This window comes from Electrona antarctica (assembly GCF_951216825.1).
Source record: "Electrona antarctica genome assembly, chromosome: 8".
In the NCBI taxonomy this organism is placed as follows: Eukaryota; Metazoa; Chordata; class Actinopteri; order Myctophiformes; family Myctophidae; genus Electrona; species Electrona antarctica.
In genome coordinates this window covers 55,073,294-55,145,382 of record NC_136789.1, presented here as the reverse complement: position 1 = coordinate 55,145,382, position 72,089 = coordinate 55,073,294, and the positions used below count along the sequence as shown (strand labels likewise).

Genomic DNA, 72,089 nt, shown 5'->3' with positions numbered 1-72,089 from the left:
GTGTGTACGGGGGGGGGGGGGGGGGGGGGGAGGCTTGTAGATCTGCTATTTTTTCCAACAGCTAAAGTTTAAAATAATGGTTAAAAAGTGTAGCAGATCTACAAGCCGGTCTATAAGCAGATCTACAAGCTCATAGCGCGGCACCGAACTATGAACGCGCTATGAACTTGTAGATCTGCTATTTTGGAAAAATCGTGAATGTGCCTCAAATCTTTGAATATATTTTCTTTCAGAGTTTCAGTTTTTAACTCAAATCTTTGCTTCTGGGGAGGTCCCTGGGACAACATATTTTCAGATGGGGTCGGGCGGCATATTACATATAATTTTTGGGGTCCTTGACATGAAATATTGAGAACCACTGATGAGGTTTTTCAGATTATTATTATTTTTTTAATTTCGACGTCAGGCCTAAATGGGTTAATGGCCGTTCACTCACGGTTGAAGAGTACGGGTTCCAGGCTCCGAACTCGTCCTCCCAGTACCAGGCCCAGTCCGTGGTGAGGATGAAGGTCGGCTCCAGAACAGAGGAGACGGTGGAGAGGCGCCGCACTCCGTTGGGCCCACGGGTCATGGTGTCGAAGCACACGGGCTGGACACAGCGGCTGTAGAGGAGACATCACACGGGTCAACACGGTCTGGACACAGCGGCTGTAGAGGACAGTGGTTTTCAACCAGCGGTCCGCGGACCACCAGTGGTCCTTGAGGGAGTTCCAGGCGGCCCCCAACTAAATGATAGAGAGTTGGTAACCAAATGGACCCTCTTAGATCTTGAACTCTTGAGAGGGTAAAATTAAACCAAATGGACCCGTACCAGTGGTCCTTGAGGGAGTTCCAGGTGGCCCCCAACTAAATGATAGAGAGTTGGTAACCAAATGGACCCTCTTAGATCTTGAACTCTTGAGAGGGTAAAATGAAACCAAATGGACCCGTACTCTCGAGAGTTCAATTGTTGTTAAAACATCCGATTATCGTCCGAATTAACGTCCGATTAGAGATGTAGAAGAATTGTTATTTTTGTATCAACGTTTGCCTGTTATCTCTCCTAATGGTACCTACTACCAATATCAATACAGCATGGAATTGTGGACAAAATAACAATAACAAAAAAATATTCTTTAGTTTTGGGTATGAGAGTCAAAGTCTAAATTTGTCTGTGACTAAATTTGACTGAGGGGCTGCCATTGGATTTTTTTGAATTTTCGTTTTCGTTTCATATCATATGAAAGCAGGGAATCATAGCTTCAAATTGACATATTGGTTGTTCAGTTTGACCCACCATGGCTTATAGAGTAATGTCTTGCAGAAAACAGCAAGTTGAGAAAACAGGCTTGAAAGATTCACTTCTGTGGACACTAACATTACACCTAGCTCCATGTTCAAGCATTTATTTCAGTTTGCGCGATGGCAGTTCCTCAGTCAAATCTGGTCACAAATGGTGGTCTGTGGCTCAAATGCCAAATAATGAATGTGCCCTGATGTGAAAAAGGTTGAAAACCACTGGGTCTGGTTCCTTTCTGGAAAGAAGAAATCACACGGGTCAACACAGGCTGGACACAACCACTGTATAGGAGAATTACAGTAGTTGCGAACGCAGTGAGCATTTACTATTTGCGAACGCAGTGAGCATTTACTATGAGACCCAGCAGATCATGTCTGTGTGTCTGTCTGTGTGTCACGTTGTAACACCACCCGCCCACCACCAGAGGGCGCAGCTGTATCACACACAAAAACACACACACACATGCACGCACACACACACACACACGCACGCACGCACGCACGCACGCACGCACGCATGCATGCACACAAAACTTAAAAAAACTTAACTTAAAAAACAAAAACTTAAAAAAAAAAACTTAAAGGAAAAACTTTAAAAGGAAAAACTTTAAAAGGAAAAACTTAAAAAAAACTTAACTTAAAAAAAAACTTAACTTAAAATAACTTAAAAAGGAAAAACTTAAAAAGGAAAAACTTTAAAAGGAAAAACTTAAAAAAAACTTAACTTAAAAAAAAACTTAACTTAAAAAGGAAAAACTTAAAAAGGAAAAACTTTAAAAGGAAAAACTTAAAAAAACTTAACTTAAAAAAAAATCTTAAAAACACAAAAAAAAGAGAACTTAAAAAAAATCTTAAAAAATTACGTAATTTATTCTAATTGTTGTTTTTGCAATTTACGAGCTGCGTTCGCTTCCCGCGTTCGCGCGTCTTACTTGTAATAAACTACATGGGCTGGACACAGAGACTGTATAGGAGAATTACAGTAGTAATAAACTACATGGGCTGGACACAGAGACTGTATAGGAGAATTACAGTAGTAATAAACTACATGGGCTGGACACAGAGACTGTATAGGAGAATTACAGTAGTGATAAACTACATGGGCTGGACACAGAGACTGTATAGGAGAATTACAGTAGTGATAAACTACATGGGCTGGACACAGAGACTGTATAGGAGAATTACAGTAGTAACTAGAAAAAGTGCCCTTCTGGGCACAGGTCTCCACCAGGAGGATAGGACTGTGTGAGATGTTTGGCAAAATGTTTAGGATTAATAGAAACATGTTTTTGAGGCATTTTGTTCCAAAAATGTGTTTTGCAAAAATCAACCTGTTGGTGGCGCTATAACAGGCCAATGTGAAAAGGGTGGGATATATTCCTCAGCCTAGTAAGAAAATGTGTGAAAGATTTCACGTAAATTGCATGCTGCGTTCATGATTTGAGGCTTTTGTTCAAAACGGGGCAATTTTGCAAACTGTGAAAGCTAATTATAGCCAATTAGGATGGAATATGAAATATCGGACAGATCCGACTTGAGCACATGACCATAGAGATAGTGTGTAACGATTTGTGAGATTTTTGGACAGAATCTGGAGGAGTAATATCAAAAAATGTGTTTTACAAAAGTTGGCCTCCTGGTGGCGCTATAAAAGGCAGATGCGGAAAATGCAGGTCAACGGTTTGTCCTTGGCCTCTAGGGAGTGTGCATGCAACGTTTCACGCAGATCGGTGCAGTTGTAGGTAAAACATGTGAAAAGCTGCCTCATGGTGGCGCTATAACAGGCCGTTCTGGAAAATGTGGGGCAGAGGTTCATCGTTGGCATCCAGGGAGTGTGTGTGCAAAGTTTGGCATCGACCGGGTTAACGGTGCCGGAGATTAGCTGGTAACGGACGGACGGAAGGACACACGGACGGACACACACACGGACGGACGGACACACACACGGACGGAGTGCAAAACATACTCTCTCCCCATGCCTTCGGCCTGGTGGAGACAATAAACTACATGGGCTGGACACAGAGACTGTATAGGAGAAATCACATAATGCATGTTTAGACTGCATCTGTGATGATTGTATTACTACCGTTTTTTTTCCTGTGATGATATCATTGAATTGTGTTGTTATTATTCATGTCATGTCTATGAATTGATGGCATCGGGCCTAAATGGAAACAAGAGCGCAAGGGCTTTTCTTTTGGTGCTACAGTATGCCTTTTGGACTTAGCGTTTGACTGTACTCTGTTGCTGATTTAACCCATTTTTGGCGGGAACCCCTTTTGGTGTTTTAAACATTATGTTATAATTTAGCTATTGAAAAATAGCAGATCTACAAGCTCATAGCGCGCCACCGAGTGTCAGTCGTTCTTCGATACCGTACACACCTGTATGTTGTTTTGGGGTCACAGTGTTCTTTCTCAATCTCCTCCTGGTTTTCCAAAGCAGTCCACTGTTGTCCGTCTCTGACCTCCCACCTGTAGGGCAGCGTGGAATGGGCTCTGAAGCACCGGTCTGAAACAGCAGAAAATCACCCGCATGCGACAGGTTAAATGAAATGGAGATGAATACCCTCGATCAAACACATTATTAAAACATTATGTTTCTTTCGAAACGACACAATATAATAATTCCTTTTCATATACTGTTCATTACTACTCACCGGCATGATGCTTGCAGTGGCCCTTGATGAAGAACATGCATATCTCCGTTTTATCTAAGAAAGAAAAATCAAAACCAAACAAAATATTACTTTGTAGTTTGTGAATGAATAGCTTACCCTATAGAGGGTATGCGTGTGACATCATCATCAAGTTATGCAGGAACACCTACTGAGTGGCCAAAAACTACTTTCTGGCCTTGACAGCCCATACATCCACACAGAAAAGTCTGATCTGATGCATTAAACAACATTAAACAATGTTAAACTCACTTTGCATGTTGCTTTGCCACTCGATTTGCCACTCAATGTGCCATTCACTTTAAGCATGCGCATACTCTCTATACAACTGATAAACCAGTGGTTTTCAACCAGTGGTCCGGGGACCACCAGTGGTCATTGAGAGGGTTCCCGGTGGTCCCCAACAAAATGAGGGAGAGTTGGTAACGAAATGGACCCTTATGGATCATTAACTGTTGAGAGTGCACAATGAAACCAAATGGACCCTTACGGGTCTTTTGAATTTAGTTTTAGTCACATTTTAGTCACCTGGAATCATTTAGTGTTAGTCTAGTTTTAGTTGACTAAATATCACAAGATTTCAACTAAAATGTATTTTGGCAGGCCTTGATGGCGTCGTAATGGCTGATTTTACACTTGTTTTTACAAAATAGCAGATCTACAAGCTCGCAGCTCTTCCATTTTCAGCATACAACCAAGTGTAAAATGACTTCTGTCTTTTACTTATACTGGATCTCTTGTCGATTAGTCCCTTCCTAACATTTGTGTCTAGTTTTTATTTGTTGACGAAACTGCCAATATATTTAGTCTCACTTTTAGTCATCATAGCTTAGTTTCGATTTAGTTTTCGTCAGTGACAAAAGGTGGTCGACGAACATTTTTCGCCATAGTTTTATAGTCGACAACATCAACACTGGTGAAAACCACTGAGATAAACTGATAAAGCCTGAGAAAGTGTCTTTTTGTGTCTTTACCTTTCATCAAGTTTTTCTTCGGCGTTCCTCTCGGTCTCTCGTATTGCTTGGCAGACTGTGCGGGGCCATCGCTGGTAGGCGCCACGGCCATGCCGCCTAGAGCAGTTTGATGGAAACAAGTAACTAAGTACATTTTTTTTTTAAACGTTTTTGGCTTTTGTGCCTTTATTGATAGTTACAGTGAAGACGTTCGGACAGGAAAGATGGATATAGAGAAGAGGAAGAGACATACAGCAAAGGTCGTCATGAACGGGACAAAGTATTTCTATAATATTGCAGTATTTATACTTTTTTTTGCGCCTTTTATTTGTTTTTGAAGGGACAGACAGTAGGCTGACAGGAAACGGGAGAGAGATGGGGGAAGACATGCAGTAAAGGCCGTGTCGGGCTCGGGAGTCGAACCCGCGGCACACTGCGACTGGATTACCAGTCGGGTGCCCAGACGGTTACGCCACCGCCTGGGCAGTATTTGTTCTATTACTTTATTTAAAAAAATGTGAGTATACTTTTTTCCACCACTGACCTGCAGCAGCAGCACAGAGGCCGTCGACAGGATCGGCTCGTTGTTGCTGCTGTTGGCTGTGGTGGTTGTTGCTGCTGTGGCGTTCCTGGACGTTCAATGTCTGCTTGTTCATGTAAACGGACTTCATGGAGGAGAGCAGCTGGGCGCTCACCCCTCTGTCCTGCAGGGTTCTCGACGGGTGTGGCTCGTGGAAGTCGTGCGCCTTCGGACAGCTACAGGGAGCCTTCAGGTACCTCTCGCAGACGTGGAGGCGCGGGCAGTTATCACCCGCCTGGCAGCGCTCGTTGTTGTAGTCGTAGCATATCTAAAGAAGAAGAAAATGACGAGAAATGGTGGTGGGCCCATAACAGACTACTGCAGTGCATGAGGCAAATATTTAGTATAGAGGGCATGCGCGTTTACCTGAGTGTGTAAAAAACTACTTTCTGGCCTTGACAGCACACACATCCAAACAGAAAGGTCCTATCTGATTGTATTAAACGATGTTAAACGACGTTAAACTCACTTTGCCACTCAATTTGCCATTCACTTTATGCATGCGCATACCCTCTATTGTTGTTCTATTCAGACACAAGACCACGCACGCTTTTCAGAACGTTTTTTTTTCTTTTTCTTTTTTTTAATGCATTTCAATATTCCAGTCAATTTAAATTCAGTTTCATCTACACGTTGATCCATCAGTTTATGCACTTTAAAATAAATAAATAGGCTAATTGTCAGAACTATCGCTATGCGTTGCAAACAAGAACATGCAGGCCACTTACAGACGGAAGCACCACGCTCTGGTCATTCTGTTAGTCTATTCATACTTACAGCTGGAAGCAGGCTCTGGTCGTTCTGGAGCAGCAAGGAACGCAGTTCGTTCGCGGTCAGGTCCGTCAGGCCATGTCCGCTCAGAACCGACGCGTTCTGGAAGGAGTTCAGGTCGTGTCCGAACCGACATGGTCTCCTAAAATAAGTAGTAGTTAGTTGTTGTTGTTGTTGTTGTTGTTGTAATCTAAACGTGTTTGTCAATTCCTAGCCCCGTTTAGAATCTCACTCTATACGCTCTTAGCTCTGAGAAGAGGTTCCATATGGAGGTATCCCTGCATCGGTAGAAAGGGGGTTGAGCCATCCAAAAACAGTGGCAAAAACCCATTTCGCAGTGCCGTTTCCAAAAAGTAAAGGCTAGCTACAGATAATAAATTTAGCATAGGCACGTAAGATTTTTAGACAAGGGTGAAACAGATGCTTAAATCAGGCTTAAATTGTATTTAGTCAGTCTGTGGCCAGTCAACCCCCGTCCGGTACCATAAGATTGCATTGGGAAAACATGGTAGGTCTACTGGCTGACTTCATAAGCTTTGTAAGCGGTTGTTTCACCCAATGGTAACCAAATGGACCCTTATTAGATCTTTAACTCTTCAGAGGGTAAAAAGGAAACCAAATGGACCCTTACAGGTCCATTTGGTTTCAACTCTCAAGAGTTAAATTATATTGACATCTGCATACTTAATTTACAAAAAGTCTACACAATTGTAGAATGTAGACAGAAATGATATTTTGATCAACGTTTGCCTGTTATCTCTCCTAATGGCACCAACATCAATACTAATACAGCATGGAATTGTAGACAAAATCTGACAACAAAATAAATATTCTTTCATTTTGTGTCCAAATCTCTATTGAGACGAATAACCATATCAGTCCATAATTTATTCATGACCGCTCCCCGAAAAGGCCTGTCTAACCTGACACCTTATCCGATAAATAATGGTGGTTGATAATATCAACCACCATTATTATATCAACTTGATATTGCAGGTTGAAAACTACTGCACTAAAACATGACTCAGGCGTCAGGCCTAACTAACAGTGGCCCTGAAATCATGACAGTCATGACGCAACTTCACCCTATTTTACGTACCTTGCTACATTTACAACATTAACTTTTACATAAACGTTCAGGTTTCAAATATAAAGTTCACACCCCAGAGCCACGGATGTTAGGATCCTCCTCGGGTGGGTATTAGTACCCGTATCTTCCCTATTGTTAAATAAAAAGCATTTTTTATCAGATCGGTGGCCATTTTCGCATTGTTTTTCCACCGTCCTTTCATCTACGCGACCCTATCGGTTGGGAGGTGTATTGCACTGTGATTACATTATAACTCTATGATAAAGTGGCCACCGATCGGATTGTAATGCATTTTATTGAACAGTACGTTTGATGCGGGTTCTAATACCCACCCGAGGAGGATTATAACATCCGTGGCTCTGGGATGAGACCTTTATATTTAAAACATGAACGTTTATTGTAGACTTTAAAGTTGTAAATGTAGCAAGGTGTGTAAAACAGGGTGAAGTCCCGCGGTGAACCATAATGGCTAGGACGTTATAAAAGTTTTAGTGACAGCTGAAGATCAGTTAGACAAAACAAAACTCGACCTTGAATTAGGCTTAACAATACTACTAATTCGTTCATTTAAAAATATTGTTATTTGTTCCAACAATGTGACAAGAAGAATAATAAGATAGAACCAACCAACCTTACCTCCCCTGTGCAAACGGACAGTCTCCAAGCAGGAACTTCTTACACAGGTGTAGGTTGGGACATCCACCCCACTGACAGTTGGTTCTGCAGATTCTCAGAGAGGTTTTTGAGATCACCTTCTCGTGACCGTTGAGCACTGCTCGACAGAACTTCTCCCGGTTACAGATGATCTCTCTGACGTTCTCCTGCAGGGAGACGTTAGCCACCAACTCGTCAAGGTTCACCGAGCCGTTGTTCGCGCAGATAAATTTGGTTATTTGGCTCTCTGCCATGGCCCATCTGAGTCTGGGTTGAGTTGTGAATGATAGATGTTAAACTATATCGTCGTAACTTCCATCGGGCTGCCACAACAATGACAACACGTTGTTAGCCTGACTGATCCTGACTGAATGCTGGAGGAAGTCGGATTGAAGTGGGAGTCGGAGAGACGCTCCTTGTTATGTAAATGCTGATGATTGGAAAACGAAACTAAGAAGTGTGCTTATTCAGGATGACTGTTATTACACTGCTGTCCGCTAGGAGGGCTCTTGAGTCATAATCAGGGTGTAATAATAATACAGACAGTGGTGGAAAAAATGTTTAGTAAAAGTATCAATACTACAATAGAGAAATACTGTTAGTCACATGATGTAAAAGTCCGGAATTCAAAATGTACTTGGGTACATCCACAACATTATTGTCATAAAAAAAGTAAAAGTAGGCTACTCATTATGCAGAATGTCTAATTTTAAATTATTCAAATGTATACAAATCTTTTGAAAATAGCAGTTCTACAAGCTCACAATGCGACGCAATGTGTCACAATGCAAAGCATTGTGAGCTTGTAGATCGGTATCAAATTGCCGAAATGTATATAGGGCCGATGTGGTTACGTAAGTAACTAGTAAAGTTTTAAAATAAATGTAGTGGAGTAGAGATGTACTGGAGTAGAAGGGAATTGTAAAGACTCAAGTAAAGTACTATACCTAAAAAGTGTACTTAAGTGCAGTAAATGTGCTTTATAGTATTGTACCTTCCACCAAAAGGGCCAGCCTTCATAACAAATCGGAATAATCTAATATGTTTATTGTCTTGAATATACTTCAGCAACAGGCAGGCAGGCAGGCAGGCAGGCAGGCAGGCAGACAGACAGACAGACAGACAGACAGACAGACAGACAGACAGACAGACAGACAGACAGACAGACAGACAGACAGCTGACCAGTACAACCACAGTCTGCTACTGTTGTACTGGGATCTGACCAGTACAACCACAGTCTGATACTGTTGTACTGGGAGCCGACCAGTAGGAACCACAGTCTGATACTGTTGTACTGGGATCTGACCAGTACAACCACAGTCTGATACTGTTGTACTGGGTGCCGACCAGTACAACCACAGTCTGATACTGTTGGCCAACTGGGAGCCGACCAGTACAACAAGTCTGATACTGTTGGCCAACTGGGAACTGACCAGTACAACCACAGTCTAATATTGGGAGCTGACCAGTACAACCACAGTCTAATACTGGGAGCTGACCAGTACAACCACAGTCTAATACTGGGAGCTGACCAGTACAATGACAGTCTGTATAGTTCAGACTGGATTAGAATGATTTATACATTCCAGACGTGATAATGAATACGAAAGCGTTCACAGAAGTTCCTTTCCCAGCCTGCATGTGTGACTTGACAAGGCCAGACGTATTACGTTGGATAAAGCTGTTTGCACTCAGCAGGAGGATTCATATTAATGTTTGATTCTCTGGCTGGGAGACATACTGAGTTAATCCATTAAAACCGGGAAAGAATCTGTGTCATTTTAGATTACTCAAGTTACTCAAATCTTTGCATCTGGGGGTCCATATGGAACAAAATCTTTTGACATGGAGGGACGGCGACCAAATATATAATTGCGATGGTCTTTGACAAAAGAAAGTCTGAGAACCGCTTACATAGCAAGTAGTGTTTTGTTTCATTAATGAATGAATGAATGAATGAATTAATTAATTAATTCATTCATTCATACAACTGGCTTAGAAGACATTTAGAAGACACCAGCCTCAGGTCTTAATGGGTTAATCCAACGACCAGGAGGTCAGATGGATCTCATTTCTACTTCCTACGACCTTGTCCGGTACAGACGGCTTCATGGAGTTTTAAAGAATTCATTCCTATCAGTGGGAGATTTAAAACTTTCTTTTTAACCCGAAAACCGTAAACCTGATGCACGATGTGTGTTGTCTTTTCTCTCACCCGGAGAGGACATATTGTGTGGCCGCGATCGTCAGTTCTTTATTGGTTGTGGGCCGTTGGATGAAGCTCGTTTTGACCAGGGGCGCAATCTGGGAAAGGAATCCGAGATAAAGGCATTTGAAAAGATGTTTACAACAAGTGGATGTGCTGCCGCGTCCATCTTGCTTATACGGTATACATTTTCTGTTTACTTCATAGGATGTAAATGTATATCTTCGGCAGTCGATGTTTTAAAAATGGACTCCATGATTTCACTGGGGCAATTTCTAAATCTTGCTCGCTAATCTTGTTCTAAATTGTCATTGTTTGAATTAAGATGTACTTATTATTGTTTTCATACTCTGTTCTTTGCTTGTTTTTACAATATATAACAATATATACAGTATATCCTGCTGTTCTTTTTAATTTCAATATCATTACACTCTGGTATTAGGCCCATGCCTTTTATAATCTCAGCATCATGAAAATGAGGGCTTGCGCACGCGCGTGCGAGAGAGAGAGAGAGAGAGAGATGCAGTGAGAAGCATCTCTCTCTCTGCTATTGCCTATTTCTCACTTTCAATGTTTTCTAATACAATATTTCAGTGAGCATTTGCAAAGCACCATCTTGTCATCTTGAATTAGATTCACAACAGAAAATAATGATAACAGCTGTGCGGAGAAACATTGAACTGAAACAGAAGTGTCCTTGTACAGCTAATGACTGCGATTCAAAGTCTAGACAGCATCTGTGTTGATTTTGTCGACTAAAGCCCAACCCACAAAAGGGACAAAATGAAGGTAAACCAGCATTGTTGTGGTCGACCTTAAAAAACGTTTTGTCCCGAACCGTCCCTTTGGTGTGGTTTTATTGGGCTTAAGGGCAGATTCACACTGAGTCCGTTTGATTCAAATTGTTTCCGAATATCATTGTCTGGTCCCCGCTGGCCATCATTCACATTGGCCTTGATTCTTCCACACCCGAGTACACTTCATTCAACTGTATGCTTTCACATTGCAGCGATCTGTATCTGAGTACACTTCAAGACGGGACATGAAGCTCCATGAGGTCAGAGAATGGTTGGGTGATCCGCTGTGGGGAACGGTACGCAGCATTCACACTACCACAACATCTGCCAAGTGGTCCAGAGTGCCGTGCATACCCGGGACCATAGTGTGAATCTGTCCTATAACTATGACGAAAACATTTTCACTGACGAAAACAAAACAATAACAAAATAAAAACTAAGCTATGATGACTAAAACTAAGACTAAATATACTGACAATTTCATCAACACATAACAAACTAGACTAAAATATTAGTGCAGTGGAGAAGAGATCCAGTAGAACAGAAAGTTTGGTTGCATGCTGCAAATATCAGATCTACAAGCTCGAGCTTGTGAGCTTTGCCAATTTCAATTCCACGTCCACATTCCACACGCAGTGGTAAAGTTCCTGCCCACCACCACGGAGGTTTAGTGGTTTTGAATCCACATCCGGCGTCGGCAGGCGCCATGCGAACACAATTACCCCGTGTTTGGGGAGGATGACACTGGTTAGCGATGATACGAACTAGCATTCATTTCAGTGAACCGGGTCATTCAGGGTCGTTCAGTAAAGTACGACTACAGGAAAAGGCATAAGGGCGATCGAGCTCCAAAAGTGCTCTTTGGTGTATATACTGTACCACTCTACAAAACCACTTTTAAAGGAGGTATACCGTTTTTCCAAAAGTGGTATGTGGTGTTAACCTGACTCCGCCATATTGTGGCAGTACTGAGTTCACAAGTTCCCTCCTTCCTGCATCTGGGATCTCTCAGGCAGAAACGATGAACCCGGACAAAAATCTGATATCTCCATAATAATTTCGAGTTGTAGTCTTGTTAGGTTGTGTTTACATTGCGCTGTGGCACAGCTTCAATATATCATAAGTCTCGCGTTGATCCCGCCTCTAGTGGCCCCATACAGCATATCGCTCCGGTCAGAATTTGACCGGAGTACAGTCTCTGCCTGAGAGATCCCTGACTCACCCAGCTGGCAGAATGCAGATGTTGTCCAGCAGGGGGAGTGGTTCTACCAGGCTAATGTGGTGTACCACTCTACAAAAAAGATGGAGTGCCGGCCCGTGATGTTTCCCCCCCATAACACATGATCATCGGGTACTATGATTATACTAGGAGGAAGATTTCTTTCAAAAAATGTGTACAGAAAGTGTTACAATTATGTTTTTATGTGACCACACACACACACCTGGTTTTCACCTTAGCACCACCCACCTGAACTTAAGCCTCGGCCACAGCTGTTGTATGATAATGTGGGAGGGGTAGGGTTATGTCACTAAAATGGTATTATTTCGATTGGGCCTTTTGACTCAAAGATACACAGGGAAGACATATTTGAATATTATAACAACAACTGGGGGCCTATCCATAGACACATGCAAAACAAACAAATCACGGCACTCTTTAAAAGTGGTATACCGTTTTGAAAAAGTGGTTTATACCACCTTTAAAAGTCGCATACCGTTTTGAAAAAGTGGTATACCGTTTTTCAAAACGGTACAGTGTAGAGTGGCATACCAAAGACCACTTTTGGACCTTGCCCTCCCTCAGAAAAGGGGTGCTACAAAGTGGCAATTGCTGAATGTTCTATTGGGTGTAGCAAAAGTGTCAATATATCTCGCAAGGTGAAACAAGATACAAAGAGCAGTGGACTCATCAAGATGCAGTGTATTTAGTTCACCGGTAAGGGCAGGGGTTTGGGTTAATTTTACATTCCAGAAAGCAATGAAAAGCCTGGATGTTTTGGCTCAACAGGGCAATGATGGCATCTGTTCAGTGATGGATGATGATTCAGTGTTTGGCCTTGAAGTGCTATTGTTTTGTTTTTGTACTATATGTGAGAGGATCTTATGAGCACACCGTATAATGTGAGATGTTTAAGGGTTATATAAAGGGTGTTAAAGTGTGTGTGTGTGTGTGTGTGTGTGTGTGTGTGTGTGTGTGTGTGTGTGTGTGTGTGTGTGTGTGTGTGTGTGTGTGTGTGTGTGTGTGTGTGTGTGTGTGTGTGTGCGTGCGTGCGTGCGTGCGTGCGTGCGTGCGTGCGTGCGTGCGTGTGTGTGTGTGTGTGTGTGTGTGTGTGACTGTGTGTGACTGTGTGTGAGAGAGCAATGCAAAGATAATGAGAGAGAAACAGTGTGCATTCAATGTCTGAATTCATAGAGTTATATGCCTCTGGTGGAAAGTAACTAACTTTTTCTTAGTACATTATACTTCTTTTCCGCTATACATCTCAGAGGTAACAGGTCAAGTAATGCAAAAATAGCCTTATAGATGTGTACTACTTACTAAGTATTTACAAGGCGGTAGTGGCTCAGGGGTAGAGTAGCCGGAAGGTTCCCAGTTCAATCCCGGGCTCCCCCAGAGTCAGTGTCTAAGTGTCATTGAGCAAGACCCCTAATAATTGCTCCCGATGTGCAGGTTGCATGTTTTTTTTTTAATTTCCTGACCAGTAAATGCATCCATCCAACAGCAACCTCACGCACGCACGCACGCACGCACGCACGCACGCACGCACGCACGCACGCACGCACGCACGCAATCACGCACGCAATCACGCATGCATGCACAATGTATAGGCTATACTATTGTATCTCTATGATCCGTGTTTTATTCATGCATTCCTCTTCCTCTCCCTCCATTCAGTATCGAAAACAAAGCCCTTTGTCTTCTGGGTTCCTATAAGTGTCTCTTTTATTGGTTTTCTCTCCATTTGTCTCATGTTCGTCGATTCCCATGCTTTAGTCCATCTGTTCTGGTGTGTGAAGGTGCTTTCCTTTGTGTCTGTAAATCTACCTTTCTTCAAGCATCTCTCTTTGTCATGTTCTTAAAACAAATCTAAGAGTCTAAAATCCCCACCACATAGAGACGGTGTCACTCCCTATACATCCAACTGGAAAAGCTGACCAAACGGTGGCGCTACAGTAGAAATCAGCAGATCCTTGTCAAAGCCAACTATACCGTTTTCGCCCACCTTTTTTTTTCTAGCATCCCAATTTACGTACATGTCCTGGCTTAGCAAGGGAATTTTATGCACAGCAGCCATATTGTAAAGAAATTGGGCCTCTTCCTATACTTCCATCACAGGTGTTACCAATAATATTGTTTTCCCTCTTTTAATTTGGGAGATGGGAAGCAGGTTGGAGTCTGTCTATTCATTCCAATGGAACCAAACGGTTGCGAGGCAACGCATGTAGATGCATGTAGTTGCAAGCAACCATTGCATTGAACCAATTTAATCACGTGTGTGGACTCGCGTCGACATGCGCCACCATGCGCCGACGTGCAACAGGACATTATCACACCGCTGCGACGAACGCTAAAACTGTTCCATTGCGTCTCAACCCATTGGTGTGGTTTGGGCTTTTGCCCTAAACTAAATATTGGATCCGATGGTCACAAGTCCCACAATATCCCACGTTTTTCATACCAAAATTGCTTTTTTCAGAGAGACAAATAAGAGAAACGGTCCCAGCAACACACTCAGGGAAGGATTATCCAACGGGCCTGTTGGGCCCAGGCCCAGGGGCCCCTGAGCTAGGGGGGCCCCTGAGCTAGGGGGGGGGGGCCTGAGCTTGAGCATCCGTGTGACTGTGAAGAGGCTCAAGCTAGCCCACCTAGCCCAAAAAAGGGGTAACAGTGAATAACAGTGACCCACACAGTCCTTGTCACTGTTAATAACAGCTTGTGTCAATATATATAATAAAATAAATAATAAAATAACCCCAAAAGTCCTAAACCATCATGATACGGTACATTACTGCAAGTGTTTAAACCCTCAGTTTGCATTTATTTGCCTTAGTTTTTGGCTGTTTATTATTTTTTAAGCAATCCCTTGCTGTAAATATAATATGAATATCGCAGGCCTATATGTCATAATTGTTATGCGTACGTGTACGTGTGCAGAGCAGACAGTATGCGCTACGTCGGGCCTTTTGCATGCCGTTGGCCCAAGGGCCCATATTTTCTGGATCCGCCTATGAACACACTCTCTATCTAGCACCAGACGTAAGACAGCAAGATTTGCTGTCTGACGCTGGCACGCACTTAGGACACCATTGGTAGGATGTGTGCCATGTCACCATATATGTGGCTCCAATCGGGATGGGTATCTTCATAAATTAACATTTGGTACACCTTCCGTATGTCACTGATCACATAGCCCAGGGGTTCTCAACCCGTGGGTCGCGACCCCTCGGGGGGTCGCCAAATTATTTTAGGGGGTCCCCAAATTATTTTCAAAAAAAAAAAGATTTTGTTTTTTAAAAAAAGATTCACGATTTTTCAAAAATAGCAGACCTACAAGCTCGTAGCGCGCCACTCGGTGGCGCGCTATGAGCTTGTAGATCTGCTATTTTTAAATAGCTAAATTATAACAATGCTTAAAACACCAAAAGGGGTTCCCGCCCAAAATGGTTTAAGGTTATTGTAGCAGTCAATTTATATTGGGGGTCGGGAGGGGGCGGGGCGGGGGTCCCGAGACGTTGCCAAAGCATTTTCGGGGGTCCCCGGCCAAAAACGTTGAGAACCCCTGACATAGCCTACTGATCACATGACCTCAACAAGCAATTCTCCAGTTCTAGGCAACTAAGAAGGGGGGACTTTTTTCGTATTTCCACACGACAGCACTCTAAGGCAGGGGTAGGCAACCTTAGGCACCAGTGCCAACATTGGCACAAATGAGGGTGATCACTGGCACACTGGCAAGTGTGCATGAGAGAGTATTTTTGGTTTTAAAGAAACTATTTAAAAAAATGCAGTCAAATAAATGAAGTCCCTCACATTTGTGTGTAAATTACATGCTGCATTCTACATTCATTAAAACTGAACTCTGTTATTGCCCTGAGTCTAATGATCATTATAACAACGTGAAAGAAAATATTTAAAAAGAAGGAAAAACTTTATATTTGTGGACAATCAAAATATGTTGGAATTTTTCACGTGGTGTCATTACAATTAATTAATGTTGATATGGCACACTGACGATCTAGAAAATAAAAACATGGCACTTCATTTAAAGAAGGTCGCAGACCCCTGCTCTGAGGTACAGTATATTCATGCACATAGTTCAATGTTGAAAATGAATGAGTATCAGCTTTTTCAGACATTAGAGACATTAGGGATGTCCCGATCGCATATTTTTGCTCCCGATCCGATTCCGATAATTTGATTTTGAGATCTGTCGATTTTTTACCGATTTCTTTTAGAACGCTTATGCCATATCACAAGTAATAGTATAATATCCAAAATCACAGACTATATCCAGTCTAATTACATGATATGGGTGGCTGCAGACACAGACTTAGAAGTGGACGTGCATGTGGATGTAAATATTATCCATGCATATATAAGTTGAATCAGTTCAGGCCAAACTCTATATGGCTCTGCTCAGCAGAGGGGCAAAACAATAAATATCACATTAATCATTAAAAATATAATTAATTCATAATTTATAATCTGATATTTTGCTCCCTTTTGAAAATCATGTGATCGGCCCCTGATTTCCGATCGGATCTGGACAACTCTAATTAGAGAGACTAGACCTGTACGTGCCGCAGTCAGCACACCGGCCTACATGGGAACGATGCAACTTGGGAACCTAATGATATACATTGTCATATATAGCACCCGTTTTAACTGTCAGCCGGTGTCCCACATCAATTCGGACCACTGGCAGAGCCTGATTGGTTGAGCCTCAATTGGCTGAGGCAGAGGCTGGAAATTGCACAGGCGAAAGGAGTTGGCCTCATTAGGCCCACTGGCAGAGCCTGACCAGAGCCTTTTGTAGTGGTTCTGGAGAACCGTGGGCCCGACCGACTCGATACCGCACTGCACTCCCTGTGGGGGTGTGGAACGCGTGTGTCGAATGTGAAGTCGGTGGGTCAAACGGTTCTCGAGTTACGTGCATTACAACCGTACGCACGCAGACAGAGAGAGACGTGGCGCATTTATAGTAGGATGCATTCCACTTTCCTTTGTGTTATTGGCATCGGTAAACAGATAATCAGATTAGGCGATTAGGGTAATGAGATTATACTTTATACATAACCAAAAGATTAGAGGAATCTTGTTACTGTACATCCATGTGATCATAATCTAATTGGCTCTGATTACAGATTACGAATGACTTTTTATTAAAGATATGTTACAGATGCACACTGACGTGTGTTATGTTTTTGATATGTTAAACGTTTTAGAGAAGGAGGAGAGACCCGCACACCGCCACTTGCTGGTTCAAGAGTTTTTATTTAGATAAGAGTCGTAGCAACGTTTCGGCCTTTCAGCCTTCTTCAGGCATTATGTTAAACGCAAATAAAGGTTATTTTCAGTCTGTCCGAATGGAAACAAACATTTTCTCCAGCTTTCCTCGTGACATCTTTGGGGGAAAGAGTTTTTACGTACCATTCATATGGTGCTATAAAGCATTGGTTCCCAAAGTGGGGTCTGGGGACCCCCAGGGGTCCTTGAGGGAGTTCCAGGGGGTCCCCAGCTAAATGATAGTTTGGAACAAAATGGACCCTTATGGGTCTGTAACTCTGAGAGTGTACAAATGGAACCATACACTCTCAGAGTTAAATTAACATTGATTTTACATTTTACATAAATTGGAGTCCCAGAGATAGAAATGCCATTAAATGGGGGCCTAATGCATGTAGACTAATGCATGTCAAACTGAGGGCCCTAAACAGGTTGAGAATCACTGAGCCGTAAAAATCTTCTCTTATGGGGGTCCCATCTGGCATATCTCTTCACGCGGGGGTCCGCGGGCTAATAAATGTCAATTTGGGGGTCCTTGACATGAAGAAGTTTGGGAACCACTGCTATAAAGTAACAGTGTAATTCAGGGGTGCCGTCGATGAAAAAGTTATTAACAGTGGTAAACCGGGCAAAAAATTAAATAAAAAAATCACGCCTGTGTGAAGTGAGGGGAATCATCTCATTCCGGCCAATTAGAATTTGCGTCCTCACCTTCGTCTTCAAATGTTTGTGTTTATACGGCAATGTTTGTGTTTACACAAACACTCAAAACTGGCCATTCATTGTCAATGGCATTTAATGTTTGTGTTGGGACAATGACGTAAAACTGGCCATTCATGTCAATGGCATTTAAACGTTTTTGTGTGTGTTAGGACAAAGTTTGTGTTTACACTCACCCTCAAAGATGGACATACTGTAAGGAGGGGCTAGCAACCCTCATAGGGTCCTCATAGAACCTCATAGGGTGAGTGTCCATCTTCCACAGGGAGAGAGAGATATACAAGCAGAAGCAAGAATAACAGCAATGTCAGCAACAGTAGAAACGGCACTGTATTCACAATACACAGGTTACGTTCATGACTGAGGCCGAAAATTAAAAAACGCCTTCTAAATCCTGACCTGTAGTTTTCTGAAAAATGAAAAATATTGATTCAAAAATTACACAAAATGTTATGATGCTATATACTGTATATGGGTTAAGTGAGGTGGTCTGTGAGCACGGTTGAGACTCCAGCGATACGTACTGTATACAAGTGCGTTATATACGTTCACACAATCATTGACACATTGTCTGAATGAGTCCATGGCTGAAAAAAGGTCCAAGTGTTGAAAACACCCGCGGGGATAAATACAGTGTTGTTATACCAGAGAGCTGCAGGTTGACTCAGAACAATCGACCATTGTTGTTCTGTTCCACGCCACATGCTCCTGAGAGGAGAACAATCCAATTACACCTCTCTCTCTCTCTCCCCCCCCCCCCCCCCACACACACACACACTCACACACACACAAACAAACAAACACATGCGTATAAACAAGCATACACGCACACACATTCGGTGCTGGCTGTCAGTAGCAGTAACAACAACAGAGCAGCATAGAGGAATAATGAGCTCATATACATATATGGCAAGTCTGCTTCAGTTACATAAAACAGGAACGTGTTAACAAGCTGCTTACTGTAACTTCTCCCACTGTTGGTATGTAGTATATATTACAAATGGCTGCTGAGGGTTTTCAAACTATTTCATGCATGTCAAACTGCTTCAGGTGAAGAATCTATATGTTTTTATTCGCATTTCAACCAGCTCCATATCCGTGGTTCTCAACTGTTTCAGGCCATGACCCCTGAAATTATCATATGTCAAATATTATTTGCACGTTGCGTGTCTGTTGTGTTTTTCAACATGCACGTGCACGTACGTGTTAGACACGCAACGTGCACGTACGTGACGTACGTGCACGTTGCGTGTCACGAACATGTGCACGTTGCGTGTCACGAACACGTGCACGTTGCGTGCGTGTTGTGTTGAATAGCTCTGAGTCTCAGCTGAATGAAGGCATGTTTAGTCTCTATGGCAACACCTGGAGGAATACACACGCATGCGCACGTCGCGCACACACCGCTGCAGCCGCATGTGGGTATGTGTGTGTGTGTGTGTGTAGGTGTGTGTGTGTGTGTGTGTGTGTGTGTGTGTGTGTGTGTGTGTGTGTGTGTGTGTGCGGGTGTGTGCGTGCGTGCATGCGTGCGTGTGTTGGTCTGTGAGAGAGAAATAAGGGAGTGCAACAGAAAGATTGAGATTGAGAACGAGATGAGGACAAAGGTGATATTGTCTGACACAGGAGAATAGGTGGCGTGTGTGCGCACGGCGCACGCAGACGTGTACGTACGCGCGTGTGCTTTCGTGCATACCATGTACGCCATTAAACTCAATGGTTGTTTGACAAGACTTTATAGACTTGATTTCATTACCGTATAGTAATCATTGCTCAATCAATCATTCTTTCAAATGTCATGATGTGCATTCTATTGTAAATAATTGTCCCATTAATTTTGAATACGTATTAGCTCGAGACCAAAAAGAGACCCCAGGACAGTGGAAATAGCAGATCTACAAGGTCACAATGCGCCGCAATGCAACCCGATGTGACCCCCTGTGACCCGTTTTTTTTGAAATCCTTGAATTTGTTCCTGATCTAAGAAAAAATCCGAATTTTGGGGGAATTCATTGAAAATGTTTTGAAATAATAATAATGAAAACCAACTTTAAAAACAAAAAACAAACGTATAATTTACTTGTGACCCATGAAAATGTGTCAGGGCCACGGACAGAGAATCATCTCACTAGGTAACATGGATGGACACGTGGATGCATGTTCTAACCAAGACAAAACCAAGATATATTTTTTGTGGCTTTCGCCTTTATTTTCTTTTTTATAGAGGGATAGGTATACAGTAGGCTGCCAGGAAATGGGGAGAGAGATGGGGGGGTGACAGTAAAGGCCGTCGGGATCGGGAGTCGAACCCGTGGCACACTGCCAGACTGGATTATACCACCCAAGGTGCCCAGACGGCTACGCCAGCCGCCCGGGCCTATAACTAAGACACATCTAACCAGAACATGCCTTCAGTAACATAATGGGCAGAGCATCATCTCACTATGGAAGGCAGTATTCAGGACCATGGACAGAGACTCATCTGACCAGAAAATTGTCTACTGTACATGCAGCCCAGAGGAAAACTTGACAGAACACGACTCGCTCACTGTATAAAAAATGAAGAAAAAACATATAGCACTGACGAAGGTCTTAGGACCGAAACGTTTGCTTTTTTTAATATATATATTTTTATCCCATGATTTTGTAACCCATTTTTCACCTGTGTCAATTATCTAATGTGATCCTGGGCTCTACACACCCTCCGCCAATAGTCCCCATATATGGGGGACATGGGGAGACCAACGGACTTGAACTCATGCTTCCTTCATGCCTGAGTGTCCAAGTTGCTCCTTTACACCTGACAGGGGGGAGTTTCCCTGGCCGAACGTAGCGCGTGGAAGGAACACGTTATTCCAACCATTTCCTTCCCCTCCATCAGGCGCCCCGGCTGGCCAGGGGGAGGCAGTTTAGAGACCAGGATTACTGAATGTTTTTTGTGAGGGTACCTACCCTATAGGGGACATGGGGAGAACATGCAAACTCCACACAGAAAGGCCCTTTCGCCAACCCCGCCTCGGGTATGGGCACTGATGACGCGGAGGAGGAAACACGCCGCCAGCGCCCACAGCGTCCTGAGCGGGAATCGAACCCAGGACCTTCTAGCTGTGAGGCGAAAGCACTACCAACTGTGCCACCGTGCCCCCGAAACCTTTGCTGTTTTCTTAAGTCTCAGTCTATAAAAGTTTTCCTTCATTTTTTGTATACAGAGTCGTGTTCTGTCAAGTCTTCCTCTATGTTTTTGAGACCACCGCTCCTTTAGTCAAGTTTAAAAAAAGGACAAAGAAAGGTGCAACAGTTTTCTCACTACTCTACAGCCCTACATGCCGAAGCAATGCCAATGTGCCAGTCGGTTCTATTGTGAAATGATAGACGGAAATAGCAAAACGTTACCTTGTGTTACCATAAGATGAATGATTCCCACTTTTTAAAGTCTTGTTGTGTTGCACCTATTACGCTGTTAACACAGGAAGCAATGCAGAATCAGTAGGTATACAATTGTAACAATTCACTCAACTCACGGTACGATTCCAATCAAGATACTATAGGTTCACGATATGCAATTTTTAAACACCAACAAATGTGACTGAACAATCTTTTTTTTTCAGTAGCAAATTACTGAAAACTTTTTATTATTATCATTATTCTCAAAAATAAAATAAAATTTACGTCAGTCTGAACACTGGCAAAAAAATCGTCAAAGTGCAAAGTCAGTCCTGAAGATTGAATCGGAGAAACAAATTGAATTTACAGTACCTGAGAGAGAGAGAGAGAGAGAGAGAGAGAGAGAGAGAGAGAGAGAGAGAGAGAGAGAGAGAGAGAGAGAGAGAGAGAGAGACAGAGAGAGACAGAGAGGCAGAGAAGGAAGGGATCTTGGAGGGGGATCAATTAGATCCATATCTAATTGATGTAGACCTCATAAGTGCCTACACAGTCAGAACAAAAGGACTGACACTCATATCTTCCATAATCCAATTATTGTGATATTTCCATGCGTTTCTAAGTCACTCTGGATCACAGCATCTGCTAAATGGATCTGAAAAGAACATGCTGTTTAACCACATTAGCCCTGCCGCCCCTCTATTCTGGCATGTCATTAATGGTGACAATGAATAATACAGGTGAGATGTGTTGGATAGAAAATGGCTATACCCACACGTTTAGCTGTGCTGCTCCTTCCACGATCGCACGCTCCTTACAAGTTACACCTCGTTGCAAAGGTGAGTAATCAAGGATGAAAAATATATGAAATACAAATACAAATTGATCAATTGAAGGGGAGAAATAATCAACCAAAGTTGCGTTTCCAAACTTTTTGTGGGCAAAATTGTTCTACATATTACTGTATGTCTGTACACATAAAAATATGTCCGCGGCAGAGACTTGGTCCTGCCTGTGGCACATTTTTGATTTTCTATTTTACACTTATTTTGATCATTTACTGAATGCCAATAAGTCTCCAGGGTTTCTTCAGAATATGAGAACACTTATCGACCACAACGCTATGGACTATTGGGAGTTCAACTAGTATGCTATACTGTAGTTGGACCCTAATGGGTCCATTTGGTTCCATGTGTACACTCTGAGAGTTACAGACCTTCATGCAGGGGAATAGCGCTTTAGCTGTTTCTGGTAATAGTATTGTCCAGTCATTTTGCATGACCGTGGTAGAAATGGAATTTTGGCCAAAATGTCCACCACAAGCAAACATGGCGAAGACGCCCAGTTCTACAGCCTCATAACAACTTCAATATGTCCCCCTGCTTCCACAAGCTGCCTCATGTATCTGCTAGATTAGAAGAACAAAGAATGAACATGTATACAGGGGGTCGACACAGCTCATCATGGTGAATAAGATGTCATCCTATTCATGTACATTAAAGCTGCTATAGTCAAGTCAATTTTATTTAGAGAGCACATTTAGGGTTGAGGATAATCCGCGGTCACAAGTGCGGAAGTGCTGACTAGATGTAACGTCTTGTCTAGAGGCTGCCGAATAGATGGGATTCCGGGTTTAGAGATGGAAGCTTTAACTTAGGATTTATCTTCTTGAAGTAACTCTACAGAAATCTTAAATCCGTCAGAGAATATTTTCTGGCACGAGGCCTTATAAAAGGAGGGAGTGACGTAACGACTAGGTAGTCGTGACGTCAACCCTGACAAAAAACCCAAAGAGTAAGTGCATCAAATACAATACAAGTGAGTGCATCAAATACAATAAAAGTGGGTGCATCAGGTAAGGCAGTAAAAAAGGGTCCAGCCAATTTCCAAAGAAGGATTAAAAGGCCTGGGAGAACAGGTGAGTTTTTAATCTGCTTTTAAAGGTGTCTATAGAGAGGGTGCAGATCTGATACTTAGCGGTAGGTTGTTATGAGCCATAATTCTCAAAAATGTAAAGACGTCGGCCACCGGCCTACTTGAGAACGATGCAACTTTGGAACCTAATAATACCTGTCATAGCACCCATTTTAACTGTCTGTCTGTGTCCCACATGGAGCTCTCTGTTGTATCTGCCTGTCTGCCTGTCTGCCTGTCTGCCTGTCTGCCTGTCTGCCTGTCTGCCTGTCTGCCTGTCTGCCTGTCTGCCTGTCTGCCTGTCTGCCTGTCTGCCTGTGTCTGAAGAGGGCAAACTGACTGACTGTGAAAAGTAGACTGGTTAAGTAATCAATTGTCAGGTGTGGGGTTGCCATGGCAATCAATTAACTGAGGCAGAGGCTGGACATTGCACAGGTGAGGGGATTTAGGCTGATTAGGCCCACTGGCAGAGCCTGACCGGAGCCTTTTGTGGTGGTTCTGGAGAACGGTGGGTCCGACCGACTCGATACCGGGCACTGCACTCCTTGCGGGGGTGTGGAACGCGTGTGTCGAATTAGATGTCGGTGGGGCAAACGGTTTTCGAGTTACGTGCATTACAACCGTACGCACACACACGCACGCAGACACACAGAGACATGCGGGGCATTTATAGTAGGATATTAGATAGATATTTCCCAACTCCCACTGCACCGGAAGTATCAATACCACAATGTAGAAATACTCCGTTACAAGTCAACGTCTGGAATTAAACATTTACTTGAGAGAAAGTATATTTGTATCAAAATGTTTGGTGCACCAAAGTAACAAAAGTAGAACGTACTCATTATGCAGAATGTCCCATTTCAAGTTTTCAACTGTTTTAACATCTCTTGAAAATAGGCCTCTCTCACAGAATTTCCCCGCCCCCTTTCGGAGCTAGTGGTGATAGCGTGACGTCACTCCATAGACACTACATGTTAACAGAGGTAATTTAAGAAGTCTACAACTTTTGTTTTCTCAAGGTAAGGTTTGTCTGTTCGAGCTGATTTACCATCTTGTTTGCTTCATAATATTGGTCTGTCACATTTTTACATTAGGAAATGTACTTAGATTCTCCAGAGAAAAAAACGTGTAAATGCTAATGTTAAATGACACCACTAGCTACCGGAAGGGGGCGTGGAAAGGGGGCTGTGAGATAGGCCTATAGAGCGTTGCAGTCCCGCCTCCTACCCTGGACCAGGAAATGAAACCCAATGCATTATTCTCATAGACATTTCTTAAAGTATTTATTTAAAGACGGTTACGCCGCGGACAAAGCCAACTCGAGTCGTGACAACTCATGACAACACAAACAATATTTTGGACCAAACAAATAATTACAAAGAAGAAAAACAACAAAAAAAGTGTTGTAACCTGCCGTTTTTTCTTCTTTCTAATTATTTGTTTGGTCCAACATATTGTTTGTGTTGTCATGAGTTGTCACGACTCGAGTTGGCTTTGTCCGCGGCGTAACCGTCTTTAAATAAATACTTTAAGAAATGTCTATGAGAATAATGCATTGGGTTTCATTTCCTGGTCCAGGGTAGGAGGCGGGACTGCGACGCTCTATAGCCGATCTACGAGCTCACAATGCGTCCGTCGCATGGACATCTTATATACTTTCCACCACTGGGGAAATGCACACAAGCGTGATTTCTCTGCAAGCTGCACACGTTCTTTTATCTCCCAGCATGTCCCGCTAATGTGAATGAATGGCACACAAGGGAATTAGGAATTAAACCCAGTTAAAGTCTCTGCTTCCACAGGCTGTCTACGCTAGCGCACAGAGCTTGTGAGCTTGTATAGGCCTATCTGCTATTTCTTTGAATAGCCAACAGTCTAAAATATGAATAATGAGGTTAAGATGACTGTGATCATGTTGTATTAACCCCTTTTGGTGTTAGCATTATGTTATGCTTTAGCTATTGAAAAATAGCAGATCTACAAGCTCATAGCGCGCCACCGAGTGGCGCGCTACGAGCTTGTAGGTCTGCTATTTTTGAAAGATCGAAGAACGACTGACCGCTAACACATGTTAGCATGGTGACCACTCTGGAACCCAGAAGATCACAGCGTGTCACTCACAACGCAGAGATTTTGGGGCAAAGAGATTATTTCGGTGTTGACGGGAAAAAGCCAAGTTCAAGTGCAGAGTCAACTATAAGGTGAGTTTCTAAAAACATCAAAGATGTGATAATAATCAATTTTTTTAATGGATAAAGCCTTGGCCTGGATGAGAGGTCATCAGGTGGTCCCCAACCACTGTTGTTTTTGGCAGCAAATTTCTATTTTAGTTTTAGTCACAGTCTCTTGAATAGTTTCCATTTAGTTTTAGTCACATTTTAGTCACCTGGAATGTTTTAGTGTTGAGTCTAGTTTTAGTCGACTAAATGTCATGAGATTTTAGTCGACTAAATCTACGGTTGATTTAGTCGACTAAAATGTATTGAGGCCGTCGTAATGGCTGATTTTACACTTGCTGAAAATAGCCGATCTACAAGCTCACAATGCTATTTTCAGCATGCAACCAAGTGTAAATTTACTTTTCTAAAACGGTTAGTCCCAATACTTGATTCTGATTGGCTGGTTACCGTCACGTGACCGTTGTAAATTTCACAGATAACCCACACCTTCAATCACTTTATATCATTCCCAGCTGATTCCGCATCTCTGTAGCTGTACTGGGGAAGGGGAGCACTTGATTGCCTTACAAACCCATGCCGGCTCATATGACTGTGAATGTGTGGCTCCAGGCAGCCCCATAAAGACATCAAGCGCTATTCTCCCGTCACATAGCCTACTTGCCGAGCAAAACAAGGAAGTGATGTGGCTCGCTCTGGTGGCGCAAAGCGTAGCTACTTTTGTGAATTTAATAGTTTTATTAGGTTAATATTGCTATATGTTTGTAACCGTTTTAGAAAAGCAATAAGCCACTCGAGGCCCCAGCTTACCGGGTATTTTACAATGGCTGGGAGGGTAGAAGACCCTCCGCTGCGCGTCGGGTCTGCCTACGCCTCCCAGCCATTGTAAAATACCCGTTAACCTGAGACCTCTCGTGGCTTATTGCTTTAGTACTGGATCTCTTGTCCACTAGTCCCTTCCTAACATTTTAGTTTTAGAAATTGTCGATATATTTAGTCTTAGTTTTAGTCATCATAGCTTAGTTTCCATTTCGTTTCTATTTAGTTTTTGTCAGTGAAAAAAGGTAGTCGACGAACATTTTTCGTTTAGTTTTAGTCGACAAAATCAACACTGTCCCCAACCTCTAATAGAGTGTTTCGACACTTCACCACAACACTCTCCAGTTGGCGTGTCAGCAGTGATTGGTCAAATCACTGCCCCAGGCTTCCAGCTATTGTCCTCTCTCTTATGCCAGAGCCAACAAGAGGCTCTCTCTGCCACTTCTCCCAGCCTTACAAACGGCTGTTTTCCTCAAATGACCTCTCAATCCGACCTCCGTCATCAGATTCCACACTGACTGAGCTGGGACATCCTCGACATCCCACTTCCGTCCAGTTCATCAAGACTAGGGGGTTTAAATTGATCACATTGTGTATTATGAATATGAACTTGATATAATTGATTGATTCCTCAAACATAACACAAAGTATGTATTTTGGATTCTTTATTTTATTCCGAGAGATCTGAACTCTCATCTTGCACTGGCTCTCCTCTCCTCCCCTCTCCTCTCCTCTCCTCTCCTCTCCTCTCCTCTCCTCTCCTCTCCTCTCCTCTCCTCTCCTCTCCTCTCCTCTCCTCTCCTCTCCTCTCCTCTCCTCTCCTCTCCTCTCCTCTCCTCTCCTCTCTCCCTCCTCAGTGCAGTGTAGCCGGAGGAGTCCTTATCAGGCAGCTCAGACCCTACTTTGACTGTCTGTGACTTTCACACTTCAATTCTGTAATTTTCCGCAAGCTTAGTGCATTTACACACATTCTCTCTCTCTCTCTCTCTCTCTCTCTCTCTCTCTCTCTCGCACACACACATGCACGCACAAGCGTGCACACATACATCTGTACTTGCAATGTAGCATGGGTATTTATTTTCACTACATAATGCATGTGTGTGTGTGTGTGTGTGTGTGTGTGTGTGTGTGTGTGTGTGCGTGCGTGCGTGCGTGCGTGCGTGCGTGCGTGCGTGCGTGCGTGTGTGCGTGCGCATGCATCTTGAGTTATCCTCAGTATTGCAATGCACTGCTAAACAACCAACTAAACAGTATTTTGGCGAGCTAACATGGGGGTACATATCTTTGGTCCAACGTATTGACAGTCTGACACCGCTATACCCCAAACCCTAACCGCACGCCATGGCCACGGGTGAGTCTTAACCGGCCACGCATGTGTCTTAACCGCGCATGTAACTGGCCATGCGTGCGTGCGTGCGTGCGTGCGTGCGTGCGTGCGTGCGTGCGTGCGTGCGTGCGTGCAAACCTCCAAGGTAGCGAGTAACTAAAGTTCGCAAATAATTGCAGTAGAGTAAAAGTACAATATTTGCCTCTGCATGAGATGTAGTGGAGTAGAAGTAAAAGTATTGGATATTGCAGTAAAGTAAAACAAAGTAAAACTCAAACTCAAAACTCGACTTAACAAAAACGAATACTCACGTAATGAAAACTCAAATTGTATTCCTGATTGGTACTTAATATCATCCCAGTAGTTCAGTCAGCGGAGACGGGATTATGGGTTTCAGACAGGAATCTGAAGTCAGCAAGCCGTCACCCATAAGAATATTATCAAGGATTAAAGGATTTATGCCTCTGCAGGATTTGCAAAAAATACTTGTCCAGGCATTCATCTCCAGTAGACTTGAATATACTGCAACTTTTTCTTCTTTCGTGTCAAATGTCCTTAACGATGGAATGCTGTGATCCTGAGGTTCCGGTAATTTCCAGAGGTCTATTAGGACTATAGTAAATAATACAAAAAAGAAATCGCCATAATATTTTGTAAAAATAATACATATTTATTTTTAACCCCATGCTCGAATGCCCCCGCCCCCCTGTCAAAAACAGCTTAAATCCCTAAAACGAAAGAAAGCAGCAAATGAAAAAAAATGAACACTCAACATTTACTTTAATAACAACCTAAAACATGAACCTTGGTTGAAAAAAAACTAAAGTTGTCCTTTAAGTATGCCTGGTTTGCCTAATGGGTGGTGATCCACCTGAACTGAAGCCGCACCCACTGCTGTATGATAAAGGAGGAGGGGTTAGTTAGGGGAAGGGTTGATATTGGGACGTCACTAACGTGGTGTATTTCAGATTGATACCTTCGTTGACCCCACAGGGAATCCTGGCACCATGAGACAGAGCATGCAGTAACAGTTAAGACGTTACAACACAGGTGCAGAAGAATTACATCGCAATGAAAATGGTAAATGGTGCATTTATATAGCGCCTTTATCCAAGACACTTTACATAGATTGTGCCTTACATTCACCCATTCACACACACATTCATACACCGATTGCAGCGGAAACCATGCAAGGTACCAACCAGCACATCGGGAGCAATTTGGGGTTCAGTGTCTTGCCCAAGGACACTTCGACATGTAGACAGGAGGAGCCGGGATTCGAACCGCCGACCCATGGATCATTGGACGACCTGCTCTACCTCCTGAGCCACAGCCGCCCGTTCACATGAAGACACAGTCAATCAAATAGGAATGAAGTATAGACGTGCACACCCTAAACATTCATCATCGACCGATCCTGACAACCTCACGACATGAAATCCATAATCCTTCTGAACGTTCACATGCTGTACAGTACGGATATACTACAGTATTCACTATTACTGTCATATACTGTTCACTGTTCATTATCTCTCTCTCTCTCCCGAAAATTGTATTGATCCCAGGCTGGTTGGTTGGTTAGTATAGGTAGGTAGGTAGGTAGGTAGGTAGGTAGGTAGGTAGGTAGGTAGGTAGGTAGGTAGGTAGGTAGGTAGGTATAGGTAGATACCCAGTTCAAGTTCAAGTGCGCTGCCTACAGTGTTGCGACAGCTGCATACGTGCATGTGATAATAAAATAAGTTGAACCTTGGACTGACTTACACAGATAAAGTTAACAGCGGAAGCCGATGTTAAGTCCCACTTATGTATGCCTCCGGCATCACACCAGAATGCCACTCTATCCATCCCATACTGTGGGAAATGGGGCTCAGACCAACATAGTGTGTGTGTGTATGTGTGTGTGTGTGTGTGTGTGTGTGTGTGTGTGTGTGTGTGTGTGTGTGTGTGTGTGTGTGTGTGTGTGTGTGTGCGTGTGTGTGCGTGTGTGCGTGCGTGCGTGACCACAAAATGACTCGCAACTCAATTTATTACAATAATACATTGTATAGAATAATAATAATAATAATAATAATAATACTAATAATAATAATAATAAAACCCTCTGATGAACAAAAAAACAATTGATACTGAAAATGTCTGTGATCAAATATAAATTGTCTGTGATGGATGGAAAGACCTCATATAGACATACCGTAAGAGCTTTATACCAACAGCAACAAAATGTAATTTTCTATCATAATGGATTATATACTGTGATATGAGGCTTTATAAAACGTCCTTGATGAAATCTAAAGCGGCATTTCTGGCCAAACAATCCTGATCGTCGTCGCAACATATGGAGATTAGCTCATTGAATCATGAACCTATACATGCCTTGATCTTGGTGTTCAATACATTCTGTATTCACAGTCTGTGATGTGCACGCACGCACGCACGCACGCACGCACGCACACACTGTCTGTGAGCCTGAGCTGGAAGTAAACCCATTAATAATTCTGTCAGATCATGAGGGAGAAATATACACGCATACGTAAACATATGCACACACATACATGCACGAATGCACGCACACACACACACACACACACACACACACACACACACACACACACACACACACACACACACACACACACACACACACAAACACATGAAAACACACACACACAGACGCGAAAACTCACAAAACACAGCACACATCAAAACACGTCGTGAAAGTGAAAGTCCTATAAGTATCCAAACATACTCCAAATTCAATTTGGTAAAGAACGGTCCAAACCTCAGATCAAATGCCTGGCTATGGTGTGTATAGTAGGCTACCCGCATTTACATCTGAGGGGGGTAAAATAAACTGTCTCGCTTTCTTTGGCCCCCATGGTCGTGGAATGACCTGCAGACCAGACTCAAATGTATTGGCCTTAAATATTCTCCTGAGAAGTGTTTATTTTTTAAGGGACCAAGAGGTCACGAAGTAACTTTGGTCACTTATTGTTTTTGTGTTTTTTTTTCTTCTTCTTCTTCTTCTTCTCCTTCCGCCAACGGTGCAACGGTGCAGTCGGTTTTCGCGAAACGCGGTAATCTGGTAGAGGGCCATGCCAAACGGTGACTATGCGAAGCCCATGACGATTGGCCAAATGGTGGCGCTATAGCACTCAATTGAAAATGCAAACTTTGAACGTGAATATCTCATGAACCGTTTGACCGTTAGCAATGACACTTGATAATGACACTGATACACATATGTGTCTCTTCATGCCGAACAACTTTTGTGTTCTGACTTTTAACCTCTGACCTTTAGATCACCCTCCATTTTTAATTATATGAAAAACAGTTAAAATGTATCTCCTCCCTAGCCTGATTATCAGACTGTAGCTTTCCTGAAGCTTCAGTCTGACATTGTCTGCTGTCTGAGCGATTTCAAGGGGGAGGGGATTAGAATTTCCCTCAACCAGTAGCCATTGGTGTTGTTTTTCCCTCCTTCCTCTGTGTGTTGCGCTGCGTGTTGACGCTGAAAACGGGACTCGGCGCTGATTGGTTGTTCGTTAGACCCACCCCCACCACCGATTCTCATTGGATAATACATTTTTGTACCGAATAAATTATAGGTTCACAGTGCAACACCAGACCAAGAGACGGAGTCCACTCAGAGAGTGGGCGGGGTCTTTGGGCTGGATCCAGGCTATCTCCTCCCAGGATCTTTGATAAAAATGCACAAAAAAGTCTACATGTGAACTTTGGACCTATACGGACAAATAATCGTAGTACATTTCTTTTAAGTCAAAAAATGAAGTTTTTAATGAGCCAATGAAAATTTCTGGTTTGTGAAAATTCTTCTTTTGTCCCTAATACATACATGCATCGTCATATGCTTTTGCAACAGTACAGTATGATAGAGGGTCATGCCAAATAGCACTGAAAGCGTACAAAGAGAAGTTTGTACGTGAAAACACACTGTAGTAATGGATAAAGACCAGGACAGTTGTTACCAAAAATACTGGATAATGTTACTGTTTAGAATGAGTCAACTGACTGTGTCTGCATACGGTAGACCTCTCACCTTTGGACCACAGGGTCACTGGTTCAAATCCAGGTAGCGACAACTCAGCCTGTGATTCTTATTTGTGCATATTGTTCTTATTGGGTATTGTCTTCTTTCTTGGTCCCGTCTTATCGCTGCTTGCAGCTATATTCTTCTCCTTCTTCTTCTTCCGCCAAAAATAGCAGTTCTGGCTAAACCGTGCAGTCGGTTTTCGCGAAACTTGTCAACATGGTAGAGGGCCATGCCAAACGGTGACTAGCCCATGCTGATTGGCCAAATGGCACTCAATTGAAAATGCAAACTTTGAACGTGCATATCTCATGAACGGTTTGACCGTTGGAAATGACACTTTGATACACATATGTGTCCTCATGCCGAACAACTTTTGTGTTCTGACTTTTGACCTCTGACCTTTTGATCACCCGCCATTTTGAATTATATGAAAAAGAGTTAAAATGTATCTCTTCCCAGGATATTTGATCAAAATGCAAGTTTTTATGAGCCAATGAAAATTGCTGTTTTGTGAAACTTCTTCTTTTGCCCCTAATACCTACATGAAGCGTAATTTGCTTATGACACTTTACAGTATGGTAGAGGGGCATGCCACATAGCACTGACAGCAGTCTTACTCCAATTGGCCAAAGGGGGGCGCTATAGCAATTCTTTGAAAATGAAACATTTCAACAGCCATAACTCATGCCTCGTTTGGCAAAAATTCATGGCACTTGTTTCCACATGTTCCTTGGCTCATCGGGAACACATCTGTCACTTTGACAAGTAAGCTCCGCCCTCAGATTTCCCGCCATTTTGAGCAGTTTGAAGAATGCTTATGCCTGATTTTCTGCCTGTTTTTTTTTTAGCAATTTGCATGAAACGCTCTACACACAATGTATGGACCATTATCTGAAATTCCAGTTGAAGAGAACTTTGTACGTGAAAACATGAACAGCGAACACACTGTAGTAATGGACGTGACATGTCACAATGACATTGCTTTCTGCATGTGTTTTTACGACCCCATGATGCGGGTGAAAGTCCGAGGAAAGCGTCCCACTTCCCCAGACTAGAGCGGCAGCACGGCATTCTGCACCAACGCTCAGACCAGTATAGACGGTTCTTTCAAATCATTCCACGGTGAGTAGACTATACTGTATGTTGCATGCAAAGGGCACCTACGGACGGCTGCAATTCGAAACTGGCCCCCGTAAAATCTGAATCCCTCACTGTATATGTTTCTTTTCCCTTTTTACCTCCATTATGATGAATTCCTGTTCTGTTCTTTGTCTATATAGAAGTGTCTATTTGTACGTCTCTAAATGTTTTGATGAATTGAACATGGTGGACCCTCTTGTAAACAAGTGAAATGCTTAATTGGGTCGTCCACTCACAGTTAACATAGCCTGGCTAATAAGCCAGACTAATATCACACAACACTGTCGCGGTATATTAGTCTGGGCTGGCTACACTTGGATTTCATTTCCCGGGGGGCGGGTTCAAACATTTTCTCTTTGACGCAATTGGTCAGAGCTACTGTCAGTCAAAAGTCTCAAACATTGAACGTCACTGTACCAAAGCACGCCCATATTGCATACCGTGTCCCGATTGGTCCGACCTGTTCTCGGTTGTAGGAAAGAGGCGTGCTACTGAGCCTCGCCAGACCGTAATCCGCTGGTAGGCAATTTTTTTTTGCCAACGGCTGATTCGGTCTGGTTTATTAACCAGGCTACAGTTAACAGCCTTTGTATTGAGTTTGTGCTTGAAATGTACTGTAATTCTGCAAACTGTTAATACATATTTCAATCAATCAATCAATCAATGCATGTTATATATTTCATCACAGGGCATATAGTCTGGCACGTGTGAGGACTGTATGATGATAAGAGTGCCCCTCACTTTTGACCATATTCATCTGTGGAACCAAGTCAAACTGCAATGCCTCAATTCCTATATAATTCCAAGTGCTTGGCAGGGAGGGGGGGGGTCCCCCAGTTCAAATCCGTTTATTTGAGGTGGTCCACAGTTCAAATACGTATATTTGTGGTGGTCCCCAGTTCAAATATGTTAATTTGGGGCGGTCCCCAGTACAAACTTTGGGGGGTTTGTGGCCCCGATAAGATTGAGAAACCACTGTGATGTGATGTGTTGAAACGCAATGCATGCATGCTACAGTTTCTACATCAGTTCTAGACCTTGACAAAACAATCAGGTTTGAGCAAGCACTCAGACTAAAATGCATTATGTTATTACTATAACTAGGAGTAGCCTACAACAGTTCATAGAATTCACATTTCAGTTCGATGTGATATAGAGGTGTCACTGTTTGTGCTGTTGCAAAGAAAATATGGTCTGCAGGAGTCTTGAAAAGTATTGACCAGCATACACAACTGCCTCAGCAAATGCAACGCCATTGCATCTCTTTAGGAGGAACTGCTGAGGTTCTATATGGTCACTAACTCTTTAAGACCTTTCAGACCTGAGGCCCTGCATGAGGCCGATTCTAAAAATGTCTTCTAAATTATTGACAGTTTACTTTTAAAAAAAAAGCATTTTTCTATGTCAGTGGTGTTCAAAGTGTTTCATATCAAGGACCCACACAATTATATTTATAGGCCTATATATTTGACCTCCGGCACCCCATCTCAAAAGACATTCCACGGCCCCTCAGAAGCAAAGATTTGAGTTAAAATATATTCTAGACAAGTAGAGGGATCTTTCAAATCATTCCACGGTAAGTAGACTACTGTATAAAATATATAAATATATATATATCCAACGCCTGGCCCCATGACGTCATGTGTTTTGCCAATTAAGTCTATGGACTTTTTATGAAAATTGAAATTGTTCCGTACAAACTTTCAGGCCTATAGTCAATGGCAAATGGCGTCACATGGCGTAACCCTGCATGACTTCATCATCATCATACATGTAGGCCTACATGACGATAAAAGGCGGCCCCTCACTTTATTTTAGAGGAGGAGTGATCCATCAATTAGTATAGTTGCCATGGCGACACGTTGTCTGGGTGAGAGGGAGGGCCTGACGTTCTGGCTGGCGCGGCCTGATGACTACGATGACGTCATGTCCATTTCTGATGACATCTACCTGGGCAACGACTACCTGCCACACCGCTACCACATCTGGTTGGAGGAGCCGGGGAGGGTGGTGGTGCTGGCACGCAGGGACGCCAAAATGGTATGCACGCACGCACGCACGCACGCACGCGCGCACACTTGTAAACTTAGTCACTGTAAGTGTAAGAGGTTTAATGCTGTGAGTGGAAGGATTAAAATGAAGTGTTAAATAGCTCTATGTTGTGATAGTGTCACCATCTGGTGGTGGTGGTGGTGGTGAGAAGCCAAATACAGGACAGCCAGGCAGAATAGTGTTCAAAAACCCATGACTGGGAATTTAATACAGGTGAACAAATGAACCTTACAAATGATGCAACACTGTACAAACAATGATCCAAAAAGGAATCACTGGGGAGCGAGACTAATATGCACATATGGCTGATTACACATGGGATGCAGCTGGGGACGTGGGAGGACAATAACATAGAACCAAAACAAATAGAACATTACAAAGAAATACAAGTTTGTGACAGATTGCAACCATGCTAGTGAGTGTTTGTTCAGTATAGCCTATATCTCCAGCTATTTAGTAGACAGATAATGCATGTTCAGGTCGGGATACCAATTTTAGGGAGACTCCTGTTACTGAACAAACACTGTAGCCTTGTTTACCGTCACAATATAGAGCTATTTAACACTTAACACAAATTACTTTACCAAAACATAATCAGTTAGTTACACAGTAGTATCTCCTTCTGTTCTCGCCCGTCTTTCCCTCACCCTGCCTGCAGATGGCGCTGGAGTCCTTCTTGGTGGTGGATGAGGGCTCCACAGTGGTGGTGGAGGGGCTCAGAGTGTGTCCCACTCAGAGAGGCACGGGACTGGCTGGGGTCATACAGAGGTCAGCACTCGCACACGCACAGACAGACAGACAGACAGACAGACAGACAGACAGACAGACAGACAGACAGACAGACAGACAGACAGACAGACAGACAGACAGACAGACAGACAGACAGACAGACAGACAGACAGACAGAGAATTCAACCAGCAACAACATTATACGCACGTGTCATTCTATACCAAGATTTGTTAAATAATATAATCATTTTGAATGGCACTAAACATTTCCAGATGGGCGTCCGGGGCCAAATGGCCTATATATAAATGTGAGGGTCCTTGGCCTCATTATTGAGAACTACCGGCATTTGTAGAATCGGCCTCAGGTCTTAATGGGTTAATATTAGTGGAACGTTTGGCCCTTATTTGAATGAAGTCAGGAGTGGACACTTGTATAACATCAGTGGGTTTTCCACATTTAGTATGACTTGCACTTTCCCCACATACAGTGTATGCATTAAGTCAGCATACTGTAGTTAAAAGGTAAATGGTGCATTTTACACCTCTTAGATATTAGTTGGACTTTGAGTCATACATACATTCACTTCTGACAGTTCCATCATTGTCATGCAGAGCAACAGACAGACAGATAGATGATCGTTCGGCACTTTAGAGGGGAGCTAACACGGGTTAAACTAGACGGGTACCCTGGACGATGCAAATAGAGAATGCATATATAATACTGTATGTACCTGTTACACCAGTGGTTTTCAACCCTTTTCATATCAAGGCCCATTATTTATTCTGCATTTGAGCCACGGACCACCGTTTGATGAGGTTTAGCCTGTGAGACCCAAAACTAAAGACTATTTTGTTGTCGTTGGTTTTGTCCACAATCCCATGCTGTATTGATGTGGTACCATTATGAGAGATAACAGGCAAACATTTATCAAAAATAACAATTCTTATTCAATTTCTCTTCAATTGTGTAGACTTCTTGTAAATTAAGTGATGCAGATTTTTAACAATAATGTAACTCTTGAGAGCGTAAAATGAAACCAAATGGACCCATACGGGTCCATTTGGTTTCATTTTACGCTCTCAAGAGTGAAAGATCTAATTAGGGTCCATTTGGTTACCAACTCTCCCATCATTTAGCTGGGGACCACTGGTTGAAAACCTCTGTCTTACACCCATCTGTGGGTATAATGGGCATGTCAGTCGGATCAGCGGTTCTGGACAACCGCACGTCCTTCCCACATAGCCGGGGTGTATCGTTTCAGACAATTTGGGGCGTGTGATTATAGACATTCTGTACTGTAGTGTACAGTTGTGTTATACAGATCTGTAACTGCAGTGTCTCTCGGGGCACCCCCGTAAATAGCTTATTCATCCATGGCACACCTGATTGATTGATTGATTGATTGATTGATTGATTGATTGATTGAAGTATTTATTAACAGATTGGAGAATTACAGTACATTTCAAGCACAGCTCAATACAAAACTGTCAACTGTGGACGACACCATAAAGCATTACACTTGTTTACAATAGGGTCCACCATGTTCAATTCATCATAAATTACCTGAATTAGACACTAGGCCTATTACATTATAGCACCTTACATCATATCATGGTAAATTATTCATCATAATTCACCTAAATTACACTAGGCAAACAATTACATTATAGCACCTTACATCATATCATGGTAAATTATTCATCATAATTCACCTAAATTACACTAGGCAAACAATTACATTATAGCACCTTACATCATATCATGCAGTAAATATGTAAATCTTTCCCCTAAGATGTCATGAGGAAAACTTGATAGAATTGAGGGTATGCGTATGACATCATCATCATACCCGGAAGTTACGCAGGAACGCCTACTGAGTGGCGTAAATAAATGTTGGCCTTGACAGCCCATACATCCAAACAGAAAAGTCCTATCTGATTGCATTACATGACGTTAAACGACATTAAACGTGCATTATGCATGTGCATACGCTCTTAGGACAGATTGAAAATGTACTTGAGTTGACATTGAACCACTTGAACCCCAGCGTACATTTTGGGGGGAACATATATAAAAACCAGACAGTGGCCTTGTGGTTAGAGTGTCCGCCCTGAAACTGGGAGGTCGGGTTCGATCCCCGGCCGGGTCATACCAAAGACAGCTCACCGCTCCTTGGCTGCAGCTCACCACTCCAAGAGATGGGTCAAATGCGGAGAACAAATTTCACTGCGGTAACGTGTGTGTGACAAAACGTACGACTTTGAAACTGAAGTGATATTGATGAATTCCAACTATTATCAAAGCATTCTGAATCTGAGGCACCCACTTTGAGAAACCCTGTTTCTGTACAGTGTCGACCAGTGTGATAATATACAGTTGTATCACTGACTGCAGTGTGGTGTACAGTTGTATACTGTAACTGCAGTGTTGTGTTGTCCCCTCACGTCAGGTTTGTGGACGCTTACGTCTGTCAGCTCCATCCAAGCGTCAAGGTGAAACGACTGACCAGAAACGACGACCCCGGACCGAGCAAACTGGCCAAGTTCTCCGTCCTGGCACGGCGGGTTAGTGTGTGTGTGTGTGTGTGTGTGTGTGTGTTATAGTTGCATGCTGGTCTTGGTCTCACACACCCAAAATAGCGGATCTGCAAGCTCACAACGGTTTGTGCTGTGATGTGTTCTGAGCTTGTAGATCATCCATTTTTGGTGTATGACACCAGTGTGAATATATGTCTCAGGCTTTAGCTTTAGCGGTTCTAAAATAAAATAAAAATAAAAAAGGTAACGTAGGCTAAAGTTTTTATGTGGTGCATAAAAACTATACGTTTTAACAGCGGGCGAACATCGGCGACTCTGGGCGATAAAAGCTTAATCTCCTAGTGGGCGCTCCTGCTGTCATTATACCGTATAATGAAACGTATCACTGTTCTACGTGATACAAAGCAATCGCTGGAACGATGTTGTCCAAAAGATGAAATATTTTCATGTTTATGAACATTTCGACTATCGCCTCTTCCCCTGCTATCGCCACTCGCCAGTAGTTGCCGGGTCCCATAGACATTACTATATAGACGAATAACATTTTAAGTCCACACTATAATTATCCATAAATAATGTATACATGATGGATAAGGGGTCAGGACAACGAGGCCTTTTTGTAGAGGGGTCAGAATAAAATTTGGAATTAAACTGTTATTCGTCTACTCTATATATAGTACTCGCACCGCCTGAAAATACGCCTGGGTTTTGCCCACTGTTAAAACGTACCATTTAACCACAAGGCCACTGACCTGGTAGGTAGCAGATCTAGTTCTTAGAATACAAAAATATGAATACAATACAAAACAACTAGTTTCAAGTGTGGCATTTGTGCCGTAAAGGGCCCTTCACACTCTCTCTCTCTCTCTATCTCTCTCTCTCTCTCAGGCCGTGTTGTCGTTCGCCGGCGAGGCCGAGAGTTTCGAAAGCTTCGTCTCCCACCTGAGAAGCAAACTGACTGCTTCAGGGCCGTCCGTCCCCACAGTGGTCCCTCTGGGAACGGAGCAGCTCAGGAAGGTTCTGCTGGACCCCGGGCTTCCCTCGCGGACCCGCCTCCCGGGCGGGGCCATCATCCAAGACTGGCAGCCGCTTCGGCCAATGGAAGGCAACCTGGCGATTCTCGGACGAAAGGACCTCGACTGGTTCGCCGACAAACAGGAGGCGCCCGCCTTTCTCGCCGTGTCCACTCGGCCGTATCCCGTCCCGTTCGAGGGAGGGGCCCTGCGGTCGAGCGTCGACCTGTTCGGGGCGGACCCCGAGCTGGCGAAGGTGGCGCTAGTGAGCATGTTGGAGCGGGCAAGGTGCCAGGGCTGGTTGACGGAGAAGGTGTTGGTGCACATGTACCTGGAAGAGGCTCTGGTGGAGGAACTACGGAGTTTCTGTGACGGACACGCAGGGGTCAGGGAGTGGACGAGCTCCTGGTTACAGCTCCTGGTGGAAGGACCAGTGGAGGAAAGTAACTAAGTACATTTACTTAAAGGACCACTTTTCAACATATCTTCATATAATTGGTCCTCACTAATGTTCATGAGAAAATACCACCATTTTGTTCTACTCAGTCGGTGTCTCATAGGAGGACTGTGGGCAGTTCAGAAACCAGTGACATCATTGTTAGGCAGATTTTTTTTTAAATATTTGTTTTCCTTTTTTTTATCGTGAGAACTATGGCTTCCATTATCACATTGCAACTTTTCAGTTTACAGGGATAGTGACATAAAAATAAAATAAATAACGTTTTTGTAATTTTTCTTATTTTATTTTTTTAGGTTTTCTGCACCCAAAAAACCTGAACTTTTAACATTCAGTAGATTTTCTGTGGTCTGAGGTTTTCTGGCTCTGATGTGGACTGTGAGGTAAGAGTCCACACATCCCATATATGACATAGGAGTTTGCCAGCAGATGTCACTGTTGAGGGCTTGAGGCCTGTTTGCCGTTGTTTTCATTGCAGCTCAAAAGGCTTCAGAACACACAGAGAAGACCACAAAATCCACATAATGTTCAGGTTGTGTGGGTGTAATTAAAATGTATGTCAAGAAACACTTTAGGTTTAGGTTTTCTCGCATGCGGTGAGTGGTTCTCAACCATTTCTGGATCCGGCCCTACTGAAAATCTCCAAAGTGCTCGCAGCTCACCCATCTAACCGCTTAGCGCGTGGGGCTGCGTGCATTTTTCATGAGGGCCAAAAGGCTGAACTCAATTCTACATAATATTAGCATTGTTTTGACCAGCTGGTAAGAGTATGTGTATGTGTCATATAGGCAATGAAAAAGTGAGGTTGCCTTGCATGTACGTGAATAAACAGGCTTAAAAATAGTATAGTATAGTATAAGTATATTTAATTTTCAAATTTCCAAGAATACTTTCACGGGCTGGTCAGAGTCAGCCAAAGGGCCGCATGTGGCCCCCGGGCTGCTGTGTAATGCCCAGGTCTGTTATAGATAGATAGATAGATAGATTTTTGATTTGTTCTGCATGCTTTCTGTCATTATAACATTTGCCTGATGAAGACCTAAATGGTCGAAACGTTGTGGATTCTTGCTGTATAATAAAGTAAGCCTATGGAGCTCTAAAAACCAGAGTGCGGATGTTTCTTTCTCTTTGATATTGTTATTGATGCCTTGACGTCCAGGACCTGGCCTAAAAACAGACAAAAGATGTACACACAATTCTCTCTCTGAACAGAGAGGATATAGAAACTGTATAAGTGGGCCATGGCTCAGCGGTCCAGGCACCTTGGCTGGTAACCCAGTCTGGCAGTGTGCCGCGGGTTCGACTCCCAATCCCGACGGCCTTTACTGCATGTCTTCCCCCCCATCTCTCTCCCCATTTCCTGTCAGCCTACTGTCTGTACCTCTATAAAAAATATAAAATAAAGCCGAAAGCCACAAAAAACCCAAAAAACTGTCATTGACGATTGCATTTCCCCCGTTAAATGGACACTTAGACCGATCATATTGAACAGGCGTAAACTCAATCTGGTCCAGGGCTGGTTCCAGGGGAGGATTATCCAACGGGCCTGTTGGGCCCCTGAGGCCCAGGGGCCTCTGAGCTAGGGGGGCCCCTGAGCTTCAGCCTCCGCGTGACCGCGGTGCTGTCACACGGAGGCTCAAGCTTAGGGGCCCCCAAAAAGAGCAAAGTTAATAACAGTTATTACCTTTGAACTTGTTGCCAGTAATGGGCTTATCATGTCAATAAAATAACCCCAAATGTCCTAAACCAGTGGTTTTCAACTGATTGTGAATGAGGGACCGCCACCCTGATTTAGAATCAACCTGGGGACCACTGTGTTGGGTGGGGATATGGGCTAAGATTAGTGCTGTTGTATCACTTGCTATGCATCCCATGTGTATACAACATCCCACTGTGTCTCAACTCTCAACCAATGGTCCACTGACTAATAATTTCCTAATAATAATGACTCATCCAGACATTACAGTGAACTTCCCCCTCTTGAGATTTTAACTCCCTTTTTTTGTTGAATTTCTTGACCTCCCACTTGTCAGTAAATGACTGCATGGACGATCAATGTCACCAGGTCATTCAGTTCACTGTTTCTCAACTAGTAGAAAGAAAATGTAAAAAACAATCTACAAATCCTACATTACTAAATGCATGTTCAGGTCAGGGACCACATGCAATACCTCCACGGACGACCTGTTGAAGACCCCTGTCCTAAACCATCATAATTATGATACATGTTACTGCAAGTGTTTAAACCCTCAGTTTATCCATAAGGCTTCGAGAGGGAGGTCTCCAAAAACAAGGGGGGGGGGGGGGGGGGGGGGCTTTGAATGTGGTGGCCCAGGGGCCCTTTATCTTTATGGCTGGTTCCATGAAAGCACCAAGGTTCCAAGGATCTAGAACGGAACCAGTTGTAGAACCAACAAAGTTATTTTGGTGGAAAAGGGGCCAGAGTGGGTATACTAAACGGCACCATCTTATAATGAGCATTATACGATTCTGTGAAGATTAGGTTGGAAATGGGTGAACAGATGCTCCTGAAATGCAATGGACAAAATAACATAAAAATGTCATTCATACATATTGGAGCATTTAAATAAATGTTGTCTACATTCTATAACCCAGTCCCATGCAGCTGCAGAGTAACAGTACTATGGACACAGCGACATGTTAAAATCAAATTAAATCACATTTATTTACAAACAATTAATAACAAATGTCATTGTACCAAAGTGCTGTACAGAACATTTCATCAATGCAACAAATACGGACAGTAAGAGCACATTAAGCATACTAACGTTCAGGGGAAATCAAATGCCGGCGAGTATTAAAACCAAGTTTTTAGCCCGGATATAAAAACGTCAATGGAGGGGGAAGTTCTAATAGAGAAGGGGTCTATCAGTGTTTGACAACAGTGTTTGTCAGATTAGACACTCTGTTTCACAAAGCAAAGTTTCACTGTCCAACCTTTCACTGAAGTGTTTTCTGTCTTTCTGAATCAGGTTGACGGCCTGCAGACAACTTGTGCGCGTGTGTGTGTGTGTGTGTGTGTGTGTGTGTGTGTGTGTGTGTGTGTGTGTGTGTGTGTGTGTGTGTGTGTGTGTGTGTGTGTGTGTGTGTGTGTGTGTGTGTGTGTGTGTGTGTGTGCGTGCATGTGAGTAGCCTACAATGTTGAGGGATTTTCTTTTTCATTTTTTCAAATGTAATATACTATTTACTTCTACTCCACTACATCTCAGATTCAGAAGCAAATAATATACTTTTCACTTCCAATTATTTGAAAACTTTAGTTGGTTGGATTTTAATTGGCTAATGCATTTAAAAAATCACACCCGTGTGAACTGAGTGGTGTAAGGTCTTATATAGCCTGATCAGCTGTGGTCGGACGTAATGTCTGACGTAATGAAATCACACCCGGGTGAACTGGGTGACCGTAGCAACCATGCTAATTTTTTGAGCACAGACAGACAGACAGACAGACAGACACGTAAACTAACAAATCACACCCATGTGAACTGAGTGGTGTAAGGTCTTATATAGACTGATCAGCTGTGGTCTGACGTAATGTCTGACGTAATGAAATCACACCCGTGTGAACTGGGTGACCATAGCAACCGTGCTCATTTTTTGAGCACAGACAGACAGACAGACTAACAAAGCCAGTTGTAGGAGTGGTTTACACCACTCAACAAAGCCAGTCGTAGGAGTGGTTTACACCACTCAAAAATGCATTAACCAATTAATTGACAAACATATGGATGCTGCAGAGGACCTGCTGCTGTGCTCAAAAGTGGGTGTGTGCGGGAAAACCGCCACCGCATGCCAAGATGGGACACAAATGTATTAATTTAGTAGTCTAATAATGTTATATGTATGGCTCACTTCCACACAATTGCTTAAAAATCACACTTGTGAACTTTGTGAAGTGAGGGGCGCTCTTACATCATCATACATCATCACATTCCGGCCAATCACAATTGGAGTCCTCACTTTTCGGTCATTCCGGCCAATCATAAGTCTTCACTTGTCTGCCCTCGCTTTTTATCCTCAAGCCGTTGACGATTTTGTTGAAACTCAGCGACAACTCGAGCCAAAGCTTCGCCTGGAGAAAGGGCCTTTGGGGAATGGGGGTTTGGGGCCGAAGGCTTTGGAGGGAGGGGGGGGTTGATGGAGGAGGGGGTTGGGGAGGGGTGCTGCATGGAGGAGCAGGGCTGATGGGTGGAGCCCTGTCTGTGGCGAGGAGGAGGAAGAGGAGGAGGAAGAGTAGGACGAAGAGTAGGAGGAGGAAGAGTAGGAGGAAGATAAGGAGGAGGAGAGGTTACTTGAAGATGATGTTCTTCCAATTGTTTAATCAGTGCCTCCATCCCTTCATTTAGCGTCTTCTCCATCTTAGTCACAGCTGCTCTCACAGTCCCAGCAGAGATCTTATTGTCCATAAGGACTTCATAGTCAGAACGCGGGAGTGATGGTAGGCTGTACATGAGGACTTGAAGGTGGTCTTCACTGAGTGAAAGCTTCTCACACTCCATGCTAGTCATCTGTAGTTCAGTGATCTCCTGTTGAAGCTCTGTGATCGACTGCTCAGCCTTCTGCTGTACTGCTTTCTTTTTCCTTTCGATCGCCTCCAGTAGCTCAGCCATCCTCTTCTGAATGGAGGCCACCAGAGCAGTGAGGACCTCCACGCCATCTGCTGCCACTTCCTTGTTGACTTCTGCTGAACGTCTGATCTTCTGGAGCTCCAGTTTCCTCTCCTGGATATTTTGTTCACACTCAGTTTTGGTCCTCCTCATCTCCTCCTTTCTCTTTCCACTCTCGTCCTCCAAAGCGACAACAATGTGGCTCCTGTGGTCTGTTTGTGAGCATAACATGCAGATGCACCTCTGCTCCTCCCTGCAGAAGAGCTCCAATATCTTGTTGTGTTTCTTGCACATCCTGTCCTCCATGCTCCCCAGGGGTTCCACCAGCTGGTGGGTCTTGAGGGTCTGAACTCTGCGGTGTGGCTCAAGGTGAGTCTCGCAGTAAGAAGTCAAACAGACCAGGCAGGTCTTGGCAGCTTTCATCTTGGTGTCGATGCAGACGTCACACGACATCCCCCCTGGAACATCGTCTTCTCTATCTTGCTCTTCTGTCACCTGCACTGACTTCCTGAAGTGATCGGCCATGTCAGAGATGAAACAGTTGACACGAAGCTCAGGTCTTGTGTTGAACGTCTCCTTGCACATTGGACACCGGCAGAGTCCACTGGCAGTGGAGTTAAAGCAGTCTGTGATGCAGGCCTTGCAGAAGTTGTGTCCACATGGAAGAGAGACAGGCTGGGTGAACACATCCAGACAGATGGAACACAGGAACTGATCTTCAGACAGGTGGCTGCCAGCTGTCGCCATGGCTGCTGAGAAGGAAATTAAAAGCAGAACAATATATTATGAATCAAATAAATGGTTTATGACCGGGGTACTCACATACACATTTTAAAGGTCCACACACCAAAAAGAAAAGAAAAATAAAAAATAAAGGAAGACAATTGTAAAATGTAAAAAAGGGACATTTCACCACTGGAAGAAACTGCAGTCACTCAATGTTAATAGAATTTGTATAAGAGTAGTACAATTTGAAATTTGCACTCTATGGCCAGAAAAATATGGTGCTGACGTGACATCAAAGTGTTTCTTGTTTCCTAAACATCGTTAAAAGGAGATTTGGTTGCAAAAGGGGTGAAGTACGTGGCCAGTATGCCAGTAAGATCTAGAAATGTAGTGTATATTATGTTGCTGTTAATGTTCCACCCGTTGCTCTCTGGGAGACACGGCAGGTGCATCAAATTAAGGACAGACAGGCTCAAATATAGCTTTTCCCACAAAGATTTGTGCCACATTTTCAAGATTAAAAAAAAATAGCAGATCTACAAGCTCGTAGCGCAGCACTTGGTGCCGTGCTATGAGCTTGTAGATCTGCTATTTTTCAATAGCTAAAGTATAACATAATGCTTAAAACACCAAAAGGGGTTCCCGTTCAGAATGGGCTAAATGCAAACACGAACTGATCCCTCTCCCCCCATGGTGGTGACAGAGCATAAAGTTGCTGCCAGGCAGAAACCTCTGATCTCCACACCCTACTTGATCATACAGCGCCACGCAAAAGCATCAAAAGTAGCAGATATACAAGCTCAAAATGCGGAGCAACACGTTTTGAGCTTGTAGATCTGCTACTTTTGCTAGTGAATCCTGAAAAGTAAATGTTTTTGACTTAATGAAGTTTCCTGAGTAAAAACGAGCACATGTCGTTTTTTTACTGAGTTGCTCCAGTGCCACCTTTCCTCCTGTAACCTGTCCTGCCTCTGAGATGCACCAGACTGGCCTGCCATAGGCTAGAGGCCTCTGAGATGCACCAGACTGGCCTGCCATAGGCTAGATGCCTCTGAGATGCACCAGACTGGCCTGCCATAGGCTAGAGGCCTCTGAGATGCACCAGACTGGCCTGCCATAGGCTAGAGGCCTCTGAGATGCACCAGACTGGCCTGCCATAGGCTAGAGGCCTCTGAGATGCACCAGACTGGCCTGCCATAGGCTAGAGGCCTCTGAGATGCACCAGACTGGCCTGCCATAGGCTATTGGAACTCCCTTGACAAGACATTCTGATTTGATTATTGCTGTGTATACAGTACAGCATATTATGTTGGTCTATTGTTTCTTTATTTGCTTTTTAATTACTTACAGTGCTGGTATGAAGAGTTTCACTCTTATGTTGGCCTACCTGTACACAATACAATGCAACAAGAAGACCGCCTTGAATTTCTATGATGTGAAGTGAACTCATCCACAGCTAATAACATGCATTTTTCTTTATTCCATCATCAGTATTTGAATTCTACTGGTTGCTGCATGTGGAATCTGAGAGGAGGATTTGCTTAATTTGACCTGCCACTCTTCACCAGCGCTATACAGTATGTCTCTTGGCATATTGGGCACGTCAATCTGGGGCACGTTGGAAGGAGAATGAATGCTTTTACTGGCCAACTTTGACCATTTAACTGTAGGCTAAGGCTTTACTGTAGCAAACTGCTGCCGAAACTATCCTGTTGAAATGAAGTAGCGAGCTGTCTGTCATCTCTCTGCCTGTGCTGTGAACTGTCAATTACCAACAACGTGTCAAACCATCATTGTCATGGAGCCCGCTGCATCTCACACATCACAGACAGTACGTGGAGCAGTTGCACATTCAGAGCAGTTGCGTTCAGTGGAGGAAACAGGGAATTTGTGCTATAATTATGATTTGCTATAATTTCTCAGGAGTCCTGAGATAGTTTTGGTCTGGATCATGACTGAATTCCAGACTTTTGAGGATCAATGGTTTACACTAGTTTCCCTTTTTTTATTTTTTATTTTTTGCATACTGTATGCGTATATGTTCTGGGACAAAACCACGTTTTCCGGGTGTTACGTAAAGGATGTTTCAGTTAGTTAAAAACACTCTTGTCCAGGATTGGGGACGGGTGCATTTGCACATTTCCCACATCAATGAAACTGGTGGGTGGGGGAAGATACCGAAATGCACTTTGTGCCGTGTCGCACCTGGCGGAATAAGGGCCATAATGTGAAACAAAGTGCAAATGACACACACACATACATACACGCACACACATGCACACACGCACGCACGCACGCACGCACGCACGCACGCACGCACGCACGCACGCACGCACGCACGCACGCACGCACGCACGCACGCACGCACACACGCACGCACGCACGCACGCACGCACGCACGCACGCACACACACACACACACACACACACACACACACACACACACACACACACACACACACTACTACTACTACTAATACTGTAGTTAATGCATTGTTGCACAATGTTTATGGACAGAGAGGCACGCACGCACACACACACACACACACACACACACACACACACACACACACACACACACACACACACACACACGCACACGCACACAAACACACACACTTAATACTGTAGTTAATGCATTGTTGCACAATGTTTATGGTCAGAGAGGCATACCTGTTCGATTATTCAGCATTTCATGCTCGGACCCGATTGTATTAATTCGTTTGTCACTTAAAGTAGATGGAAACCCTAGCTGCATGTAGCCTACCTCAGTCATATATGTTGACAATTTTCCAACAACAACAAACCACAAATCAACTGCATCGAACCCCACAAACTCCACCTCTATGGGGATGCAGTTTTATGTTATCTAAGCTATAAATGGGCTATACATATGTGGGACTTAGCAATAGGTGAATTGCAACATGAGCTTAAAGATACGTTAATATTGTTTGGTTAAAACAAAAAGGTTTTTTGTTGAAAGGTTAAATGTGAAATTGATAGAAAGTATTGTTTTGGGGGGTGAACTACTGCTTTAACACTTATTTTAACAAAACAAAATATCTCTTAACCTAATACATTTAATGTATAATATTGTTAGCGACTTGTTGAGCGTGCTCAAAAACACCATGCAGCCAGAAGACAGAGCCCAAGATAATAAAATAATTATTATGTCAAATCAGTCCGACCATGCAAGTATAGTCTAACATGGGTGCATAAAATAATATAAAACATCAACATCTTTTCATCAAACTGCAGAATTGTTGAGGGTCATGTCAGACAACGGACAAATGTTACTCCATTTGTCCAAAATGGGGCAGGCCTTCCATTATTTGAAAACAAAATGCCAGTGCAAGAGAGCTAATTACTTTACACCAACCGGCCTACCCATTTCCCCCAAGAACAAGGTCAAATGTGTCACTTCTTATTCCTCGTGCTACATTACGTGAGAAATAGATACCCTCAATGAAAAATAATTACCGTAGTCTGTTTTTATTAGTTGCATCATTAACTTACTCCACGGCATGGACAGAGAGATGAAGTGAACGGAGTTAAAACCAGAGCATGCACTTTATCTACTATAGTCATATACATGGTCCGCCTTTATGTAACATTATTCAGTTGGATTTGTAATAATATACTGTATTGAAAGACTAGTAGCCTAAGTTTCATCTCATGCAGAGTTCTTACCTTATTAACTTCCAACAAGCGGATGCAGGTCTCTATAGGCTTCGTCCTCCTGCGTCAACATGCACTGACAAGTGAGTCACGGAGACTTTAATCAATGACTTACTGTAAGTGCCTATAACTCTGGACAAAAGTTCATTTCCTGTGTCAGAGAGCTGTAAAATGGCTGATATGATATCAAAGGGTTACTGTTGCCACAGTTGAAAGTGAATTCCTACGATTCCACCTATCCTGCATTATGATGCAGTGGCTCCCAGACAGTGAACCACACTGGTGTATGACAAGTTCGCAGATCAGGCAGATTTTTTTATGCTTATTTAGCGCTGAAGGCAAATTGTGTTTATTTATGGAATACATGTTTTGTAGGGCTATTAAGGGGCGGAGTCCTGCAACGATTCCTTCATAATGGCATTCTGTTTCTGCTGCTGTGCTACTTCCGTGTTGGATATAGCAGTGACATCACGGCCGAATCCTTGCATCCTTATCGTAGCATTTTACGTGTTGTGATTACTGATTATCACTAATATGAGCTGTAGCCTGTAGCCTATTTTCGTCACCTCGCGCTAATGAAACACCAATTAAGGGATAATAATGTCAACATTCAAGTACAAGATCCAAACTAACGCAGATAAAGTAATGCTTCACTCTGAAAGTTTAACTAAAGTTGTAATTTGTAATACAGACACGGTTATCAGGGCAGGCTAATCTTTTTGTATCATCCTATCCTTAAAGGGGCATTCCACTCATTTTCAACATTTTACTATGTCATTAATATACCTTAGAGCTGTTGTGTGGAAATAATAAAAAAGCCCCCCCATTCTGTGTTTCCTAGAACTGTAATTATGAAAAAAATCATTAACATGGTGAAACACATCTTGATGATGTCATCAAGATGTGTTTCACCATGTTAATGATTTTTTTCAGACCTCTAGTTCTAGGAAACACAGAATGGGGGGACTTTGTTATTATTTCCACACAACAGCTCTAAGGTATATTAATTACATAGTAAAATGTTGAAAACGAGTGGAATGCCCCTTTAAGCAATATTAAACGAGGGGGGGTGGTTTAACGCCATTAATGCACGCCTGCGGGCGAGTTCCGAAAGCAACGCAGAAGTGCATGAATGACGTTAAACCACCCTTAAAACTAAGAAAATCGCTGAAAAAACATATTCTTTTAATGACAGATGTAGTCACTACTGCCACAAATGTCCCAAGAAACTAGCTAGCCTAGCCACCGAGTCTGCTGCGCTCTGGGAGAACAGAGCAGCTGAATTCTTTGTTTTGATTAGGTGTGGTGCTCGTTTGATCCACGGCTAGAAGGCCGTTTCAACCAATCAGATTGCTTCCTCGAAACGACCATATAACGCCATTTAGGTCAAAATTATGATATAACTTTATGTTGTGATAATAATATGGCAGCAGTGGCCTCAGGCAACTGTCTTCCGTGTGCAACGCGACGCACCATCGCCGCCCACCACCACCACATCACATGCACTGTTGGATGAAATAATGAAAGTCACAGATAGTTGTCATATCAACTTGTTGTTCTTTTTCTGAAGACTGCAGTTGTGAGTTTTTGTGTGGAGAAGAATTTCACCCGCCTTTTTCACGAATCAAGTTGAACTTGACCTTGCCCTTATTTACAAACATATCTCCTAGTTTATTTGAAACACTAACATGTTTTCTTTGCATTCTAATTATGTGACCTATAGTGTTTGAGTAGGGTTCATGTCATTTATTCACTTACGTATATCTAAAATGACAAGAATAGTGACTACTCCATTATAGTACAGGTTGAACTAAAAACCAACAACATAATGACTTAATAAAATAAAACGGAATAGTACAGTGTACAGTGTAGTTATGGAGGAAACCAGAGCAGATGATCAATCATAGAATTCCCCCATCACCATACCAAATTTCTTCAGAAGTCGTACTGTACTTTTTTGTAGTATTATTGTCTCCACCAGGCCGAAGGCATGGGGAGAGAGTATGTTTTGCACTCCGCCACAAATCACAAACACAGTGTCCAATTTCCATGAAATTATACACGCACATTTCCACTAGGCCGAGGACGACATGCCACTATTTTTTTCCAAAATCAGCCTCACGGTGGCCAATTTCTGTTTTTACCTATAACTGCATCGACAACTTATGTATGCGCACTCCCTAGAGGCCATGGGAAAACATTTTCCCTGCATCCCTCCACATCTGCTGGTTGTAGTGCCACCATGAGGCCGATTTCTGCAAAACACATTGTTTATGTTAGTCGCACAGATTTCATCCAAATCTCACGCAAATCAGTACACATGATCTCTGTAGTCATGTGATCAAGACGAGCCTGTTGGATTTCTCAGATTCTACACTGATTAGCTAAGATTGCCTTCCAAAGTTTTCAGGAGTAGCCCGTTTTGTACAATGCTGCACATGTCCTGCTCATCCAGAATTCTATCCTCAGAGATGCTATGAGTCTCACAGGGGTGCCCACACTTTTTGACTTGAGAGCTACTTTCAAAATGACCAGCTCGGCAAGATCTACCCACCAAATCAATTATTATACCATTGCTGAAAATAGTTTAAATATGTACCTGAGGGGGCTTCGGAATAGTAGAGTTCGTGTTACATTCTGTACAGTATAAGACAAATGCACTTGGAATAGGAAATAGAGGGGGAGAAATGTATTTTTTTTTTGTATTGTTTTTTTTCTTCAATATATTTAAATGAAATACTCTTTAGGGGCATGTCATGTGATCTACCTGCACAGCCTTTGTGATCTACTGGTAGATCGCGATCTACCTTTTGGGCACCCCTGCGTGAGTATGAGTGATCTGGCTCTGCATTTCCTCAACAAAATGAAGAAAATTGTTGCAAGAAACAAACAAACAAAAAAACATGTTTATATTACTCCTAAACATTTTGCCAAACATCACACACACTCCTATCCTCCCGGTGGAGACCTGTGCCCAGAAGGGCACTTTTTCTAGTTATTCTTGTTATTCAAACATTGTTCAAAAGAATGTCAGGAATGAAAAAAGAAGAATGAAAGACATCCATAAAAACAGACTGTGAAGAAGTATAGTTAAACTAGAACTGCACTCTGTCGAGTGCCTACTTGCTTGTTGCACACAAGTAGGCCATAAATGGCATAAATGGCATAAATGGCAGAGCGTGCAAGTAGGCCTACTGTAGACCGCTACAAACTTTCAAATCTCAGCCTCTCTGTGAAAGAACGTTTGCAATATTGAATTATTAGGTTTAGCTATTTGCTACGTACCTTGCTTTTGGAGGAAAAAAAAGTAGTATTTTGAAGTATGGTAATGATTACTTATGCCTGTTATGGCAGTGGTGTCAGATTACATACATGTATACATATAGGGGCATTACCTTTAGTCCACCCGACACTGAAACATGTCATCGTTACGTCACCATCGATAACCAATTATACCCTGGCATTGGTACATATATTCATCACGTCATATGCTCATACAGTATGTATGTATATATATATATATATATATATATATATATATATATATATATATGTAATTTCTGAGTTGATTAGTGGTATACTGTGGTTACTCGGGTGGTTTAATGTGTATGTCCCTTTAATCCACCCGACACTGAAACATATCATCATTACGTCACCATCGTAAACCAATTATACCCTGGCATTGGTACATATCTTCATCACGTCATGGGACATACGCTTCGTAGCATGACGGAAAACATACCTGCACGGTCTGCTTCCGTATGTCCCGTGCCAGCATATGACGTCATATCATATGCTGCTAAGGGACATTGGTACATATCTTCATCACGTCATGGGACATACGCTTCGTAGCATGACGGAAAACATACCTGCACGGTCTGCTTCCGTATGTACCGTGCCAGCATATGACGTCATATCATATGCTGCTAAGGGACATATACGCATCGTAGCACCTGACTGATAACATTACTTGCACGCTCTGCTTGCGCAATTAAATAGCAGATCTAAGAGCTCAACGCATCAACGACCTCGCCCTTCGCTGATACAACAGGTCTGGGAATGCCCATATATGGACCTTTTTCTTTTTTACGTTTTCAGGCCGGGTAGGGCGTAAAATATGTGCTAATTAGTAAGGCCAGGCGGGGCCTCGGGCCAGCCCAGTTAGGGCCCAGATAGGGACGGGCCTTAATTTTCGCGCCTGTTGAGAACTATAGTTTTCGTCGGATGCCGGATGCGACTGCACTAATAACTTTGGGGCGTCTCCATAATTATATGAAGATCATGACTCTGACCTCATCAAACCCTGGATAGCCATACATGGAGAAGACTGGATCATCACCTAGATATGGATCCGGCCAGCAACTCTACATCTGACCTCAAACCTCAAACCCTTAGATCTCCATATATGGAGCTGACCTGTTCTGACATTCCATATGTTCATCCTTCCCCATCCATCCATCCATCCTCTTTGATGTCTCCCTTTTGACTGATACTTAAAACATAAATGAGTTGTTACGACTGGGGTCGTATTCTGTGATATGATTTTGGGTCCTGGTATGAAGTGCCACTGTGCAACGTGCCAGCTGTAGATCAGGGGTTCTCAACGTTTTTGGCCGGGGACCCCCGGAAATGCTTTGGCAATGTCTCAATATACATCCTACAATGTACTATAATATACACAGTTTGTGAAAAGTGCTAGCATTGTAAATCTCAAGTCAAAGTGGTCGCACGGTATAATATACCCTTGAGGTTTTCAATACCCAGATATATTTGTTGTATTTCGTTTTATATGCTTGTATTTGTTGAAAATGATCTAAACAGCATCTCACAAGACTATTATTAATACTCATCTGGAGAATTCACTAGGTAGTTGAAAATGTCAGGATGTCACTCCTCCATTTAGCTGGGTTATTTTCCCATGCAACTATTCAGCAAAGTTAATTATACAACAAGTTGACAACGGTAAAACACACCGTCGGAGCTCCGCGGTAGGTAGAACATATATAGTAAGCCTGTGACATGTTCAAAATATAGACATGAATAACAAAGTCAGTCGGGATCGGGATGTATATTGAGAATTCCACTCTTCAAAGTCGGCGCTCGTAGCCTCGTGAAGGCAGTGACGTCCCTTAAAAGCAAAAGGTTCTCTGTCTGCCGTCTCCCCTCTGCTCCGTTAACATTATGGGTAACTCATTCAAGTGGTAAATTAAATGTGAAATACATCCTCTATTGAGAAAACAACAATATATGTTGACAAAGACACTTCATACATTTGGAAACATATTTTTATTCAAATCAATATAGTCTTCAGTTCATTTCATATTATTTTAAAAGTAGGCTAACTACAGTTGAATTTCAATGGACTTCTATGGGCTGGCTTGCAGTACACCGTGCCAACGGACCAGAAGTGGGGACGCTGTCTCATTTGGGGGCGTGACATTTGTAGTCCCCGTGTGTCTCTATCCATTGGAGGGGAGACTTAAGGGCAGCCAGCGATTGGTGGGGAACGGTCCTGAGTCCTACAGCCATTCAGAGTGGCTAACGAGGTGGCCATTCTCTCTATACGAGAGGAGCAGAAGAGAGTGCAGCACGCAGCGGGACAGACCTGTCCTCCTCAGCTCCCAACCGGCCACCGCCCGTATTTTGTTATGTTCAGTGTCAGAGTGTCACACTCTGTGCTGAGTGAGGGTAGAATGTGCCACAGGCACTTCAAAAATACCCAAGGTACTCAAAAATACTAAGAAAATACTCAAAAATACTTAAAAAGTTACTCAAGTATCAAAAATACTCAAAACAGTCCAAAGTACTCAAACATTTTCCACTTAGCTGGAACACTCAAAATATTGAAAATGTCAAGGCAGCGTCATTTGATGCAATCAATTGTTTTATTCACCTTATTGTGTCCAGAGCAAAAAACAAGGAGGTGGTTACCCGTCAAACAAATATGCTGTACAACAATAAACTGGCCAGGTTGGCAACAAGTCCTCTCAGCTCCAGGCTCAGCCCTAGGGTGCACTCACACCTTAAATGCAATTCTCTGTGCTCGTTGGATCAATGCTGTGTTGTGTCATGGCCGCCCAATGCATTTCCAATGGAGGTCACATGGTTTGACACAACATTGTGTTGTATGAGGGGGAGGGGCGCAGTCGAATGCGCCCCTCCCCCTCACACAACACAATGACCCCTGGGCAGTGGCAGGTTTCCTGCTTATAAAGGCCAGGCCCCTCCCACTAGACCAAACCAACCCTGCTTGAAAACTTACAATCCAGTTCAGCCCATATGTCCAAAGACAATATATAATTATCCCATAATGGTATAAACACCTCGCATTCCATTAACCATTTGACTCAAAAGAGTGTTCACATAATAACTCTTACTCTTTATACACAATAACAAGAAACAAAAGTCATACCCTTGATACATACACTGGTAAATAATAAAGAAAAATAACAATACATGTATGGGAAAACAGCACAGGAACAATGTTAATACAGGTTTAGTGTGTGCACCCACCAAACTAATGAACAAGCTACCTGTGTCATGGTGTATTGTAGTGGAGTGTTATGTGCTGTTAGTGGCAGGGTGAACTGCTTTGCTGCCTGATTTGAGTTAAGTGAATTTGAGTTCCGTTTCCTTTAAGTTCTGTTCATGTTTCTTTTTGATTTATTTCAACATTCCATATCAGTTGCCTTGAAACCCTTTAATTTTAATCCTTTATTTACCCAGGGTAGTAGCTGAGCACAAGTGCTCATTTTCAGCAACGCCCTGCACATAGAAACACACACACACACACACAGAGACACACATTAAAACCTGGGAGCTGACCAGTACAACCACAGTCTTATATGTTGGCCACTAAGCAGCTCCAGGGGGAGCAGTTGGGGGTTCAGTGCCTTGCTCAAGGGCACTTCAGTGGTGTTGGGTGAGTGATGACAATCACTTCCCCACCCAGATTGTTCCTGCCCGTCCGGGGAATCGAACCGGCAACCTTTCGGCAACAAGGGCGCTCCTCTAACCCTTAGGCCACCACTGCCTTAACTTGTTATACCTATTTTGTTAATAAATATATATTTGCCTTTACACCCTTAACCGTTTGTTTGAGTGGCTGCTTTGGAGTTGGGGAAGGCGGGAGCGTCATATTTTTCATGTTGTGAGTCAGGCCCCTAGACTGGTGCATAACATGAGAAGTGGTGCCTAGGAGCTCTCAGTCGAGGTTTTGTTGATGGGGGTTGTAGGGATGGGGGTTTGATGGAGGAGCCCTGTCTGTGGCGAGGAGGAGGAGGTGGGGTTACTTGAAAATGATGTTCTTCCAATTGTTTAATCAGTGCCTCCATCCCTTCATTTAGCGTCTTCTCCATCTTAGTCACAGCTGCTCTCACAGTCCCAGCAGAGATCTTATTGTCCATAAGGACTTCATACCAGTCAGAACACGGTAGAGTGATGGATGCTGGTGGAAGGCTGTACATGACGACTTCAAGGTGGTCTTCACTGCGTGAAAGCTTATCACACTCCATGCTAGTCATCTGTAGTTCAGCGAGCTCCTGTTGAATCTCTGTGATCGACTGCTCAGCCTTCTGCTGTACTTCCTGCTGTTTCCTGTTGATCACCTCGAAGATTTCACCCATCCTCTTCTGAATGGAGGCCACCAGAGCATTGAGGACCTCCACGCCATCTGCTGTCTCCTTCTCTGCCGCTTCCTTGTTGACTTCTGCTGAACGTCTGATCTTCTGGAGCTCCAGTTTCCTCTCCTGGATCTTTTGTTCACACTCAGTTTTTGTTTTCCTCATCACCTCCTTTCTCTTTCCACTCTCGTCCTCCAAAGCGACAACATTGTGACTCCTGTGGTCTGTTTGTGAGCACAACGTGCAGATGCACCTCTGCTCCTCCCTGCAGAAGAGCTCCAATATCTTGTTGTGTTTCTTGCACATCCTGTCCTCCATGCTCCCCAGGGGTTCCACCAGCTGGTGGGTCTTGAGGGTCTGAACTCTACGGTGTGGCTCAAGGTGAGTCTCGCAGTAAGAAGTCAAACAGACCAGGCAGGTCTTGACAGCTTTCATCTTGGTGTCGATACAGACGTCACACGACATCCCACCTGGAACATCGTCTTCTCTATCTTGCTCTTCTGTCACCTGCACTGACTTCCTGAAGTGATCGGCCATCTCAGAGATGAAACAGTTGACACGAAGCTCAGGTCTTGTGTTGAACGTCTCCTTGCACATTGGACACCGGCAGAGTCCACTGGCAGTGGAGTTCCAGCAGTCTGTGATGCAGGCCTTGCAGAAGTTGTGTCCACATGGAAGAGAGACAGGCTCGGTGAACACATCCAGACAGATGGAACACAGGAACTGATCTTCAGACAGGTGGCTGCCAGCTGTCGCCATGGCTGCAGAGGAAATGGAACAGCACAACATGATATATGATGAAAATATTTTAAATGTTTTGTGGTTTTGTTAAATAACATTTTTATTGTGACTTTTTGCATCACTTCACTCACAACATCACCACCGAGTGGTAAAATGACCACATTGCTGACATGGCATCAAAGTTGCATGACAGCTTAACAGGTATTGCATAGTAGGGTGGGATATGTATTCCAGATTGTCATTGTTCCCAACTTGCATCATTCCCATCACAGCTGTGTAGAATTGGGTGTAATGCTGAGGGATTGTGGGTATTGTAGTTTGTACTCTGTATATTGCAAACTAGTGTCAAGAAGAAGAAGAAGGAGGAGGAGGAATACAAAAGGTAGATCTGAGCATAGCGGCCTATGTGAAAAAAAGTGTGTATAGCTCACACACACACACACACACACACACACACACACACACACACACACACACACACACACACACACACACACACACACACACACACACACACACACACATACAGACACTTTGCAGTTCTGTCTTCAAGCATGTACTTGCAAACCTGACAAATTGGGGAGGGTGTGTGTGTGTGTGTGTGTGTGTGTGTGTGTGTGTGTGTGTGTGTGTGTGTGTGTGGGGGGGGGGGTCTTGTACCATACAAACGGAAATCAAGGTCAAGTGGGAATGTGGGATCAACCTAATAACTCAAATGATTGTTGTTTCTCTGCTTTGATTTTGAACTCGGCGTTGAGAATCTGGTTCTTCTACTTCAGTCTATTTCCTCATTAGCGTTTCCTTGTTCACATAAAACTAAGGGTGCCGTTATTAATAATCTCAAAAGACTCACAGATTCACGACATAGCAGGATCTGACATGAGCCCAGATTTCACCAGAGCGGAGTCTGTAGTCTCCAATTGGTTCAGTGCAGCCTGCCTTTTGCTTAATTTTTTTTTTATCATATCTCATCCATTTAAGCATCCCTACACTGGCTCCCAATTTCAATGTTTTACTCTAAGGCCAGGTTGGTACTCTTGCTCCATCTTAAATATCTAACCTACTGTGCCAATATGTGGACTGAGATCTTCAGATTGACATTCTTTTGACATTTAATGCCTACTTATTTCAATCCACCTGCACTGTTTTTTTCTACTTCATCTGCATTGTTCTGATTCACCTGCATTGCTTTTAATATATTGTTTGTTTTGTTTTGTTTTTTCTACAGCACTTTGTAACACACTTTGGAAGGTGCTATATAAATAATGTTAATTATTATAATTGTTCTTATTATAATTATTATTAATAGTGAGAAAGTGTTAAAAAGCTTAAAAGCTTAAACCTGTACATCAAATGCAAAGAGACAGGCATCAGTAAACTATAGGTTCATTCATATAGCTACACCAAAAACCTAAACAAACAAACTAACTAACTAACTAACAAATAAGTACCTATATATGAAGTAAATGTACTTTGTTACTGTCCACAATGCATAACCATAATAAGATCAGGAAAGACGCCTTACCTGTTGGAGTGTGAATGGTGATGTGTCTTGTAAAGCACGGAACTTCAGACAAACACATTTGCATAGATTCAGTGGGGTTGTGATGAACCTCCTTCTCATTCCAGTCAAATTCCATAGAAGTCTGGTGGATCTGTACATCTCACAGATCCAAGTCATGTGGAGAAACCAGATCTTCAAGATTCCAGAGATTTGACTGGTTGTTTGGTTGGTTGGTTGGTGTCCAGGGCTCAGTCAGGCACAAATGTCCAACAAAAAAAACAAAGCAAGATAAAAAGTAAGACAATGAATGTGTTAATAAGGGTATATCTCAACCTTAAACTAGATAAATCTATTATAATAGAAATAGTAGCCTAATATACTGACAATGAATGCAAAGTGTGGCTTTGGTTAGATTTGTTTGTTGATACTATGGTGGAAATGTACGTGTTCAGACGGCATAAACCCCCCCATTGGTACATTATGCCATAATGCACATAATGTCATAATGTACCAATTGATCGTGGTCCGTGGGCTGCATAATGTATCAATCAATTATTTTGGAACCCTGCATGCTATTGGTACATTGTAACCCCACTTTTTTGTATGCTTATTACAGTAAAACCCATTGATAAATTCAGACCACACAATATTTACATGATTTTCTGCCTCAGTCCGTTTATAGCAAGCTACATTGAACTATCGATAAGTAGAGAACAGAATATGGGAAAGAATCACTTTTTTGGATTACAGTATAGTCCGGGAGCCGTGGGGGTGAACATGGTTTCGTCAGATAACGTTTTTTTCTCAACTGATTCTTGTAGCTTGGGGACGAGGGTCACCTCTTAATAACTAAAAATTCCCAAGGGATATCACTGGGCACCCTCGCAATGAACATCAATGATGACGTTTTGGTGAAAAAAAGAACATTAAAAAAAAAGAATAATGAATGAATGAATTAATTAATTAAAATATGTTGTATGTATTATTGCAATGTTGGGGCTTACAGGGTTAACCCCTTAATGTCCAAAACACTAAAAATCCACCCAAAACAGAGTTTTATGGTATTTCATGCAAGATACTTGTGGTCTGAATACATAAAATTAGCTTTCTACAGTGTTCATGAATGTGGAGATGCACAGTGTATTTCATTTATAATGCATTATTAATACATGCATATTAACCCTGTCATGCCCGAAAACCCTCAAATCCCATAAAATATATATCTTTTGAGATCTAAATGCATCAAATTTTCTTTCTAGAGTGTTTATCCATGATTGCAGATATGTAGAATTATTTTATTTCAGAAGAGGGCATTAGCCCCTTCATGCTTAAAACAGCAAAATCCCATATAATACAATAATCAATGCAAATGCAACAAAGTTGCATTCTAAAAAAAATGCTTATTTGGAAGTGGTCATGTCCACCACATATCCTTTCTTATGAATTAATTATTTCAGGCCTGTCATGAGCATTCTACACCAAAACATCAACAGAACATTATGTGAATGACAAACTACTGTATGTACACTCTTTCACTCTTATATACACTTTATAATTGCACAAATGTCATCTGGGGCAGGTTTATAATCTTCAGGTACATTGGTAGGGCTCAGTGACCTGATAGATCTGTGTATTTCCATTCAAACTACTCTGGGTCTTCTGGGTCCCATGCTGGTGGAAGATGCCCATCAACATTTTGCCACAAAGCTGCTTCAAAGTGGGCCCTCTTAACATTCTCAATGAAGAATGATTGATGTGTTGATGGTAGTAGTGCAGATATAGGTTTGAAGTACAACGTAGATGCATGTCCTTTCCCATTATTTTCTCCCAGGCTATAGTAGTCTAGTTTCCTCTATAGTTTCCTTAACGGAAGAGGACCTGAAGGTCCAGATGGCACTTGCCTGGAATGCCTATAGCACAAGATGAGGAGAGTGTGGAAATCAGACATGGGAGAAGACTTTGCAGTATCCCTGTCCTCCTGTTCCATCTCTTCCATGTCTGTCTCAATCTTGGAGCAGATGTGACAACTCAGGTCCAAGGTCTTCAGGGTCTCTTGCTTCAAGGTTATTCAAATAAGTAACCCATCCTGCACTGTGGCCGTACCTCATGAAGGTGAACTCTATGAACTGTTGGTCCACTGACCATTCCATGCTCCAGCAATGGGTGGTGTCACATAAAAATACCTTTGAACATGTAGAGGTAGCTTTTCATGTAGTAGAGGCCATAACATCAGGTGGAGAAGGCAGTCATCTCATGTTCAGACTAGCTGTATGACATCAGCAATGGTAAATGACCCAAGGCTCACATCAGGTCCTCTGCCTCTGGAGCCTCCATCGTAGATGGAGCCTCCATCTACGATCACTCTGTAGAACATGCTCAGCCATCAACTGCAGGGCACACACACACATTCTGAAGGAACTGATTTCCCATTCAACATGTTGGCAAAAACATCTGACAGTCACAGAACACCAGAAAGCCAGTGAACCTACTGTAGGCCTATAACAAAATCCTCAAGGCATGCATAGCAGGAAAAAGTTACACATATAAGAATTGTGGTTATTATTGTTATGACTCGAGTGTGGTGTGACCCAAAAGCACAGCAAGGAGAGGCAAAGCAGAGTTAAGCCCACCCGGGCGGGTTTTTATTCACAAACACGGGGGGTGAAAGGGTGCAGGGATCCGTAGGCTGCTCCACAGAGCTCGGGTCCCGGAAACACTGGAGAGGAGAAGAGAAGGTCGAGTCAAAGGCAGGTTCACAGAGCAGAGAATAAGCACAGTAACGTCGTGACGTTTAACTGTCTAAATCTAAATACCGAGGGCCTATATGTCTGGCTGTCTAACTATTTACCAACCGTAGACTGGGGAAGAACTGGCACAGAGCTCCGGGCGGGGCTGGCTCGTGTAGCCTCAGGAGGTGGTTGCAGATGTCCCTCAGGTGTGGAGCTAGGAGCTGGGGAACACCTGCGTTGAGGTGTGCTGTGAAGTGCTCTGAGACCCTCTAGTGGCGCTGACTGGCACAGATCAATCACAGCACATGGATGTGGAGGTGATGGAGAGCGAACCGTAACACTTATATGTGGCCTACAGCATTAAATTGATAATATTCATACCTGTAATAATATTTAATAATGATTTAAAGTATTATTTAAAGTACTCTGTCAGTTCAAAACATTGAACATGACCACATGTATGATCTTCGAGAAAGTACATTTGATGGTTTGGATTTAAGTAACATGAAATAGGCTATCATAACCCTATTTTTGTGGGAAATGTTCGGTGGATGTTTGGTGCAAGATGCTCAAGATAGATGGCCTGAAAAGGTTAATATGCAACCACCTGAAAATAAATATGCTACAGTTTCATTAATACAGATTGTAGAATGCAAATTTGATACATTTCACTTGATTATTGTGCATAAACTCTTAAAATATATATTTTATGGGATTTTGGGGTTTTCGGGCATGAAGGGGTTAATATGCATTAATTAATAATTCATTGCATTATTAGATGTTTCCTCCTCCGCGTCATCAGTGCCCATACCCGAGGCGGGGTTGGCGAAAGGGCCTTTCTGTGTGGAGTTTGCATGTTCTCCCCGTGTCCCCTAGGGTGGGTACCCTCACAAAAAACATGCAAATCCTGGTCTCTAAACTGCCTCCCCCTGGCCAGCCGGGGCACCTGATGGAGGGGAAAGGAACTGGTCGAAATAACATGTTCCTTCCACGCGTTAAGTCCAACCAGGGAAACTCCCCCTGTCAGGTGTACTCAGGCATGAAGGAAGCATGAGTTCAAGTCTGTTGCTCTCCCCAGGTTGGCGGAGGGTGTGTAGAGCCCAGGATCACATTAGATAATTGACACAGGGGTTAAAAATGGGTTACAAAATCGTGAATATAGAAATCGTGCTATATAAATAATGTTCATTATTATAATTGTTCTTATTGTAATTATTATTAATAGTGAGAAAGTGTTAAAAAGCTTAAAAGCTTAAACCTGTACATCAAATGCTGAGAGACAGGCATTAGTAAACTATAGGTTCATTCATAGCTACACCAAAAACCTAAATAAACCAACAAACAAACTAACTAACTAACTAACTAACAAATACATAAATATGAAGACAAGTACCTGTATATGAAGTAAATGTACTTTGTTACTGTACACACTGCATTCTGCATAATCATAACAAAGATCAGGAAAGACACCTTACCTGTCGGAGTGTGAATGAATGGTGATGTGTCTTGTAAAGCACGGAACTGCAGACAAACACATTTGCATAGATTCAGTGTGGTTGTGATGACCCTCCTTCTCATTCCAGTCAAATTCCATAGAAGTCTGGTGGATCTGTACATCTCACAGATCCAAGTCATGTGGAGAAACCAGATCTTCAAGATTCCAGAGATTTGATTGGTTGTTTGGTTGGTTGGTGTCCAGGGCTCAGGTAGACTGTGCACCAAAAAAAAAAGATATAAAAGAAAGACAATGAATGTGTTATATCTCAACCTTAAACTAGATAAATCTATTATAATAGTAATAGTATACTGACAATGAATGCAAAGTTTGGCTTTGGTTTAGATTTGTATGTTGATGATGTGTTCAGATGGCATAAACAAATCATACTTCATAATTTTCCCACGTCCCATTGATAGCCACGGCCCACGTCCAATTGGTACATTATGTAACCCCACACCGGAGGAACATGCCATACAGATTCCATGAGCCGTAATCATCTTTATCCTTTTTCAGGGGCGCTAGCAGCCATATCTATGGACTGTCTAATTTAGCTAATGGTTTGTCTAATTTAAGCGGGAATTCAGGGGCAAAGTGAAGGCAAAAAATAGGAGCCCATGCCCCCCATGAATTGATGTGATGTGGCAGCCACACTGGGCGCCCCTCACTTTCCGCAAGTGGGATTTTTGAGGGCCTCCAATGTGTGGCTTTCAGAAATTACGTAATTCGGCTATTGCATCACTTTTAATTATGTAAAATGTGTTTTTTGAGGGGCTATGCCCAGCTTTTGTGTGTTTGTGTGTACCACATAGCGATGATTTGATTGGCTGGGCACGGAATTGAGGATAAAAATCACACCCGTGTGAAGTGAGGGCGCTCTTATCATCAAATCAAATCAAATCAAATCAAATTTTATTTATAGAGCACATTTACAAAGACCAGAAGGTCAACCAAAGTGCTGTACATGAACATATAACAAGCATACAATCAACACAAACAATATAGTAAAACAACATTGAAGCAACACAAGCATTTAGACAGGGCAACTAGGTCAAGCAACATTGAATGCCAGGGAGAAAAGATGTGTTTTAAGCAAAGATTTAAAAGCCTCTAAGGAGCGGGCAGACTTAATATATAGGGGTAAACAGTTCCAGAGTTTGGGGCCGGCCACTGAAAAAGCACGGTCGCCTCTGGACCTGTAATTAGAATTTGGCACGGTCAGGAGCCGCTGGTCAGCTGACCTCAGGGCCCTGGCTGGGGAGTATGGGTCCATTAGGACCGATAGATACAGGGGGGCCAAACCATTAAGGGCTTTATAAACAAATAATAAAATCTTAAAATCAATTCGGAATTTCACAGGTAGCCAGTGGAGTGAGGCAAGGATGGGAGTGATATGATCACGCCTCCTCGTACCAGTGAGGAGGCGAGCGGCGGCATTTTGTACAAGCTGCAGGCGTCTAAGGGCAGACTGGTCCATGCCTATATATAGCGCATTGCAATAATCGAGCCTAGAAAAAATAAAGGCATGGATGACCCTCTCAAGGTCAGGTCGGGAGAGATAGCCCTTAATCCTGGACACGAGCCTAAGTTGATAAAAACTAGTTTTAATCACAGAGCTAATCTGTTTATTAAATTTAAGATTATTATCAAATATCACACCCAGATTTTTTATCGATGAGTGGATGTTAGCACTGAGGGGTCCTAAGGTGGCAAGGGAAGGGGACTGTTGACCCAAAATAATGACCTCAGTCTTACTCTCGTTGAGGGTGAGAAAATTATTATGCATCCAACTTTTAATGTCGGAGAGACAATTAAGGAGTGGCTGAAAGGGGTCTGTGAGCAGGTTAATTGTACTTAACGGTAGATAAAGCTGTACATCGTCAGCATAGAAATGAAAAGAGACATTATGTCTCTTAATAATGGCTCCTAGGGGGAGCATATATAACAAAAATAGAATAGGCCCTAGGATAGAGCCCTGGGGAACCCCGCAGAAAAGGGGGGCGATGCGTGAAGAGTATTCACCGAGCCTGACAGCGAGACTCCTGTTAGTCAGGTAGGATCTAAACCACTGTAAAGCAATACCGGTGATACCAACGCTGTGCTCCAACCTAGAGAGCAGGATGCTATGATCGACGGTGTCAAACGCGGCTGTCAGGTCCAGGAGGACCAGGGCAGCCGGACTACCTGAGTCAGCAGTTAAAATCAAGTCGTTAAAAACTCTGAGTAAGGCCGATTCGGTGCTGTGACCAGGTTTAAAACCAGACTGAAATGTGTCGTGGATACCATGGGTGGTTAAAAATACTTGTAGCTGCGTGTAGACTACTTTTTCAAGGACTTTGGATAAAAATGGGAGCTGGGAGATAGGTCGGAAATTAGCAAGGACGGAGGGGTCTAAGTTGTTCTTTTTAAGAAGAGGTTTGATAGTGGCGTGTTTAAAATTAGCCGGGACTGTACCCAACTTCAGGCAGGAGTTTATTATTAATGTAATGCTGGGACCAACAGAACTAAAAACATCTTTCAATAAAGATGAGGGGATGCTGTCTGAGGGGCTATTAGTTGGTCGCAGAGCGTTGACAATAACAGTGAGTGCAGTTAAGGAGACAGGCTTGAAATGAGTGAGGGTAGCAGCGGGCGTGGATAGGGCTGGCACCGGGGCAGGTGAGTGGGCAGATCTGAGTGTAGTAATTTTGTCTAGAAAGAAATCAAGGAAGTTGTCACAGAGAGTAAGTGAGGGCACAACCGGGGATGTATCACGGGGATTTATGATGGAATTAAGGACATTAAAGAGGACCTGTGGCTTGTTACTGTTTTTAGACACAAGGTTGGAAATATAGTCCTTTTTTGCCGCTACGGCAGCTCTCTGGTATTCCCTGAAGCAGTCACGTAGAATCTCTAATGAGACATGAAGTCTGTCTTTTAGCCACTTCCTTTCAGCGCGTCTGCAGGCACGTCTAAGATTGCGAGTGTTGTCATTAAGCCATGGCTCAGAAAGTGCTTTTGTGCTTTTAATTTTGAGCTTAAAGGGCGCAACGGAGTCCAAAGTGCTAGTGCATGTACGATCAAACATAGAAAGAAGTTCCTCCGCACTCAAAGTGCTATTGCAGTCAAGGGCCCAAATTGCTGAATTATTAAAAATGCGGGAGAACTGGGGAGCAGTGGCAGAAGTGATAGTGCGCTGACGACGGGCAGGGGCAGCAGATTTGACTATGGAACAGGGGATTACGGCAGTGAAAAGGATGGGGAAATGATCGGAGATACAAAAGGACGTGCAAATGTCAGTGACAGTGATAGATAAGCCATAAGACAAAATAAGATCAAGGGTGTGCCCCTTTTCGTGGGTGGGGCCGGTAACTGATTGTGTTAAATTAAAAGCATCGAGAAGATTAAGAAAGTCCTTTACTAGGGGTTTTGATTCACAACAGACGTGTACGTTAAAATCAGCAGAGATCACAATATGATCATAGTTGACCATGACTTCAGATAGGAAGTCACCAAAGTCCTGGATGAAACCTGCGTTGCATTTTGGAGGGCGATAGATCACAGCACAGAATACATGAGATGACAGGTTTATCCGGAATTGCTGGAGCTCAAAGCTGGGGTAACGGCGGCCAGGTTGAATCAGTTGACAATCCAAGTTTGATTTGAAAACTGTCGCTAGGCCCCCACCAGTGCTGGTGGTGCGAGGGGAACTGAAAAAGGAACAGTCGGAGGGGAGGAGTTCTGAAAACGCTGAAAGGTCACCTACAGGCTGCCAAGTCTCTGTAAGAAACATAAGATCCAATTTGTGGGACGTGAAAAAGTCCTTCAGGATGAAAGTTTTATTTATCATGGACCTGACATTTAATAGAGCCATACTAATTTTTAGCTCAGCCTTGAGTGGAGTAGATGCACGCTTCAGTGGTCGGAGGTAACAGTGATTAATAGCATGCCTAGGGAGGGGGTGTGGCACTGATGGTTTTCTATTGCCAGTTATTATTGAAATAGTGTATATATGGGTGTCATTATTTCTATTTGTAATCATAGTGGGAACTAAAGGTTTTGGAATTATGGCATCAGGGCGTTTATACTTAATATTATTAATGTGGGATGTGTAGACTACTGGGGTTATTTTTGTAGACAGCTTGTAGTTGGTTCTGAGGCAGTTGTGAATGTGATTTGGTCCAAGCCCATAATGGAGAGGTGTAGAGAATGGGGCGGAACTATTATGCTGGGGACCGGGGCCGGGATCGAGGGGAAGTCAATTCGTGACGGACACAACACTGGACTGAACGATGGACATTGGTAACAGGTCTAAGGGAGTGTAACGAAGACCGATGGTTAAGTTAGCTGCTAATACTTTGCTACCAAGTTTGTTTGGATGCAGTCCATCTCTGCAGAAGAACGATGTGCGTCCCCAGAACAGGTTGAAATTGTCAATATAGTTAAGATTGTGAGTGCGGCAGAGACGGTGGAGCCAAGTGTTCAGGCTGGCGATTCTACTGAATCTCTCATCGCCACAACGGAAGCGTGGGATGGGACCCGAGAGGAAGAAGGATAAGCCACTACCGTGGAGGACATCAACAAGACGTAGAAAGTCGCCTTTTATCTGCTCCGAGCGGCGGAGTCCGGTGTCATTTGTTCCTATGTGGATTATGAGTTTAGAGACGGATGGTGGGAGTGACTGAATGAGGCTGGGGAGTTTATCCAGGAGAACTGGGATCGTGGCACCAGGAAAACAACAATTAATTGAGTTAGACAGATGAGTGTGTTTTATGATACTGTCACCCACAAGCATCAGATTAGGGGATAGGAGGGGGGGGGCGGGGGGCTATGGAAGGTGGTGTTAGATCCACGCTGGGAGCGGGGGGCTGTGTAAGACGTGTAACAGTAATGGGGGTCGTGCACTTCTTCGCCAAGGGAAGTGGCGATGGTCGGCCTCCAGACTGGCGTCGGACAGCTGCCTTCAATGTCGAGTGCCGGTTGTTTACATGTCCGGGCATCGAAGGCCTAGGGCTCACACCCAGGGTATTGTTGATACTTTGGAGCGGAGGGAAATCGTTTATGGCCAGGAGGGAGAATTTGTTGTTTGAGAGGACTGGAGGTGGAGCGCTACGGGGGGAGCGAGGATGCGATGGTCTGTGTTTGGCTTTTCCCCGAGAGACCGTTGACCAAGAGCCTGGCGTGGAGCTGACCAGGGGTCGTGGTGGATACTTGGGTCTCGCCCCGAGGGACGACCAAGCATCGTCGGGGGGCAAGCATGGGATAGTGTCCTCAAGGGTCCTAGCAGTGGAGTTGCTAGCAGCAGGTCCAGTGAAGACCTCGGGGTCCGGCGATGCAGCCTCAGGCGCTGGGGGGGGTTCGCCGACACAGAGGGAGTCGAGCTCCAGCTCGGCTTCACGGATCTGATGGAGCCGGGAAACGCGTAGTTTCAGCTCGGCCACCTCCTGGGACAGCTGGAGACAGCTGACGCAACCGGATGATGAGGTATGTGAATCATGTATTGTCGTCGGAGCCATGATGGAAGCTAAAAATAAAAGACAGCTTGGGCAGTAAAAGATAATAAGAACGGAATAGAAGAAGGTTAGCAGAGAACGTGGTAGGATGTGCAGCAGCGCAGAACAGCACTTACCCGCGAGGGTTGCCGATTAAGGCAACCCGATGCGGAGAGATGGCACGCAATGGATGCACTCTGGGTGGGAAAACGTTGGTGTTGAACTCCCTCGGGGGTAGCTGTCAGACTAGCCACTGCTAGCAAGCGGCTAACACCGGTCCGGCGGCAGCTAGTAGTCGCTGGACGGCAAGGCGCAGCAGGCTGGTGGCGGGGATCCAGGTGGAGATGGATCTCAGAGCAGTACCCCGGAGTGTGATATTCAAATGGTGGGCTACTGAACAATGCATATGATCGTCAGTGCAGACGGGATCAGGCAGAGGTAGTCGCTGTTTAAAGTGCCACGGCTGTGACAGCTAGCAGCTGCTAGCTGTCAAACTAGCGACAGGCTAGGGCTGACAGTCCAAATGTCGGCAATCCAGCTAAAAAAGCACATAAATGAAACAGCGTATCTGAGCCTTAAAATCCATATGCTGTGTGAATATAAATGGATAAAAGGTCTACTGTGGTTAAAGGAAAGAGCTTAAAAGGACGGAGCTTCGTTTGTAGAGGAGCGACTGACGGTAGTCCTTGGTCCAACACTGTCATTTTGTTTTCTAATAATGAAAGTGATCTGTCCGCTGACCTTCATCGTACATCATCCTCATCATTTGCTCAGACACATATGACGTAAATTCTCCATTAATTGTCAATGGCATTTAATGTTTGTGTTAGGACAAAATAGCCAATTTGCTCGTCCACATATGACGTAAATTCTCCATTCATTGTCAATGCCATTTAATGTTTGTGTTAGGACAAAAATCACACTATACTAGCTGAATATAGGAGGGGCTAGCGGCCCGAGAAAAGTGAGGACACCAATTGTGATTGGCCGGAATGTGATGATGTGTGATGATAATAGTGGGTGTATTTGGAAATACTCACCGGGAGTACACACCTTATATAGTTTGTACTGGCAGTACACTCAGTGTGCCTATATCCGACTGCGAGAGCTTGTGAACCAAATGAGCTCGGACAAACAATCCCTTTTGGTCAACAAAAAAAATATATACCCTGAATACATTGTATAAGGTGTGTTTATTTTAAATGACCAATAAACTTGAAACTTGACTCGATTGAAAAGGCCTTTAGAAAGTAACTGGCATTCCCGATTGGCCAACCCAACCCCATGGACTTTGGGGATTGGCCACGCTCCGTGTGACATTCCTGCCACCGTACCAACATAACTGGCAGTGGACTGCAGCAGGACTGCATTCTTTTACAGAGCAGCGAGTGGATTCATGGAATCTCCCTGATGATCCGCTGGACGTTATATCTGAAAGGCCCAAAGGGAGGCCATGCTGTCGTGGCCATGGGGCACAAGGTCTACTACTTTGGAGGCTACTGTGACAGGGAGTCCTACAACTACGGCGAGATTGTCGTCCACATCTTCAACACAGTGTCCTTGTCCTGGCTGAAGTTGCCCCCGGTGACGGACGATACGGGAGAACATCCCCTCGAGGTGCCCTGCATTCGCTGCCGACACACGGCCGTGCTGATAGAGAACATCATCTACATCTGGGGGGGCATCACCAAGAAACGGGAGTGCTCCGACATGCTCTACGGGTTCTACGTCGACACCCACAGGTGGTTCAAGCCCGCGATCTCCGGGAACATTCCGTTGGCGAGGATCAACCACTCGGCATGCGTCTTGGAGAAGGTCATGTACATCTACGGGGGATACAGCCATCTGACTGGACGCACCAACGACATCCACAAGTTGGACACCACGACAATGGTCTGGTCTTTAATCAAAACCAGAGGCACTCCGTCACCTGCTTCATCGTGTCACTCGGCCACAATGATCGACACGAGAATGTTTGTCTTCGGGGGCCTGGGGGACCATTACTACCACTACAACAACATCAGTGTGTTTGACACAGAGACCAACTGCTGGCTGAGCACGACGCCCGCACAGCTTCTTCCAGAGGGACGCGCATTCCATTCAGCCTTCGCCTATAATGGAGAGCTGTACATATTTGGCGGCGTGAACCTATGTCTGCGCCGGGAATTCAATGATCTCTGGAAATTTAATCCAGATACCTTCACCTGGAAGAAGGTTGAGCCCGAAGGGAAAGGCCCATGTTTATCAATGTCTAATTTTAGGATGTGCTGTTGCATGGTGGGAGACCGTATCATCCTTTTCAGAGGATACAGATACAAGTCATTTCCAGTGGATGTCGGAGAATACAAAAGATACACGCCCGCGGATGACCTGTACGTCTTAGACCTAAGTCCTAGTCTGAAGACCGTATGTAAGCTAGCAGTTATTCAGTACGGTCTGGAGCAGTCGGGACTCCCGAATGACATCAGGTGGGAACTGGCTGCCATGACTGCCAACAGCAACAGAAAAAATAACATGAGCCTGTTGAGGATGAGGATGTTGAAGATCTTAAGAGCTCTGACCTGTACATCCTAGACTGAATGTGTTGTGCAAACTACCAGTTAACACTTGAGAGAGCCCCGTTATGTTATTGTCACCAATATTATTATTATTATAACTTGTTTTTTACAGTGTGACTCTGAAATAGGCTGCCGTCATTAGTACCTGTACTAATGGAGGATGATGTCATCGGCTAGCTATAGACTACAGTGGTCAAATCGGGTTGAAACCATGCCCAAATATGGAATCATACATTATAGATACGTCTTAGATGACTAGAATCATAGGCTAGCCACATGAAGTCTGAGATCCACATGAAATGCTGTTGTTAGACCCAGTCTTATTATGTCTTTTGTTAATTTCATGTTTTTGTCTTCCATAGCATTCTCCAGCTCCACCATACTTTCACTTAGAAGCTCGGTTAAGAGTTGTTTGTCCCCTTCTGGAATAGATGGGAGTATTTTCTGAAATCTTTGATACTTTTTGATATATCTAACCTTTAGTGGTTTTGATTTTGGCTTTAATGCCCGCAGGTAACTATTATGGCATGTGCCAACTTGATTAGTTTCATACATTTTGTATTTCAAATCAAACTCTAAAATACATTTTATGTTTCATGCCTCTCTGGTCCTGGTCTTATGTTTCACGCCTCTCTCTCTGAGGCTGGCTTCCGAGGGTGGTCTGTATAAGCGGCAGGTGGTACTAATTATATGATCGGCCGTCTGCTCAGGGTCACCGCACTCGCACCACACTCACATGCCAGACCCCACTTTGTAGGCGGTTCAGTGTGGTCCATTGCCGCCGTGGTAGGTTGTCTCCTCTAATGGCGCCATCTCCTGGGTCCCAGATGTAGCGATGGATGCGTGAGGGCCTGGCTGTTTCCCACACCCGCTTCCAAGCTGCTGCCAACCATGCATCTCTGGAGAGGTCCTCGGAGGTGGAATTGAACATCTCTTGGGCTGCCTTGTTGTAGGGGTTGCGCTTGTAGTACTTGAGGTGCTGCTGTTGTGCAGGATGTGCCCGTCATGTTTTTGAAATTTCGATGAGACGCAAACTTCCATCTCGGGCGGGACGGAACATTTTCTATCTCAATCTTCTCTGTCTCTGACTCTCTGGTCTCCGGG

At 43.4% G+C, this 72,089-nt stretch overlaps 3 protein-coding genes across 4 annotated transcripts in view; 1 reads left to right on the top strand and 2 right to left on the bottom strand.

Annotated features, from left to right (window-relative positions):
* The window catches only part of LOC306928415 (protein mono-ADP-ribosyltransferase PARP12-like), a 14,984-nt gene extending 6,569 nt beyond the window's left edge, over positions 1-8,415 (bottom strand). The window contains exons 1-8 of one of the 2 annotated variants that reach the window (XM_079508493.1): positions 7,986-8,415; positions 6,266-6,401; positions 5,453-5,756; positions 4,930-5,025; positions 3,938-3,991; positions 3,663-3,789; positions 707-725; positions 437-589 (exon numbers count right to left, since the gene is read on the bottom strand). In XM_079508493.1, the coding sequence (XP_079364619.1) occupies positions 437-589; positions 707-725; positions 3,663-3,789; positions 3,938-3,991; positions 4,930-5,025; positions 5,453-5,756; positions 6,266-6,401; positions 7,986-8,257 (1,161 nt within the window). In that variant the 5' untranslated portion in view covers positions 8,258-8,415. Of the gene's footprint in view, positions 1-436; positions 603-706; positions 726-3,662; positions 3,790-3,937; positions 3,992-4,929; positions 5,026-5,452; positions 5,757-6,265; positions 6,402-7,985 lie in introns of both variants that reach the window. The other variant, XM_079508494.1, reaches the window with a different exon arrangement.
* Positions 8,416-34,895: 26,480 nt separating this feature from the next.
* Positions 34,896-40,895, top strand: LOC306928427 (putative N-acetyltransferase 16; the record flags this gene model as incomplete). The annotated part of the gene is made up of 4 exons (XM_079508530.1): positions 34,896-35,084; positions 35,755-35,864; positions 38,276-38,390; positions 39,252-40,895. The coding sequence occupies 4 exons, from the start codon at positions 34,896-34,898 to the stop codon at positions 39,825-39,827; spliced, it is 990 nt and encodes a 329-aa protein (XP_079364656.1). The 3' UTR covers positions 39,828-40,895.
* Positions 40,896-56,028: 15,133 nt separating this feature from the next.
* Positions 56,029-58,785, bottom strand: LOC306928854 (E3 ubiquitin-protein ligase TRIM47-like; the record flags this gene model as incomplete). The annotated part of the gene is made up of 2 exons (XM_079509128.1): positions 58,754-58,785; positions 56,029-57,248 (listed from the first exon to the last, which is right to left on the bottom strand). The coding sequence occupies exon 2, from the start codon at positions 57,244-57,246 to the stop codon at positions 56,029-56,031; it is 1,218 nt and encodes a 405-aa protein (XP_079365254.1). The 5' UTR covers positions 57,247-57,248; positions 58,754-58,785.
* Positions 58,786-72,089: the final 13,304 nt, after the last annotated feature.